General features: G+C 40.0%; 1 protein-coding gene across 1 annotated transcript; it reads left to right on the top strand.

Annotated features, from left to right (window-relative positions):
• Positions 1–20628: 20628 nt before the first annotated feature.
• Positions 20629–60667, top strand: Daw1 (dynein assembly factor with WD repeats 1). The gene is made up of 13 exons (XM_051190190.1): positions 20629–20674; positions 30362–30434; positions 31180–31324; positions 32732–32790; positions 33758–33880; positions 38897–38996; positions 42053–42160; positions 47111–47217; positions 49534–49636; positions 50344–50458; positions 56575–56651; positions 59390–59552; positions 60277–60667. Exons 1-13 carry the CDS (start codon positions 20635–20637, stop codon positions 60309–60311), a joined length of 1248 nt encoding a protein of 415 aa, XP_051046147.1. The 5' UTR covers positions 20629–20634; the 3' UTR covers positions 60312–60667.
• Positions 60668–68274: the final 7607 nt, after the last annotated feature.

The following is a 68274-nucleotide window of genomic DNA, read 5'->3' on the forward strand; positions in this document are numbered from 1 at the left end:
ATACCCTGGTCAGCCCAGGTCCATGAGTACTAGTCCGCACACAGGTGCAAAGGATCCTTTAAAAGAAAGACCCCCTGCCCACTTATGCTCTTCTCTCTGCTCTTTTCTCTTTCCCACTCTTTTTTCTCTGGGGCAGACAAGACTTTTCCTGTCTCCCTCTTCTCTTCTGTTCTCTCTCTGTGTCTCTTTACCTCTTTTTTCTTTCCTCCCCTCTCCCTCCCCTTTCTAATACAACTTTTCACTTAAGCTCTGCCTGCTTGGCGCGTTTGTCTCCCACCTTGGTTGCCCTCTACTGCCACGGAATCTGCTATGCTCCCCCGTGCAAGGTCCCCTTCAAGCTTTATCATAATAATAATCATAATAATAATAATGTTACTGTTATGGATGGTAATGTAAATATCTGATATGTAGGATATTTGATATGCAACTGGATTCTTCAAATCATTTGGGAGAAATGGTTATGTCTCACCTCTAGGTGTTCAGCAGAAATGGAGAGACCACGAGATTCTCTTGTATTAGCTGCTCCATATTGTGCTTAATAAATGTAATTATCCTGCTACTCCAGTGTATAAATTTATATTATACATGCCCAAATGGATGTCGGCGACTTCTTTCTCTCTTTAGTTTTTTTTTTTTCCAAACACATTGTACTTACTGACATATAATCTAAAAGGTAGACTTTTTTTCTCCTGAGGAGTTAATGAGTGTTTCTTTTAGCTTTATATTGTCTTCAAACTGGAAGTTAATTCTAATAGTTGTATGGTTTTATATAAACTTTTCTGATAGGATTTCTACGGCAAGGCAAGGCCTATTTCCACAATGTACTTATGCCACCCTGTCCTACTGTTAGTAATGCTAATTTGACTGCTGGGCAAGGCTATGGAGGTCAGATCTTTCCACCATCAGGGAGGTGTCACCTTGGCAAATACTAACTCATGGGGTGACACTTGAACATCACATCCAGCTTCCATCATGATTTTACTGGTAGCGTTTTATGCTCGATGGTCCCCAATTTTGTTGATGGTTAAAATCTCTTATTATTTTTTACATTCATATGCAAATTCTACAAAGCTGGACTTTCCTTGGGAGGTAATATGTAGTCCTTAGGAAGTTGTTGTTTTTCAAAGTAGGAGTTTGGGAGGAAGGATACAAGAAACAACAATCCTATGTGTTTTATTTGTTTTTAATCATTGCCCTCCTCCCATTTTTGAGACAAGGTCTTGTTACTGAGACATGGGAGTCGTGGTCTTAAAACAAATGACCCAGGACCTGGTGAGATGATTTATCAGTTAATGGCACTTTTTGTGGGCCAAATCAGATGACTTGAGTTGGATTCTCCAGGCCTTGAGTAGAGGATGGAGAGTGTGGACTCTTGCAAGTTGTCCCCTCACCTCTACATGTGTATACTTCCCCACCCTCCACATGAAAAATTAGTAAACATAAAAATTAAAGGATATTAAGTGTTTCATTAAGTCATTTTATAAATTCTAACAAAAGTCAAAGAGAGGTAACCAGCCTTGCCTCTAGGACCATTCTTACCAATGGTCTTAGAAGCAAAGATAGATATAGATGAATTCCAGAACTTCATAGAAGCAGAAAACAGACTGTGCATGTTTGGCTTCTTCCTCCTTCCCACATCCTTTCATCTTTCCTGGATCTTGGTTCTGTGGTAGAGCTCTTGCTTAATATGAACAGGGTTCAGAGAGAGAGAGAGAAAGAGGGGAGAGAGAGAAAGAGAGAGGGGGGGAGAGAAGAGAATCTTCCATTTTTTTGCGCTAGGGTTTTAGACACTGGCTGTGTGATACACTGTTGCCTTCCTTACTCTGCTCTGTATAAAAGTGAGTCCACCTTTCTGCATAAATCTGTAGTACCCCTAAAGCAAATATTTTATGAGTTACTGGAAAGTGGGTCTTCTGACCAGGTTTAGCCATATGCATGCAATCACAAGACCTCTTAAAACTGAATTTTGAAGAATTTCAGATACCAAACAGGTCAGTAAGGATTCATAAGTGTAAGGGAAATTCATGAATGAACAAGTAGATGGAAGTTCCTCCTACACGTCAGTCAATTTGGTAGCTCTGGGCATGGAAAGCTGAAAATGCCATCCCTGCCCACTGGATGAGCAAAGCTTTTGTCAAAACTAGAGTGAAAGGCATTTCCGTGCGCTGCCGCTGGAAGTGCAAACTGTGGCAACACCTTTGGAAAAAATTACTCTGGCATTTGGTAACAAAGTAAGTGTATGGGCTGTGACTCGGCAGTTCTTCCACCTGTCTTGTTCAGGAATGTTTGCAGGATCATTGTTTACAGTAGCTCCAAACTGGTCCAGCAGCTTGACAAGGTTTCAGTGAAGTGTTGGCTATCAGACACAATGGTAATCTAAACCCAGGGGATACAAAATGATGTGTAGCTAAATGTAATAACACCCTGGAATTGTAAACACAGCTTTGAAGGGAAGGAAGATGACAGAGGTCTTACAGGAATCTCCTTTTTGTAAAATGGAAATGGTTAACAGTAAGCTCTATGTGTTTCAATACAGATGCCAAAGCAGTGGAGATAGGATGGGGTAGAAGTACTTGCTGGGAAGGCAGGAAAGTCTTGATGATAGTGCGCTGATGAGACAGGATGCATGGGGTGTCGGAGAGCCTTGAGTTTTATGAAGGTTCTATGAAATTTTAGACAATAATTATTTAATAAACCATATATTTATTTAAGTGTTCTATATGCTTGTATAAGCAGCATAGCGTTCCAAAAATTAATCTCAGTTTGAATTTAGGTTGATAAGGAGGTTAATCTGTGGGTTGATGGATGAAGCTTTCTTGACCAGGCTAGAAAGGTCAGGTAGAAGGTGACCCTGGAAAACAAAGAGATAAAGAGACAAAGGGCAGGGTATTGAGGCCGAGACAAGGGTCGCTCTAGGAAAGTGAGTTATTTCCCTGGTGGGTAGGCTAGGTATGTGAGAGTTTGAGCACAGTGGCCGGTGAACAGTGGAAGAAGTCATCCTCACAGGCTTTCAGTTTCGAAAATGCCTTTCTCCTCTTAAAACAAACAGGCAGAATCAAAGACTGGCTAAATCAGGGAGAACTGCAGAAAAAGAGGCTAAGGGAAACTTGGATGGAAAAACTAAGGCATAGACATAAGTGGAGGAATGAGTATGGAATGAACAGAGGAGGGGATTCGAAGAGGAGACGGAGGGAGGGAAAGAGACAGGAGATTAGAGACACAATGAAAAAAACACAAACAAAACAACAAACAAACAAACAAAACAGAGGGAAGAACTATGCCAAGAGGGAAGAAACAAGAAGCAGAAAAAAACATTTGCAGCTAGAATCTGAAGCTTATTCCTCACTCAGAGGAAGGCAGGGCAAAGGTCAAAAAGACAAAAAACCAGTATGGTCAAGAAGAAGTTGCTCAAAGATTTAAAAGAAACATGAAAATCAAAAGTTCACGAGGAAAAATGAGATGGGTCTATTTTTATTTCTTTTCTCTCTCTCTCTCTCTCTCTTTTTTTTTTTTAAAAGAAGAAACATTTATAGGACATCAGAAGGGTTTATATTTCAAGTGTCAATAAGACGAAGTAATATAATAGGAAAACCAGAATGACCTGATAGTCTTCTAACTGGATTATTTAGGCTGTGGCATTAACAGGGAAGGACCAAATAGAGGGAAGAGAGTGGGGAGATGGCTCTGAGTTTAAAGTGCTTGCCATGCAAATAGGAGGACTTAAGTTCCATCCTTCAAGACTCACCTTAAAAGCAGGGATGGTGGTAGATTAGAGAACATCCTAACAGGCTCATTCCTAGGGCCTGCTGGCCTCCAAGCCAACGAAGGGACCTTGCCTCAAACATAGTGGACACATGAACTTGATCTCTGGCCTCCACACATGTGCACATGCACAGACACAAAGAAAATACAGATCACAACACTACTAGGTTTTCTAAGTTTCAATGCTATTGCTTCTTATTTTGTTAGAAGTAAAACTGAAAGGTGGCAGGAAAAAAATGAAAGCACACCCTCACCCATTTGTAGTCACTCCCACTCATTAAAACTGGGGGAAAACATCCATGGCAGAAAGGAATGCTCAACTTGGTAAAACTGGAGAAGTGGATGGGAAAATACAAGCAGAGGGTTGTTTAAGTTATGAGTTCATCAAGTCCCCTTGGGCTTAAGCACTAGCTCTGCTGGAAAGGCAAGTTATATGCCAGCCAACAGGGAACTAAGGAAGTGACTTCACACAGTCCTCTGCTCTGGAGTTGTTTATGGCATTGTGATTTCACTCAGTCTATGTCTTGACCTAGTTGAGAACTGGGTCAGGCCATTTTCTTTCTTTTCAAAGAGTAGCCTACAAAGCTCCCTTGCTTAAACAAGTGTGCAGTCTGGATTATTTTGCCCAATTATTTTCCATTCTACCCTTTTGGAGATGCTAAGAAAAGTTACTGAAGTCAGTCAGAAAGCATAGACTCAGTGTCCATGGAGCAAAGAGACAGGATCTGGGACACTGCAGGGAAAGCAAACTTGCCCCATACCTCTTATGCTGGCCTTGATGTTAAATGGCAGTTCAGTGCCTGTGTGTCACTCTCTGAGCAACTGGGGAGGTACAAATGATTGCATTTCATATCAAAGACTTCTAAGAGGGCTACAAAGCAGAAGCGAGGTGAGCAAGAAATCAATGAGGCTACAGACATAGATCCAGACATGTCTCCAGACCACACAGAACATCTGTGAACTGATAGAATAGTAGTGTGACCAGACCTGCATTTGGAAGTAGAGCAGAAGTACTGGTGTGGCTGGTGAGTGGCGTGGCCACAGTGTGAGGCCAGTATGAGAGGCTGCTGGCTGATGAGCAACTTTGGTCTGACCAGGACCACAACCACTCCTTGGAGCATCATTCCCTAGGATGTCTTCCCATCCAGTTGGTTGATAATACTCCAAGAAATGTTGTTGGATAAAATAAATTAGAGGATAACCTGTGAACTCTGAATTTCAAGCATCATTATTTTATTTATTTTTCATTTATATGGGTATGGGTATGGCACATGTGTAGGTACCATGGTAGCCAGAAAGAAGAGTGACAGATCCTTTGGAACTGGAGTTATAGGTGATTGTGAGCTGTCCAATGTGTATGCTGGGGACTACTCTTGGGTCCTCTGGAAGAGCAGCAGCAAGTGTGCTTAACTGATGAGCCTTCTCTCCAGCTCCCAGGATAGCTTTATAAGTGAAATTATGTTCCACAAATTTTCCCTCTTCCTTCCCCTCTGTCTCTGTTTGTTGAAGAGATACAGAGGATGTGTAGGCTGGAAGGACACTGGTGATGATCAGAATCATGTCTATGTTCAGAGGAGGAAACTGAATGCATAATTGCTAGGTGCAGAATGACCAACTAATTGCCAGGTAAATCAGCTTCAATCTTCTTTCCTTAATGCTGCCCAGGCATTATTTCTCTTCTATTTCCTCCTCTTTTTCACAGAATTATCTCTCTCTACACAATTCTTTCTACTGTATTTATGTCCCCCAACATCTCTATCAGCTACCCAACTACCATTCAACCATGTAGCCATCTACCAAATCCTTCCAACTGAGAACCATTATCCTTTGGTTGGTTTTCTTTACCTCAAAAGAACACTTACAAGCCCACTAATCTTGACTTCTTTCAAATACTTCATACATTTTATCATGCCTTCTGGGGCATGCCATTAGTCATGGATACAATAATGAACAAATATGCTACTATTTTACTGATAAAAAGTACATTTAACACTATAAATATGAGGAAAACAATTTCAGAATAAAGGGAAATATTATAAGAAATGACTGGAGGCAAACATGCTGAAACATGTATGTCTTTTAAAAATATTTAAGAATTCAGGTAGGTGAAAATTAAAATAGCACAATGGCTTAATTGGCTTGCATTTTTTAGTTCAAGGTTATCAGTTGACACATTTATATTTGATGCAGCATGATTCCATTTTATCAGTTTATTACTGAAAATCTGTTCACATGTGGATATGTGGATAGAAACAGAAGCAACTTTCCTGAGGCTATTTCTCCCAACCTAAAGCATCTGTGTAACACAGGAAAGAAGGGACCTCAGGGTTGCAGTCATGCCCTGCCTTGTCTCACTCTTAGTGAAGATGGTGCTGTGGTTGGTGGTTTGTTCCATTGGAAAGGAAAGAACTAGCAGACCCAGGATACTTTTTTTCCCGAGATCTGCTGGTACCCCAAACTCAACTCTAGGAGCTTAGTGTGGGTACAAATGAGAGAGCTTGACCCAGGGGAGCCTTCTTTTGAATATATACTATGGCACCAATGTCTGTTTGGGAGCCATCAGTTTTCATTGTGTTTGAAAAGTATTATGCAAACTTGTCAGCCAGTGGCTGTACAGAGCAGACCAGAACCTCCTGTATGGATAGTTTTACAAACAGACACTTACTCAGCTCCAGTTTAGACCCAGAGTTCCTGGGGTATGGGTATTATTTTTTTCCAACCCAATCAAGTGTTATGAACCTTGCCATGTTTCTGAATTTTCATCCCTAGTTGTATTACAGTCCTACTCAGGACTGCTTACATCCAGATGACTTGTATGGGGTACATGCTCAAGGTTATAGAAACTCCCCATACAAAGATTTTAACCATAATAGAGATTTTTTTAAGGAGAAAATGCTCGTGTCTACATAATTTTGCATGTTTTACAAGCTCAATATTAGAGCATCTTGCCCATGATACTCCAGAGCCACAAGTTAGCCACTCCTTAGTGTGACTGTAGAAATCAGGGATTCCTTGAGAAAGCATGGCCAGGGGAGGCATTGTAACACAAGTATTACTTCCTGAGTGCTCACTGAGTCTCCAGGCATGCACTGGGGTGGCCATGTATTACCACATCCCTCAAGGACTCAAGCAGGTATGCATTGGTAACAACTTCATGTTGCAGGAGAGGGAATGGAATTTAAATCTGAGGCCTGGAATTGTGTTGGTTGTGTCTACATAATTTTGCATGTGGCCTGACTCAGTATTTTTCTCTTCACTATGACTGGTGGGCAGGAGAAATTAGAGTCTGGTTGGGAAAGGGCTTACAGGGGGATGGATAAAGATGAAATTAGGTGTTCAGGCTTACAGTATGTCAACTTTCAAGGGTGAGTTGAGGGAGAGCCTCACTCAAGGCAGAGGCTGAAATAAAAGTGCACAATGGGGACATCCCTAGTGGGAAGGAGCATGAGGCCTGTTTGTACAAAGACACGCTTCCTTGGTCCCTTGAAATCATTTCCAGAGGAGAGACAGAAACTAGCCCTTAGTGTGAAGCATGTAACCTGTAAAGTTCTCATTAGGGCAAGCTCCTGTAACCACGTGGTTGGCCCGTATCCCCATGCACTATTCATGAAAGGCACAACATTGGACTTGGAGTTTCTAGAATGAGAGATATATCAGTCTTTTACTTTGTTTATTCAGACTACACCAGGAGAATGAGCCATGCTTAGAAAAGCAGAGAGGAAGGAAACATTTTCAAAGGATGTGTTATGCTAACTTTAGGAAAGAGGGATTCATTGGGCTCATGATATAAGGGGACATCATCCATCATGGTGGACGAGGCATGGTGGAAGAGGCTGGTAGTGGGGCTTGGCATATTTCATTAGACAAGGAAGCTAAGAGCTGACCAGAAGTGAGCTTGGACTATAATCCTAAAGCCTTTCTCCTCAGTAACCCACTTGGTTCAGATAGACCAGACCTCATCAAATTCCACAACTTTTCAGAACACCACCACCAGCAGTCAACTAAACATTTAAATGCATGGGCATGCAGAGGGCATTTCATATCAAATCATAACAGAGTCTCAAGGATGAAGGCTGTGGAGATTGGTACAAGGAAGGGGTGGAATTTGGTGGTCATTTAGAAAGGCATGTCCTGGTGGCTTCCTCTGAGCTGTTCTGTAGAAGAAAGTTAGCTTGCTGAGTACAGTTCTGAGATCCAACCTGGTAATACACAAAGAAAGAAGGAGTTAATAGTAAGAGAAAGATGAAAAACATCTCTCGTGTTATTACAAAGAACCATTAGAGAGGAACAATGACTTTGGAGAGGGTCTAGGTCTTTGGATCGTTAAAATCTCTTGTGGTTTTGTGATTCTATGATGATTCCTCAGCTTCATGCAGGGCAACAATTCAGTGCCTTGGCATTGAGCATGACTGATGTGGTGGTAGATACACACACATCACTGGACAGTGCAGAAATGAACAGGGTGACTTGTATACCACTCAAGTTATACTTAAGTAAAACCATCCTGTTTTACTTAAGTAAATGTTTTCTACTTATATTTAATAATTTCTACCACCTCCTCTTTCCTCCATCCTTCTCTTCCCTTGTTTTTCATTTTCTGTTCCTCTTTTTCTAATTCTGATTCATTATCTTCCCATTTTATTTTTTGTTTTTGTTTTTGGTCTTTCACCCTTATTCTACCTATCTTGTCATTACTCGTTAATATTTGGATAGCATTAACACAATCTTGAACAAAATCTATTATGTAGATAAAAATATTTCTAAGACATATGTTCACCATTTCATATTTTTGGTTGCAGAGAAAAAAAATTTAGTAAGTCTGAAAATGCATTAAGTCCCATATGTGACTTTGGACTCCTGACATATTTCAATAAGAAAAACAATAAGTTCTTTGTCTCTTCCAAATCAAATCTCAAAAGAGGAACTTTTTTGCTCAATGCAGGGCATAATAAGTACTTAGAGATTTACACCAAAATCTATATCACATGGTGTGTGTTTTGATACTGGATAATCAACGGCCTTCTTGTTCTGCCCAGGGTACTAAGGTGTGAGACATTTCTGAAGCAACAGCCTTGGCAGAATGGTTCACTTCATTTCATTGTTTAAAAAGAGGTACTTTCCACGGGTAAACAAGTTATTTGAATTTTTATTTCCTGTCTAGAAGTTAAAATTCTGAGTGAGTTTTAAGAGCGAGCATTCAAATGGTTGATTCAGAGACTGGAGGGCATGTAACACCAGCTTTCAGGAACTTTAACATGTGGGAAGAACTGGAAAGGGGTCACTGTGGGAAATTTTTGTGTATTAAATAGCACTTCCTGCTCACAGAAAGATAGCAAGATAGCTGATATAGAGATGTACAGGATGTACTTTTGTCCCATCTCCCTGCAAGCCATGAGATGATCCAGTTTAACTGTGACGTTAGGGAGCTTTGTCTAGGTAACTTCACATCCAGAAAAGAAATCAGACACCAGCTGGGCTAAGATTTCCCCTGGCTTCATGCCCAGGTAGATAATATGGCAAATTCGCTCTTATCCTTCCTGTAACACAACACCGTTTTTACTCTAGCTGTACCTGGAAGAGGCATGTCCAGCTGTCACACTGTCAAATCCTTCTGCCAGTTGTTGAGTGGATTGGTACTCCGTGATCTGTGCCAGGCACTGTACTAGGTGGTTTTCGTGTCTTTTCCTTAAGTTCTTCCAGGATAGACCTTCATTTTTTTTTTTTCAAACAGAATAGTAAGGTTCTATAAAATTCATAAATTGCCCACATTCTTACAGAATTCAGTAAATGAAAGGTTCAAATTTCCATTTTTCTGACCTGAACACCTCTCAACTTTCTAGAAATTCAGTTTAAAAATAGCCGCAATCCAGGCTTGAACACTCTATCTTTTCTTTGGTACAGCTCACAGAGTGCCTGCATGGTCTGGTCACAGTGGAAACCTGAGCAAGGGTAGCTAGGGAATTTAACCTGTTTTTTTTTTTTGTTTGTTTCAGTTTGCAGTAAAGGTCAGAGACAAAGTGGTTGAAATGGACTTCACAGGGCCAATGACTATTTTTCGCCTACCACATCACCATCGGTGACTAAACATGTGTGTTCACTCTTCTGCCCTTTGTAGATTTCAAACCATACCCAAAAGCAATAAAAAAATCCTCTTATGATTGTAATGAAACCACTTCTCATGAAAATGAGAGCACATGCAATATTTTCCCCAAACAGAGACCCTGATCGTTGTTGGTGGCAACACTCATCTATGGGCATCCTTCATCCTTTTTTTACATGCCACCAACAACTCCCCATGTAAGAGAGGGGAAAGGGATGGAGGGAATAAAATTACATAGAAGGAAATGCATTAGCTACAACAATGAACAATGTTTCTTTGCAACTGACCATAATGTTTAATTAGGATGTATTATTTGTATGTTTCTTCAGTCTAATGCTCTTCCAACTGAGCTATTTCAGTAGCTATTTCTTTGTATGTTTCTTATTCCATTGCCAATTCTGCCTCAGCTATCTATCTACTGGATTAGGGTCTTTAGTCACATAGTCACAGGGAATTCATATCTTAATGATTCACCATCTTCCTGTTGGCTTTTACTACTTGGGACAAAAATGCCATCCTTTAGAATTCTATGTTTGAGGAATAGTCTCTCATTTTAACAGGAACCCCATTTCCTTCTGATAATATCTTTCCAGTCACTGTGGTAACCCCCCTTTTGTTCTATTTATCCAGGGACATAAGCAACCCGAAATAGCCAAAGGAAAGTTTTTAGCTACGAGAACATATTTCTCATATTTGAATAATTTTGGGAACCTCAAATTTCCAAAAATAGGGAATGATGGTTGAAAAGACAGCAGTAGAACACCTTTTGGTGACTTGGTAGATGGAATTTTCAGAGATGTTCAAACCATTTCCATTCTTTGGATCTCTGTGTCCTGTTTATAAAGACTTTGCACCCAATATAGATTGTATTTCAGAGCAAATAGTCATATAAGGACAACAATGTACTTCTTTCTATCCAACTCTGTAATTATGTACTCCGTAAGTCTGTCAATTTCAAGTCATGTGTCTTGATAAGAGTAGGTAGTGCTTGGAATGCCTTTATTCTTGGGCCTGGACACGAGGTTCATGTTGAGAAGCAATACTGTCTGAACACTATGACTATAGATAAAGCAGCCTATCTTTCATTAAGGAACAGAAAGAATGTCCTTATCTGACTTTACTCTTTTCCACTGAGCAAAATCTCTTCTTTCTTCAATGGAAGGGTATTTCATTCTCACGGAATCAGCCTGGCCTTTTGGGGTGTGATACACAATCGGGATTTCAGGCTGGTTTCTGTTAAGGTGACCCGAACATTTTGCAAGCAATATGTACTACAGTTCAGTGACATTAGGCCAGCCTTGCTGAGAGAGACTTCCCTTTAGCCATGTGTTCCTTCATCCCTGCCTCTAGAGCCAACTTATGCATGGCCCTCTGGAGTTCAAAATGGAGTTGACAGAGAAGAGACTGACAGGTCCCTCCACCTTCTTTCTCTAATGACTATTGGTAATATTCATAAAGTTTAGGATGTATCTCAGTGATAAATGTTTACTTAGTGTGCATAAGGCTATGAGGACAACTCAGAAATAATCCAGAGAATCCCGCCCCCTTACAAACAATAACAACAACAACAACTACGACTACTACAAACAAACCATTGCTGATAAGTTCCACTGCCATGGAGACCTTTAGGGAGTATTCTCCTGGGACAAAGCCCCTCTGGCTGAGACAGTGACTTTATAGCTATCTACTCACTACTTAAAGGGAACATAATTAAAATATATTTGATTATATTTCTTATTGCAGCTAGTTGAGCTCCCCATTGAGGGAAAGTTGTGTGTGGAAGAAAAGATGTTAGTGTCTCTAGATGTGTGTACTGGAGGCAACAATTTTAATTTTGTTCATGCAGTGACTTGTGCATCAAGGTTTTCTTTGACGAGATCATTAGGCGCTGCTCCCATTTAGTTTGCCAAGGGCAGAGGATTAGTTCCTACCAGGTTTCTGTAATAAACCAATAGCTATTTTCAAAAGATGAGCTACTCAAGGCACAGGAGATGGTTCCCTTCCAACTGTGGGTACCAAGCTGCAGTTCTTCTGTGAAGGCTTGCCAGAGGTTCTATGCTATTTTCTCTGAAGCCGTGAGACCTTTTGACTCACAACCTTAAGTGGCAGAATGGTCACCTGCACGTCTTCCTGGACCAGATGCAAATTCTTCTTATACTCACCTCTGTTTATGTGAATTGATTTAGAAGTTCACTCAGTAGACAACATGCAACATTCCCGCCTCAACTGGTATTTGCTTCCTAATGAGATAAGGTGCACTCTTCACTTTATTTTCCTACTTTTAGTTACTGACAAGCCCCAAAAAGCTGGTCTTCTAGCAATGTCAATGATGTGGCAGGCCCTTGTAGAGTTTATCATTGAACCATTCTTTGGTTTAATCTGTGAGCCACTGGCATTTTTAGGTCATCAGTAGACATCTTGTTACTTTGTGTTCACATCATCTTATCAGTGTGTGACATCACAGCGAAGCTGCATGACTGCTGAGATGATCTGAGTCCCTGCATGTGTGAGAACTCTCTGCACATCTCTCTGTACTGGTCACTGACTCCAAACACATGACAACCTAGATTCTAGTGTTGGAGAGGTGTTTGCTTCTACCCACCTTGCTAACACCAATGAACAACTTGGCAGAGCTCATTGGTAGTTCAAACCAAAGTCCTTAAAATGGGGAAACACGTTTCCAAAACTGCTGAACATCTAGAGGAGCAGAATTTGAAAAGAAAATTCCAGTTGCATCTACCAAAATCAGCAACAGTCAGGTTTGTCACCAGCTCTGCTGTGAGCAGGGGCAGAGAGCCAGGCCATCAGCAAGTAGCTGATGGCCATGGGCCTGCAGGATTTCTGGCGTTTCGATTGCCTTTGCTCTGGTTTTCCCATCTGTGAAGCTAGTAGTTTAGATGCAGAGGGTGCCATGAAACCGCTGCAGAAACCGCAAGGCTTCAGTGACAGGGTGACTGAGCTTAACTAGATACAGTATGGGGTGTGCCTCTTTCAAGGGTTCTGTTTTCAGAGGGCACAGATATCACTTGCTGTTGGGAGCCCATTATGTGGCACCTGGGCGGTGAGGATGCATGCACTGTGCTGCAGGTACTAGGCCATCTGTGTGTGGGGGGAGGGTGAAGTGGGGCCCACCAGGCAGCCAAAATGACCAGGTAAGCGTTGTAGAAAGTGAAAGTCTTGCAGGTGATTGAGTATGAGACAACAGAGACAGAAGGGTCCAGGAAGACACTGAAGAAGAGCTGGTGGAGTACAGGGGCTATGGATGTGGAGTTAGAGACAGAAACGCGGACTAAAACTGAGACGAGGGAAGATCAGAGAGAAGACAAAGTGCACTAGAAAGAAAAAGGGCACAAGTGGAAGCAGAGGGAGGGAAGATAGGAAACACCTGCATCCCGGTTTTGACAGAGCCCAGCCATGTGCTCAGTCTATGTCCCACAGCTATCCAGGAATCATGCTATTCTACAGGGCAGCACAGTTACTTCACCAGACATAAGGCTTGGTCCAAAACGTGACAGCTGCAGCAGCACACATCCAGGTCCCAAAACATCACTTTTTGTAAATATTCTCAGGGGAAACAGAGGGAGGCTGATTTTCCCTTTTCTCATTGAAAATAATGCTTTTTAGTAGCCACCATGTTTGGATCCATTCCTGTCTGTCGTGGAGACCTTGGCTGAGATCCGCTGGAGATCTTATTACCTTGGATTCTGCGATAGCTCAGAGCGAGTGCTGCAGGGACCTGTGATGTTGCGTTCCACACACTTAGAGGAGTAGTACATGCAAGGCTGCATGGTGAAAAGGTTACATTCCTGGAAATAAGGTTATAAGCAAAAAGATGCTCTTTTTTAAAAAATTTAAAACATAGACTAAAAGACAAGCAAGAAAGGTGGCAAAATTAAAGAACTACTTAAAAGTTATAAATACAGGAAGGAGTAGGCTTAATTTTTCATCAGTCTTTTTAGGTCCTCGGGTTTTTATCTATAAATAGGGACAGTAGTCTTTATTTCAGATATTTGAGAATATTAGATTAGGTTATAGTATGTGTCATACACTTAAATGTGTTTGACACACAGTACTAACTCTTACCTTTCATAATGACTTGTATTATTAGCATATTTGTCTCTTGTGGGGTTACTTAAACCATAACTTTAAAAAATATCTATATTAATGCAACTATCACCATTTAGTCATATTTTCAAGATTGGTTATCAGTCTTGTTCAATTTTTTTGTCTTATTCAATTTTTTTAAAATATGGCTAAGGACACAGTAGTAACAGTTAAGAAAAGTTAAATTCAGCAGGAAATGACAGCTAAATCTAGTTCACAAATCTTAAAACTTTAAAATATACTTAATTTGTAGAATACAGTCACATTTCACCTTGTATGCAGCATGTCTTGCTAAGCTGAAACCTTTTTTCAAAATAAGAGAGGGACACCTTCAGTTTACATTAATTTTAGTAAATAAATAAATGATTTTTAAAATGTATTCTTCTCGCATACAGTACATCTTCCCCACATTTCTCTCTCCCTCCTCTGCTCCCAGACTCACTTTCCTACCTCCCTCCTCCCCCCCCCACAGATCCACTCTACCTGTTTCCCTTCAAAAAGAGTAGGCCTGGCAGGGATATCAGATGAACGCATCATAATGAGATACAATAAGACTAGGTGCAAACCCTCATATCAGGGTTGGGTGAGGCAACCCAGTAGAAGGAAAAGGGTCCCAAGAGCAGGAGAAAAAGTCAGAGACACCCCCACTCCCACTGTTAGGAGTCCCACAGGAATATCAAGCTAGACTACCATAACATATATGCAGAAAAATAAAAACACAACAAACATCTGGTTTTATACTGCTTTGTTGTATCCACAGAATTACTTTTAAAGACAGGTTTCAGGAAGTCAAAAGGAATTGGTTTACTCTACTCAGTACCTAATGTTGTTACCTGTGGTCTGACAGGTAGCTTAAGTTTTCCACAGGAAAACAGCAGCATCCAGATGGAATCATGTACGCTGCTGCCCTCTACTGTCATGCAGCTATTTATCACATGCAGAACTTTTCCTGGATGATGTTTTATTTTGCGTGGATGTTTAGATACACTCTGCATACCAAGACATACTTGAGAGTTAAAGAATTTTGTTATGGAGGAGGATAGCTGAAGTTAAGACTTTCTAGAATAATGTTCTAAATGTCTAGAACTTGGGTACAATGTATTGCATGTATGTCATTGACTCTTAAAGTCCCATGAAGCAGAAAATATTATTATCATCCTCACATTAAGTGGAAGCAACTGACCTTTAAAAATGAATGTGTCAATACATGACAGAATTGAAACTGAAATACCAGATTCTTCTGATTCATAGTTGTGCTTCTGATTCATAGATGTGTGTGCTGTATCCCTAAGGAGGCGTTTCCTAATAGCAGGGGCTGTGAGTAGTTCTAGCCCAGTCACACATCACAACGTTTCCCACACTTGCCCTTCGTGGGAAAGCAGCTTGAAAGAAAATGCAGATGCTTTTTTTTTTCACGTTACAAGGATGTTGTGTCTTACTTAATGAACCCATTTACACGGAGAACACATCCTGTTGAGTGTTGCTGTTGCTTGCTCTATGTGGTTCATTGATTCAAGCACAGAAAGCTGGAATAAAGATTAAAATTAAAAAATGAAGTGTATTATTTCTACTGGGTATGTATTGCTCCCACACTATCACAAAGTCAACGAATTGAAAAATTCTACTGTGAGAGACCTGTGCACTGGGGTACTATGGTATAAGGCCCAAATAAGGCAATGTGCAGGGGCCTCATTACTATCAGTGTTAGCCTAAGGAGAACCCCCTAAGGACACACACACACACACACACACACACACACACACACACACACACACACACACACGGAAGCTAACAAAAGAAAAGAATAAAATTGGTTGGAAGAAAGGGGAAAAAGAAAAAAAAGAAATTTACATGTAATGGAGCTGCCAACAAGGAGTAACTGAGGAATTATGGGTAGTACCTGAAAGTCCAGATGTGGTTGTCTATTTGCAGTCTTGAGGAGGGATGTTGTGGAATATGAGACGTGCAGCCCACAGGCTCAATACTCTTGGAATGAAATTGAATTAAGCATGCCGAGAAGATGATTCTGGTCTGGTAATACTTTACACAGCTGGAGTAGGAGGGTGCTTATCAGGTGTGAGGAATGAGGAGGATAAAATCCTAGGGCAGGAAGAAGCAGGCTGTGGGATGTGAGTGATGAATGGAATGGAAGAAAGTCATTTAGAGTTGAGTAACCAAAGGTGAGCGGTAGAAAGAGCTTCGCCATCAAGGTCAGGGGGAGAGGAGAGGGCCAGGCAACCCACATTTAAAAAAATTCTTAATCCCTTATGAAACACACACATACATTAAGAGCACAGAATCATAGGTTCATAGAACTGCAAGGGAATTTTCATCTGTTTCTGTCCCTGAGCCAATTTGGCACCAGGTTTTCTAATTTGGCAGCTGGTCACCATGTGACAGCTAGAACATTTCACATGCTGGGAAAGTCTCTGAGCTTCAGAGACAGCCCAAGTCAGTCAGCTTGACATCACTGTAACAATATCCAAGATAAAGCAATTACCATTTTATTAGTTCTTTGAGAATTTTGATCATAGTCACCCCTCTTCCCCAACTCTTCCCAGATCCACCCCCCTCCGTATCCACTCAACTTTGTATCCTCTCTTTTTTTCTATATCAATAATTTCCATTTTGTACTGCCCATGTATTCTTGAATGTGTAGATGCCCACTGGGGCATGGTTGACTTACAATGGGCAGCGCTCCTAAAGAAAACTGATTCTCTCTTTCCCAGCAGCTGACTATTGCAAATAGTTCCTTTGCTGCAGTGGACTTCACCTGTCTCCCTTCTTCATGGGATTTGGTCTGGTTTGAGCTTGTGGGCTGTAACAATCTTTCTGAGTACTTATGTGTTCATTTCCACATTGTCTTCAGAGGGCACTATTTGCTTGTATTCACTTACTGCTTCAGGCTCTTAAAATCTCTCTGCACCTTCCTCTGCAATGATCCTACAAACCATGAGAGGAAGTGGCGTGATATAGATGTCCCATTTAGGACTAAGCATTCTTCACCATAGGCAATTGTGGGTTTCTGTGTTAATAACCACGCGCCACAAATGGACTCTTCTCTGTTGAGGGTAAAAAGATGTATTAATGAATGGGTATAATTATAAGTCATTAGAAGACCATTTAAATCTATATCTACTTATCAGAATAATAGGAGTAGACTTTTCTACAGGACTTATGACCTGTGTGGTCACAGGTTCTTGCTCTGGTGATGGCACCAGGTATAGGTTTCACCTTGTGGAGTAGACCATAAGTCCAGTTAGAATATGGCTTTATAATGTGTTTGGTTACTCACATGATGTCCATGCCGCTATTGCACTAGTGGGCATGTCTTGCCAGGATGTTACTATAGCTCACAGGGTTCATGGTGGGGTAAGACTGATGACCACTTTTCTTGTAGTGTAGCGCAGTGTGTATGGCCATCTTTCTGGATCATGAAAGCTGGCTAGTAGGGATGAGTCTTCAAGGTCTTCAGCTTGGTATCTTCATGTTCTGTCTCAAGTACATGGTGTCTTCAGCAATAGAGGATTACCATCATGTTCTAGAGGGTAACCAATAACATTGGCAATAGCCTGTAATGTTCAAGGGTTTATGGGACTTCAGTGGCCAAGAATTGTGAAAGAGGAAATACATTTCTGTCACTGGACTTTTAATTCTTTTTAGCCAGTAGTGTCTAGTAGGGGCATTGGTGTCCTGTTATGGTGACAACTCCATCTTAACTCTTTTTTGTATATTTGTATATATATACAGACAATGCACATTTTAGAAGAGGAAGCTATTTTGGATTATGGTTTTGGAAGCTTCAGGCTGGGAAGAATTGGTTCTGTTGTTATGGGGCTGTGTTGAGGTTAACACATGATAGTGGGGAATGTGTGGTGGTGTCCAGCTACTCACCTCATGGCTGAGACTCAGAAGAGTGAAAGGAAGGGTGGAAGAGTCTGGCTCCCTCTATTCATGTCAGAGCATACCCTACTGAAGTATGACTCATTTCAAATCTGCCTGAACACCAATTCCTTTGCAATGTTGCTCAGAAGTAGGTACCAGTAAGAGGAACATATCCAGCTTTAACAGCTTCTTCATGCATATTTACTGAATGACTCAGAGGATTCTTACTGTCTTACAGGCAAGGTCAGGTGTTCTTTAGTCCTTCTGTGGGAATGCAAGCAATACAAGAAGAGGTAAAATGCATTGAAATCTCATGTGCACCAGTACAAAATAGGCCTTTTCCAGGGTAGCAAAGCCACTGCTAGTTTCTATGCATAGCTCACCTCTCCTGCCTGGCTTGTTATGTTCACATATTGTCTTCCTTTCCAATAGGAGTCAGAGTCTGTCATTTGTCCACTGATCTCAAAGCAGGCACAATGCTGCAGATCTCTTGTTGATGCTTTAATTTTCTTAAGAAGGGTCCAGAGGGATTCCACGCCACACTTGCACTCCACTCTGACCATCTTCAATACATCTAGACCCTTGCTCCATAGCATGACTTTCCCCTCTGTCTTCATGCCTTTCTGTGCCTCTATCATTTTTAGGGGCTACCCTACCTTCTACTTTTATGTTCCTGGTGACTATCACTCTCCCAGCCATGTTCATTGGCCTTTGTCAATTACTGAGATATCTGGAGCAAAGTTACATGAAGAATTCTAAGTTCTTGCCATGTATTTTTGGAATTTCATTCATATGTGAGGATATGAAGACAAGGTTCCCATCTGTGCTGGTTTGAAGAAGATATACTCTATTGCCTATGGCATTGGAATACTTGGTTCCCAGTTGGTGGTGTTGCTTGGTGAGACTTTGGAGGAAGTATGGCAATGGGGTAGAATTTGAGAGTTTAAAGAATCCTGTAGTGTAGTGTTCTCTTTCTCTCTCTCTCTCTCTCTCTCTCTCTCTCTCTCTCTTCCTCTCCCCCCCCCTCTCTCTCTCTCTCTCTCTCTCTCTCTCTCTCTCTCTCATGCTTGTGATTTAAAGTGTGAGCTCACAGCTTACTGCTTCAGCCCTTGTGCCTGTCTATTGCCACACTTCCTCACCACGACAATGATGTACTCCCTTTGGAATTATAAACCAAATAAACTCTCCCTCTGTGACAACCGAAAAGTAGCTAATTAATACACTGACAATCAAAGAAACTTGTTATGACTATAGCACACAAAAGATCTGCTGATGGGAGACAGGGTCCAGCTAGAATCACTCATTTTTAGCCACATTGGGGAAACTTATTAAATCAGTGCTGTGGATCTGAAATTTCATACTTCATGATACCATCAGCAAATCAGTTTCAACTGGGATTGTAGGGCCTCCTCACTGATTTTTTTCCCTGCTTCATCCAGTCTCAGGAGATAGGAAATGAGCCCCCAAAAAACATTTCTGAAGGACTCTCAGGTGATTTTGTTGCTTCCATTCCTGGAGCACATTGTGAGACCTGAAGGCCCCAGTAACTTCACTTGACTAGCTGGGTTGGTTTAGAGGAGTGACATTAAGGCTCCTACATGCGTAGCTTCTGGCTGCTTGAGTCTGGTCCTCACAGTATCCTCTCAGTTCAAACTGCTGCATCAAAGTGTTATTGACCAAATGGTTCATGAACTATAGAAACCGATTCAGGAGACAGAAAATCTGAGCTCAGGGTGACACTCTAGTCAGTTCTGCTTAGTTTTTCTTCTGGGTTTTAAGCTGTTAACAGCCTACTGTATTCTCACATAGAAAGGGATTTATAGAACTCTCTGTGGGCCATCTTTGTAGGAGCCTCACCTCCAGGTCCCAAGTAGTTCCCCAAACCCTGTTTCCTGTACTATCCCATTTGGGTGAGAATTTGAATTTATGAAATTTGTGGGGGGTACTGGAAGACATTGTCAGTCCACTGCAGGGAAAAGACCCAGAATTAAATTCTGCATTGTGTATAAGGCCCTGTGAATGCCAGCTAGTGAGGAACTGTGCAAAATCACTGAGGGATCTGTTCTTGAAGGGTAGTAATATAGCTCTATGACATAGTTATGCTAAGCTACACACAGTGATGGGGACCATCACCTGGGCAGGAAGAGACAGAGGGTCACACACGTGTTTGACAAATGTGGAACACTTCCAGCTGGAGGCGTGCTGCTTGCTTCAATCAGGCTTACTTGTATTTATCAACAACATTTCTTCCTTCAACTTTTTTTCCAATATTTCAAGCAAGTAGTCTTGGTTGGTTTGTCTTTTTAAAATCTTCAAGAGTATAGGTATGTATGCATGTATGAGAGAGAGAGAAGAAAGAGAGAGAGGGAGAGAAAGAGAGAGAGAGGAGAAAAAGAGAAAGTGTTGGTTTAGAGGCTTTGACAGGTAATAGAACACCAATCCAATCATTTCTTAAAATTGCATAATTTTATCTGTTTTTTATTGGAAAGTGAATGAACATTTTCTTTTCCACAATAGCAATTATTTTTCTTTCACTCTAAAAGAAGCTAAAAATAAACGAGTCGATTCAGAAAAGTTAAACAATTAAAGGATCTACTTTTTCCTATGAGGTGGACTAGCGCCACCACGCGGGAGCACAACTTGCCTCTCTTGACCGCTCTTGACCCGCCACAGCTAGGCTCTCCAAAGCCGGTACAGAAACACTTGCGCATGCGCTTCAGTGACCCACTGCTGTTTGTCCGTTTCCATGGCTACGAAGCCCTTCGCCGTGGAAAAGGAAGAAAATGAAGCTAAAGAGCCTCTTGCTTCGGTATTACCCACCAGGTACGGAGTTTCCACGTGTGGATCCTGGGTTCCCAGCCTAGGATGGTCTAGGACGATGGAGGGGGCAGGAATTTGGGGAGGGGCATGGAGGTCCTGCTTCTGTGACCCAGTGGGTCATGAAGCCAGAGCTCTACAGACTGTGCCTCCTACCCTTTCACACGCGGACTTCACTGCTCCTCAATATCTTATAAGTAACCCGTTGAGGAAGTTATTAAACTTTTTAAAAAGCTTTCTAGTAACTCACGAGTCTTAGTAGGGTGGGGCTGGAGGAGTAATGAATAGTGACGTCCTGGGATAGTGTTTTCTGTAACAATGTGTTATTTTGAACACTTAATGGCCAAGTCTAAGTGAAGGACGCATGAAAAGAAAAAAAAAAAGTACACTCAGCCACGCTTGCTACCTTTGTCACACACTCCATCAAGAAATCACTTCACGAACCTGTAACTTACAGGCACTGTGCATCTCGCCATATGAGTTTAAAGAAAGTCATCGGTTCTAATGTGATTATGAGATATGTCCACAAAATGCTGCTGTTTTAGAGTGGGACACACTTTTCTGGTGGCCTTGTGTTGAGGGGCACATGGTCAGCATTGGAGAGTAAATGAGAAACAACTTGTTGGGGTCAAAATAGGAGGAAACTTGGCATGGTGACACATACTTTTAATCCCAGCTTTCAGGAGACAGAAGCAGGTGGCTCTCTGTGAGTTCAAGGCCAGCCTGGTCTACAGAGTTGGGTTCCAGGACAGCTATGCCCATTACACAGAGAAACCTTGTTTTGAAAAACCAACCAACCAAACAAAAAACAAAACGAAACAACAAAATATAGGAGGAAAACTCCCAGCTTTTATCTAGGAACTCAAATTAAAAATAAAAAGAGCCAGGGACAAGGCCAGCAGGTAAAGATACTTGTGGCCAAGCCTGATGATCTGAGTCCAGTCTAATGTGGTTGGAGGAGGAACTGCCTCTCCGAAGTCTCCTGTGACCTCCGCATGTGTACTGTGGAATGTATGCATGTTTTCATGTGCTCACATGCACACATGTAACAAAAACAATAAATGTAGATGAAATAGCAAATGAAATGACATATGTAAAAGAACGTTCTCAAATGTTGTCTCAGGATAACTGCTAAACACACCTGCTCAACGACCCATTTGGGTAAAGAAACTGCAGGAATGTCAGAGGAGAGTTAATTCACTTTGGAGCAATTTAACCAAGACAGTTTTATGGATGTGGACTTGAAGAATTTCAGGAACAGATGTCTCACTTTCCTCAGCAATGCAGCCAATATTTCGGTTCATAATTCTAACCAAAATGTCTAATAGACAAGGATATCATCATTCCTTTCTTTGATGCCACCCTGATTTCGTTGTTCTTACAGTTTGTCCACTGTCAGCAGATAGTGTCAATAATGTCATCACCTGTCTCTGTTTTTCTTTCCCAGTTTTTTTTTTTCTACAGAAGCCACATGGCCATCCTTTATTTCTCCCTTCTCACCTCTCACTGTCCCTTTCTGCTCATTCTTTTCCATCTATCAACAAATTGTATCACTTCAACTCCCAAAATATTTTGTGAATCCATCAGTTCACCCCTCTTTAGCTTCACTCGTTTTTCTTGACTCAGCAACCCTTCCGTCTACTAATATAGCCCAATTCTTGATTCTGTCAACTTTTGTTGGGATGACAGTGTCCTGTCAACTGGCTTCTTGGCTTTCACTCACATCTACTGTTTACCAGTAGATGTCCCCCTTCTCTAGTTCCCATTATGCACCTGTTAAGCTTAGAATAAAATATACAGTCTGAAAGAATTAACTCAGTGGGCTCTGTTCATTTCTAGACCTTTACTCTCTGTCCTATCTACTTTAGACCTCTGGACTATTCTTCCAAAGCTTACAAGAAGGACTGTCACTCACTGTTCCCTCCGTGGAATAAGTTTCCCCTAGACCTCTCAATGGTTAACCTTTTTTCTTTACATAATTTTAACGAATGTCGCTGATCCAGAGAAGCCTTCCTTCTCTATGTCAAAAGTACCTTTACTGACTTACTCTACACAGCATTTTTGTTGTTGTTGTTATATTTATCATCATACAACATTGTAGGTTAGTTGACACAACCTAGAGTCACCTGGGAAGAGAGAACTTCAATTTAGTGATTGCCTCCATAAGATTGGCCTATAAGCAGTCCATGAGTTTTTTTCCCCTTAATTATTGATGTAGGATGAACTAGGTCATTATGGGTGGTACCACCCCTGGACAGGTGGTCTTGGGTTGTATATAAAAGCAGGCTGAGCAAGCCATGGGAAGCAAGTCAGTAGGCAGTGTTCCTCCATGGTCCTTGCCTTTGTTCTTGCTCGAGTTCCTGCCCTGACTTCCTTCCTTGATGGACTGTAATAGGTATGTGTAGGTCAAATAAATCCTCTCTGCCTGCAGAGTTGCTTCTGGTCATGTTTTCCACAGCAACAGGAATCAAAGTAGAACAGTCTCAAATGATTGTCCCACTTGATCCCTTTGCTGTGGAACTCGGGTTAGGGATGTGGGCTGTGAAGCCTGAGAAGTCATTTATCAGCACATTAGACCTTATCCGTGGGGCAAGCTGTCAGTCAGTAGCACTTAGCTCACACTTCTGACCATTTTCCAGTTGCCAGCATGGCTGCCCTCTCCCTTAAGCATGAGCCTACTTTGAGCCACATCTTCCCCAATTTCTTTCCTTTCTTTCAGTAGCTAGTTTCCTGTTTTCACTATTCGAGGCAGGACTTTTTTTCTCTCTCTCTCTCTTTTTTCTTTAATAGTTTTAACTTTTGTTTTATGTGCATTGCTGTGAAGGTATCAGATTTCTTGGAAATAGAGTTACAGATAGTTGTGAGCTGCCATGGGTCTGCTGGGAACTGGATCTGGGTTCTCTGGAATAGCAGCCTGTAATCTTAACCACTGAGCCATCTCTCCAGACCTGTTTTCACCGTTATCTCACCCTGAAACCTGTCTTTTTCAGGATCCCCACTGACCCCCATGTATCTGAATCCACTGGCTGTGTCACAATCCTCAGCAGGCAGCAGCACTGGACTCCATGGCTACTCCCTCTGGCTTCTAAGATGACTACTCTGCCTTTCTCCATCTCACCACAACTCCATGCTCTGTCCTGTTGGCTCCTCTGCTCTTTAGTCTGGAACACCCTAGACCTCTGACCTCAAACTTCTCTTACGTATTTACACTCATTTGCTGGGGAAACTGAGTACTCCAGAGCACCTAACTGTTATTTGACATCTTCATAGGGACATCTAATGTACACCTCACACGGGATAAGTTTCCCGTGGCCATTGCCATTTCAGCAACAGCTTTGGTTCCTTACTAATTCATGACAAAGATTTGACCTCATCCTTATTTCCCCTTTCTCACTTCGTATCTTGTTCAATGATAATTCTGTCAGCTCACTCTCTCTTCATCCATTCATTCACAAATCTATCCATCTCTATCTGTTCATCCATCCATCATCTATCTGATATAACATTATACCAATATTATACCAGTATTAACAGATCCCACCGTCATTTCATTACAACAGTGTTCTCGATTACTATAGCTTCTCCCTTGCCCCATGTCAACAGAGCAGCCTGATGACTCTGTTGAAGTGTCTACTTGAGGAAGTCAGTCTGCTACTCAAGCCCCCCACACACCTTTGTTCATTTTAAATCTCGAAGGGCACGTTGTCCAGCCTCCTGCAGGACCTCATCCTCCTGCCTCTCTGACCCCTATATTATCTTAGTATTCCTTTAGCAACACCACTCTTTTCTGTGTGTGTCAGACCAGCTTGGTGTGGCCCCACTGAGAGTCCCTGAGGCTGATATTACTTCCTGGGATAGTTTTTCTGTGGTTGTTTTCCGTGATCATTTGCATAGTAGGTCTTCCAAACTCTTAGCACTTTCCTCGAAGGTGTATTGAATAAAGCCTAGATAGCTTCTCTTTCTAAAAGTTCCGTCTTCTCAAGGTAGTTCCCAGCCCTCTTCCACCTCAGGGCTGTATCAGTCCAATACACTACTCCCTTACTAGTTTTCTTTGCTTAACTTTCCCCACCAGAGAAGAATTCTATGAGGGATGTTGGCTGCTTTGTTTATTGCCTATTTTCAGTAGGTACATGGAGATTTGTGCATAAAATATCCACTCATGTGTTGAATAAGCAAGCTTGATGAGACTGTATGTAAGGATGATGCTGGAATTTCAGCTGAAGTACTAATAGATGAGAGAAATCTGATCTCTGATGATCCAGCTGACAGCCACCATTCTAACAGGAGGCAGACAGGCTGCAGACCCCAGCTTGCCACTCTTGACTTATTTTCCTAGTGAGACCATATTACTCAGCACAATTAGACATTTGATTTCTAAACTCCAGTCCTCAGATGCTATCTTATATGCAAGTTTCCCAGACAGTACTGAATAGCAGGTGGGTGTTTTACTAACGTTATCGTATGGGAAAAATGCTTGACATGCAATGTTCCCTGTATGGGTCTATATAGAGAACAATTTTGTGTTGCCTTCTAAGGCTCTCATTTCAATCCTCCCACTCAAAGTCTGAAACATCCTTCTGTTAGCATCTACTAAATCAATGCTGTCCCTTCCTAAATTCCTGGTGACCAAATGCACACAGCAGGATGTGGCTGGCCCTACACAGACCCTTTCCTTTATATGTTGATCACCTTCATTAGTTCATTACAGAGAAGGCCTTGGCTTTTTGAAGCATAGGTGGTCACTGAGATTTTCTACCAATTCAGTTATGCAATTTTTGTCTCTTTTGTTGTTTTGTGTTCAGTTCTTTGCTCTTTTGGTTAGGAATTAAATAAAAATCAATTAAACTGGTTCAGATTCCCAGAACTTTAAAAGTTTCTGCTGTTATGAGTAAAGAATACTAGTATTTCATGATGCATTGCCACGGTATGAGAGTAGAGGCTTCTTTCCGTAGTGTTTTCTGATTTGGGCTTATTACATAGTAACTGATGGCTAACAGAAGATGGCGAATATTGAGAGGTGGGAACAAATCACCCTGGAGAGATGGACACTGCCAGCACCTTTCTCTGCTTGTGTGGATTCTCTGTAGCTCATCCCACAGCTTCTGACTCATGTCACAGCTGCAGCCCAGCAGTTGTGGGAAGGATGAATACATTGCTTTGACATTTTATCACAGGGACACAGCCAAATCTGCCAGTTTGAGATTCTGTACCTTACTTTCTAGACCTTAGTAGCCAGCTTCAGGGCTTTGGACAACACTCATTTTGATAGAAACAAGATAGGTAGAGAACAGAAAAAGAGCCGACCAGACATAATTAAAGTTGGTTTGATAATTTTAAAAAATGAATTCATTTTAGGATATTAGGTTGTGTAACATGGGGTGCCAACTTCTATTTTTAACACTCTTTAAGACACAGATCATCTTATTACATGTCTATCCCTTATAGCAGTGGTTCTCAACCTAACAGTTACTCATGTTGGGGTGACCCCCAACCGTAGAATTATTTTTGTTGTTACTTCATAACTGTAATTTTGTTATTATTATGAACCACAATGTAAATAGCTTATATGTGGGATATGCAATATGCAACCCTTATGAAAAGATTGTTCCGACTTCAGAGGGGTTGTGACCCACAGGTTGAGAACCTTTGCCTTATAGCACTTACTAGAAAATGTTGAGTGCTTGCTTTCCTTAATACTAGCACACAAGAAGTCCATTTACATATAATGTAAAATCCTACAGTCACAGAAATGGAAAATCATTTAATAATAACATTGCCTCACATTTAGGTTGGCTTTATATAGTTTAAAATGCTGTATCTTATTTGGGACCTCATTCTCTAAGAGGTTATATTCCAACATTTCTCTTCTATTTTCTCCAGTTTTTAAAGTTTTCTTATTCTTTAAAAAAATCTATGGGAATATTTAATTAGGCATAATTTTTGAGAAAAAAATTAAAGAAAAGAACTAAGATTGCATTCATCCTCTGGAGAATATGATAACCCTGTGATAGAGTCTATTCATACAGTTGTGTGAGCTTCATTGTTTAGACCTGCTAGCACTGCATGCCACTAGCACTCACAGTCTTCGTAAATCTAGGAAAGACATATTTTATTTTCTCTTATTAATGAGGCAGAGACTCTCTTATTTTGTATATTTACTCATTATTACCTGCCTCCAACCCCCAGGTTTAGAATTCTTCATATTGAACTTCCTGAGTTGAAATGTTTTCACTGACCATAATTTGTTCTTGATGTCATCAATTCTTTACTTTGTAGAAGCTTAAAATTAACTGCAGAATTTTGAAAACATCATCTTTAGGTGTTAAGTTTCACATACTTAAAAGACTGATTGCAGATGCTGGAATATAAATATGTCCTATTATTCAAACTGCTTCATATTTTGTTACAAATATCTCTTACCAACTTGTAGTATGTTTTTGTATGTGTGTGGTAGATATTTATGCTTAAATCGAACTGATTTTTGCATCATTGCTTGTCAAATAGCACACTGTTTGCCCATTGAGTCTATATGTTCCTTTAACCTTTCTTTGAAATGTCAAGGTGTAGATAACTCTATCACCGTGATTTATTTTGTATCCGAATTATACTTTATTGTCTTATAGTTTATTATTTTCTATAGTAGATGAATATTTAAAGTTCCAAATAGGAAAATTTCATGGTATCAGTTTCATACATTTATTTGACATCTTTACAATATTGACCTTTGTCTTTCAAAATTACATTTCTCCATTGCCACAGTTTGGGGCTGTCATTTAATGTTTCAGACATATCTTGTATATTTCTCATTGATTTTGTATTTATGCATCCAGAAGTTCCCTTTGCAATTGCAGATGGGATCTTTCTATTAATTTCATCCTCATTAAAATATATGTATACAATTTATGCAATTTCAACCTTAGATCTTTAAATTGCCCCTTTAAATTCCCTTCAGTTTATTTCTAGATCACAATGTATTTAATTATGTACTTCAAAGATTTTAAAAGTGTGATGGACTTAAAAACTAGGCATGCAAATATGGGAGGGTAGGGAAGTGAGGCTTGCATCTTGGAGAAGTTGGAGAGTGGTGGGAATATGTCAAAATACTATGACATTCTCAAAGGACTAATAAAATGAGAAAATGTTGTAATATCTACATCTTGCTAAACATTTCAATGTGAAGGCTGTTTTCATCCTAAATAAACAAGAATTTTCTTCAGAACCTTTTCTTCTTTTAAGTTTATTTTGCAATTATACAATCAGAGTCTAACTCCAGATTTTTACAACTGTCCCTTATGAAGACAAACTATGTCAAGACAAACTGCAAAAGCCAGTCATTCTCCTGTGCTTGAAGGCTCTGGGCAGCTCTAGAAGTCACCAAAAGATTTATGAATGCTTTTTTTACTCTAAGGCAGTGAGCTTCAGTTTTGCCAAGTAAAGTGTTGCAAGACTGTATTGAGATGAATTCCTTCCAAGATTGTGACATCAAGGTAGGGACCCTAGACGAGGAGCAGGGCTGGGGGAAGAGCCTTGTTTGTTCAATGTGAGGGCAGGTCACCAGCATGTCTGGAATTCAAGAAGCCTATTGTGGGGAGCTATAATTAATATTTGTAATTATAAGTGATGATTAGCCTACTGATAACAAGGCCGTGAACACCAATGAAAGAAAGATAGGCAGATAAAGTGAGAAGAATACTTGGGCATAGATTGAGATTAAAAGGAACAGCACCATTGGAGGAGAAAGAGGGAGTGCATTCAGAAAACCCAAGGGAGATAGACATATTGGAGGTAGAAAGGAAGTGTGTGTTGTGGGATTGGCTACCTTTGAAGGGTCATGGGTAAAAAGGCAGGGATGTGCCTATCCAAATAAGCAGTTTGAGGGCACATATCCAAACACATGCCATGTTCATTTGCTTAGGGAGCACCATGGTGGTCCTTAAGAAAATACCTGTGGTTGTGTGAGTTGCAGAATGAGGTACCCCCCTCCCCAACTCCTACCCTTTGAAGATCATCTTTACCTGAAAGACCAACAGGTAGCTGATGGTTTTCAGATTTGGTGCATTAGGCAGACAAGGTTTGTACTGAAAACCTCAGTATTTCTTGCCAGAGGTAAAATTTGAGCTTTCAAAGAAAACAGGAAGTTTAGAAAGCCCATTCCCACCACATGGTCATGACAGTTTGTCAGCAGCGAGAGTTTTCTGATGATAGATTAGAGGTGTTGCTAACAGATGTGGTCACTGCGAACTGTGCGATAGAGCCTGTGAAGACCAAAAGCCATACGTAATTCAAAGAGAGTGTTTTACAGTTACGGCTTCATAAAAATCCACAGAAAAGCTGGATTTTAATGTATCTGGCTATCACAGAACTCACTGGAGTGGTTGTAGTTTCACACTGCAACTATCACTTGATAGTTGAAAAAACTCTCAATTGCTAAGTTTTAATATATTAATGAAGAACCATCATCATTTGAAAAAGCTATTATATAATATATATCTGTGATTGTTCATTATTTTCTTGTATCTCAATCCAAACGGCAAACAAATGGCGAGAATATTAATGCAGAAGTGGAAGTGAGATTTCAGCTGGCTTCAATTAGGCTGGGGGTTGAAGATGTGTGTAAAACTACTGTGCTGACATTCCGACAGTTTTCTTTGGGTACACATGGCAGCTTTTTAAATAGTACATTGTCATGTAGCATGTTATGAATCTGTAATAAAACCACTTCACAATGCTTAAAAATTCTCAACTTTAACATGGAAACCACTACATGACGAAAGCATATTTGTTGTCCCACGATGTCTGAAAGCTGTAAGATCCCTTGAGGCAGGAAATGCATGTGATTAGGATGTGATTAGTTCCCTGCCCTAGTGTCTTTTCTCCCTCTTGTGTGGGCTGAGTATATTTCACTTCTCAGTCTTCACAGACATAGATTATGCCTCTAGTTATCTTTAGGATTGACCCAGTCTACAAAGATATTTCCCGCAAGTTATTGCCCATTCCATGTTTTAAAATTATCATTTGATTTAATTTAGTAAGTTCTGTTTATTGCCAAAGATTTTTCCACTCTTAAAACATGTAAGTTATTGTTGAAGTATTAAAATACATAGGCTTTTTATGAATTCTTTGAAGATTTACTACATGTATATAATGCAGTTTGATGATAATTTCCCACTTCTCCAGCTCTGTAAGGAGTACGGTGTTTCCTCCCACCGCCAGTCTTGTCCTGCAGCCGCGCCAGCCCCAATTAACACACAGAGACTCTGTATTTGATATAATGCTGTTGGCCCAGTTACTTGTTTCTTATCTGCTAGATCTGTCTTAAGTATTAACCCATTTCTGCTGATCTATGTATTTCTCTTACCGGGGAGCCGGCCGGCATACTGCTTTCTCCAGACTCTCCATCTTGACTCTCCTTACTACTTCCTCTTTCTCCTTGTCTCCCTGCCTCAAAGAACAGAGAATGGTAGATGAAGATACATGACATTGACCTCTAGCCTCCAGATATGTGCTCATGCAAGTATGTGCACCCCCTCTTTTGCATGTGTGTGAAACCACATGAACTTGTGCATATACTACACACAAACACAAACATAAACCAACAATTAAAATCTGAAGAGTTTTTAAAAGAACTCAAAGTGCATAAAGGTTTTCCTAGCTATTGTTAAGCACTTTATGTCATGCTTGTGTGTTTTACAGGAATTATGCTGGAATATGAGAAGGGTGGAGAACTAAAGACCAAATCCATAGATTTGCTTGAGCTCAGTCCTAGGTAAGTTAGCCATGTAACACAGCATGTGCCTCATATCAGTACCGTTCAGACAAACACCCCAAGGAGGGTGTACATATGGCTGGGCTGAATAACTATTATTAAAAACACAAAGGCTATCATTCTATCCTATCTTTTTTTTGAGCAGGGCTATTTTAAAATATGAACTGGTTAGTCTAGAATAGCTTTCGAAAAGTATTTAAGACTGTGTGGGTCAGCTTTCCCTGTTTTTGCATCTTAAATTGACTTGATGGAATTGTCACAGTTAGCATTGATACATTATCATCAGTCTGGCTCTGTACTGTACCCAGACTCTCCGAGGTTTACCCCATTTCCCTTTTGTGTTCTAGGACCCTAGCCAGGATCCTACAGGTCACCTAGTCCTTGTGTCTGCATAGGTTAGAGTACCCGGGATTCACTGTGTAGGAAACCCCATGCAAATCTCCACTTGCACAGGCAGAGCCAGCTGTGACATGGACCAGTGAAGTATCGTTCAAAAAAGTCGCAAGCTTTGGCCTTGAACTTCCTTCTTCCAGTTCTGCCTCCACTGGCCCAGAGGAGCACAGTGATAACTGGTACTTGTACTGTGCCTCCAACTTCTGGGGCTTCAAACTTAGGTCTTCATGGTTGTGTAGTCCACCCCTTTACCCACCAAGCCATCTCCCCAGCTCAAAAGAATGTATTTCTTGATGTTGTGAGCATAGACGAAAATTTGACATTGTTGCAATTATCGTGGGGTGAATTACAGTACTGATGTCAACACCCTAGTAGAAGAGATCCAGAAAGCAGAACCTCTGATCACAGTGTCCCGGACACAGCAAGTCAGACTCCTGGTCCAGCGGTTGCAGGAGAAACTCAGGCAGCACTGTGACCACAACTTCTACCTGTTCAAGGTAAGGAGTGCTTAGGGACACCAGGACCACGGCAGCTACCTGCTAAAGGCATGCTTAGGGACACCAGGAAGGACAACTTGGGTGCATTATTGATTTGTCTTACAAGTAGTATCTTACCTTAAAATATGTTTAGGCTTTTTTTCTAGACAAATACTTAAGTGGTTTTAGTATTTCACCTACATTAGGCCAAGATTGACCTTCAATAGGTATTTGTTGAAAGGATGGATGAGTTCGAAATATTGACTTCTTGAGGTGTTCAATAAGGATTTGGAGTAAATTTATTTTCCTTTTAAATCTAATTACTAAAATTATTTTCTAGTTACAGTACTTCTAAGAAGTTGTATTTCTTGATATATCAACATTCTTCAATTTTGCTTTATCATAAACTAAACATTAAGTCATTGAATTATTGACCAAATGTAGTGTAAATATTTTTTCTCTGTTAGTTTCTGACTAACTTAGAAATATAACATGCATCTATGTAATTACTTAAGAATAGCTTTTTAAATTAAGTTTAAAAATTTGTTCTAAGGTTGCTTCATGTTATACTGACTTTATTTTTATGTTTTTAAGGTGTTATTATAATAAATACTCTTTATTTTGTATTCATTGGTTTTGCCTGATTAAAAATATCCAGGTTCTCCTTGGTTCTCATCCATTCAAGTTCCTAGAAAATAAGGCTTTTCATGTTTTATTTTTTTCTACAGCAGGTGGCACTGTTCAATTACAAATAAAAGCTGTGTAACTACCTTGACCTTGTGAATTCTCATGTAAGGGAACAACAACATAATTGATAGCAAAAGGGGAAGCTATTAATAGTTGTTCTTTAGAAGCAGACATATCTGAAGCTGACTCACCCTCACTAACCACTCAACCAAAAGGTTATTCAATTACTATATTTATTCAATGAATAGTCATTAAACACCCACTAACTGATAGATAATGTAGGGGTTCAAAGATAAATGAGACATTCCAACTTAAGAGAGTTTTAGGATTGGAAAAGTAACAGTGTATTGTAAAATATATTTGAAACACGTTTAAGGTTCTTTTCTTAAGTACATTGTTTAAACATCTATAGAAAACCATGTGTACCATATACAAAATAATGCGTGAAAGAATACATTTGGAATCTTCTTCAGTAGCCATAATTTATCTCAACAGTAAATTGATACTGATAGGAAGTGAAGAGTCAATTACTTTTTGTAATTATGTATGGCTATTGAGAGTATAGTTTGTCTTTATCAGAGGCACGCTGCTGTTTTATTTCTACTTTGTCTGACTATTGGGTCCTGTCCATTTACTACATATGTCTAAGAATACATAGACTGTCACCATTTGTTTGAAATTAAAATAGATACACTTAATTCTGTGTGAGTCCAAAATAAACTGTGTTTCCTTCCTTTGAAGGTTCTCAGAGCACACATACTGCCATTGACCAATGTGGCACTCAACAAAGCAGGCTCATGGTAAGGTCCCCTTGTTCTTTTTCACTTTTAGCAATCAAAGGGTGAACATTTCTAAGGGTTCTCAGGTTCTCAGTTTCAGACCTAATACGGCCATCTCTTGGATTTCCCGATCCTGATGACTACAGAGGAGAGATGCAACCTCCTGCTCCCAGGGCTGTAGCCCCGGGTTTTCTTTATGTTTGTGTCATTTTGTGTGAGAGGCACTAGGAGGTGTCATCCAGTACTGTAGCTGAGACTAAGAAGAAACAGAACAGTCCCTGGACGGCTGACTTTTTGCCTGGGCTGTAGAAGCTGTCAATTAGAGGCAGCACTGGGGCTGGTTGGGATGCCTTGGCTCAGAGCAGGCCCTTTCTCTCTAGCTCTTAGAACCACCAAAGCGGTGTTCAGAAAACGCTTTGATCGCTTGGGATCTGAGGGCCTGGTTAAGAAAGTTGAGACAAAAGGATCATTTAGGAATGCAGACATGCAAATATGCCTTATCACTCCGCCAAAATTGCTGTCATAAAAGAACACAAGCGAAATGGCTCTCAATCAGAAACTTGTTTTGATATTGTTGAATGTAATCACAGAGGGTGTGTAGAGATTAGGGGAAGAGGGGTCAGTGATAATGTCAAAAGTTAATCTGAACAACCGGGAGCATAATCTTACAGTGATGTGTTTGGAGTTTCACAAAAGTCATAAATGTCATAATAGCACACACTTTGATTGTTTAAGAATACGTATTATTGGAACAGAGCTGGAAGATTTACTTTTTATTTAGTAAGTTTTTAAGTCAAAGGACTTGGAAACTGTCCTTTGTTTTGAATGTATAATTTTCCACTCTTAAAAGGCATATCAAAGGATAAGAAAAGGGTTATTATCCAGTGGGGAAAAGAAACAAAAAACAAAACACAAAAACCAGCGAGGTATTTATGAGCACCATGCCTGACATTTTCATAGTGCAACATGCTCATGTTTTCTACATTAGCTTTATCACAGGAAGCTATGATCGGACATGCAAAGTGTGGGACACTGCATCTGGAGAGGAGCTGCACACCCTGGAGGGCCACAGGAATGTGGTTTACGCCATAGCCTTCAACAATCCATATGGGTATGTTCATTTCATTCCCTCACACCTTCGTGACTCGCATAATCATCCCACCACCTACTGGGGTGACCACAGGAAGAAGAAAGTATTGAAATTTATTGAGTTTCCACTGTATTTCTTGGCAACCTTTTCAAGTCTCTTTCAGTTTTTACTGCCTTTGGGAATAGTTTTTAAAGAATTGAAAGCTGATGCAACCTTCCAGGGAACACTGTGTGGAGAGTTAGCTGGAGTTAGTAGTCAGAGATACTGACCACGAGAAAGGAATAATTGATGTACAGCACTGTGGTCCAAGCTCTGGGGAGCATGACATGCATAACATGATTTCTTTTATTTTTTTTAAGTGAACATTCAGTCTTGTGGAGAAGAAAAAAAAATATGCTAAGTAGCAGAGAAAACACGCTGATTAGCAGTGCCAAGAAGAGTGGAGGCTCCTTTTCAGGCCAACCTCTTGTTAGATGACTCAGCACATTAAGAATGCTCTCTGTTTTTACCCATTGCATGTTTCCCATTCCCATGATACCGCAGGTGTTTACAGCCACATAGCTACCCATCACTGTGCTTGACTCTCCCGTAGCGAGAGTCTAAGCTTATCAAGCGGTAGTCATATGTTCACAAGCCTTTGCTTTCAACCATACTTGTGGCGATTACTACAGAATCTAATAGCAGAAATTATCAAGATAGTTAAAAAATATTATCTAAATTAATGAGGTGTGAAGATGAAAAGAGAGTTGCTGCCTTCTATGAAAGCAGTAGGCAGAATGTTTGAGCAAGTTCTTCCTAATTAAGTAGTGAGTAAGAGCCAATGGATTATTTGTCATTCCAGTGTATTTAAATTCTTTACATTTGTCATCCTATTTAAAATCTTAAAATACATGTTCCGTTTTTTATTTCACTATTTAAAGTTTTATATACACATGAGATCTTACACACACACACACACACACACACACACACACACACACACACACGCCAAGGCGTGTATGTGGAGGTCAGAGGACATTTCCCAGGAGCATTCACTTCTCTTCTTTCACCGTGTAGAGGCAGAGATGATTCTTACCTCAGTTTGGGCAGCAGGTACTTTTACTCACTGAACCATCTCTCCAGCTCCTTCTCATCCCATTTCCAAGAAAACAAAGCTTGGATCTGTGGGAATCCGTTGCATCTACCTCGGCCAACAAGGAAACACAACCATGGCTCTTCTTCAAGCAGTTTATTCGGAACCTTGTAATCAGCTTCTTCTTCCCCCAGCCCCAGCAAGCCCTTAAATGTGCGCTCACTGCCCAATCAGCTCATGCCACCTGGCGATCTCCGATAGGCCACAGAAGGAGGAAGCATACCAGATCCATCAAGCACTTCCAAATAAGGCTTGTTTACAGTTAAGCTCCGACTGCCTGGCATTCAGCCAGGCGCCATCTTGTGCTGTGGCTTCCCACAGGAATCCAGTCAGATTTCTGTAACCCAGGTGCTTAATTTGCAGACCCTGGGCCAGCTTAGTGAGTTCCATCCCAAGAGTGCATGGATGGGTGTACGTATTTGAGTAACATTTCAAAAAACTTGTTTTTCTTTCGCAAGCAATCCCTTAAAGTTACTTTATTCCATTAGTGAAAATGGTTTGAGGAATCTGATTTATTTATTTGAGGAATCTCACCATGATGGTGAGAACGAAACAGTAAGTGGTTTAACAGTTAAGAGGGACAAACCAGGGAGATTCCTCCTGGTTTGGGTGTCTTTAGGTGATGCGAATAAACCCTGCAGGTGGAAGCTTGGTGACAATACTAGTGTGAGGGGCAGTAGCCGCTTGGCAATTCACCAGTGGCTCAGCCAGTCTGTCTCTGCAGTGACTGTTTCTGGCGGAGGGATGCAAGGCTGAGGTCAGCTTGGATTGTGGAGGGCACACCATCCTGCACGGCTGGACTGCTCACAGAGCAGTGAATACTGGAGTGGAACAGTGAAAGTGCTTTTGACAAGGATTGCTCTGGCAGACTGAAAGGGTCAAAGGCACATGTGAGGAGGCAGGGGACTAGCTCACAAGGCATGGAGCTTTCTTTGACAGAGTGGCAGAAGAGGACAATAGCATCTATAAGATTGTTTGCACTTAGACTAGAAATTTTGTGTCACAGTTAAAACAATAAACGTGGACTTTTGTGACATGTATTTTTAAAATATATTAATTATGATGGCACAATAAACTTACATTGGTATTATAAAATGATTAACTATGCAGAAAAATTAACTTTTGATGCATACATGTTTGCATTATAGAGAATGATAATTTTTATAGTACCTTATCAAACTAATCTGCATCAATAAAAACTTTCATTGAAAATACAAATGACACTGTTTAAATACTGATGTGATCTTTAATTTTACTAAATGTTCTTTAGTAGTCTATTTAACAGGCATGATATTCTTGTTAATGTGAACAAAGTTTTCTGGAAAGAGGCATATATTCCTGTTCTATTGGATTCTACGATGTGTCTCATGAAAATTCACATGTCAAATTATGAAAATAGTCATCCCAGTCTGATGATTTATTTTTGAACTAAAGCATAGTTTTTCCGTTGCACCTCACTGTATTTTGCTTCAGAGAAATAAGTTTGAGATAGCTATCAATGAATAAGATGGAGTGTGAGTGTGTGTACTTATACGTTTCTGTCTAAGAGTGTATGTGTTTGTGTGTGTGTGCTCACTTAGTGTTTGTGTTTCTTATGAAGTTAAGTGTAAATTTGTCATGGAGTACAAATTATCTAAGAGACCACAAGTTCAGTCTGTTATCATCCTGGTGGGACATGGCAGCATGCCGTCAGACATGGTGCTGGAGGGGTAGCTGAGAGTTCTACATCTTGCAGGCAACAGGAAGTGGTCTAAAACATTGGGTGGTGTCTTGAGCTTATGTGAGTTCTCAAAGACTACCTCCAAGATGTCTCACTTTCTCAAACAAGACCACATGTACTCCAAACAAGACCATACCTCCTGATAGTGCCACTCACTTTGGAGGCCATTTTTTTCCAAATCATCACACCACAGGAGGAGCCCTTCTGAGACTTTGGAGCCTATTCTGTGGAGGTGCACCAGGATAGAGCTACCTCGGAGCATCCACAGAAAGGTCCTTGCTTCATTTAGTCCCAACAATTGCAGATGCACTGAGTGGCCTGGGACCAGAGGAAAAAGGCTAGATATCAGTGCTAGTGTGGACAAATGTAGTTCTTTACCTGTCCTGGGCACTTATACCTTCTTTTAGTATATGTGACTTGGACCTTATGGCCCAGTCCATATGCTTTTGAAAAAAAAAAAAAAAGAATCTTTAGCAAGTGAATATGTGATGATAATGTAGGGACTGTGAAAACCAGAAGAGGGTATTGGATCTCCTAGAATAGCAGTTGTAGGCAGCTATGAGCCACTTGATGCTAGCGCTGGGAATCAAACTTGGATCCTCTTCAAGACTAGTACAGACTCTTAACTCCTGGGCTGTCTCCCCTACTTCAATACGTTGCTCTCTCATGTGGGTTCTGGGCTTTGAATTCAGGATGTCATGCTTGTGTGACAAGTACTTGAACAGCTGAACCACTCATCTGCCCACAGTATTCCAACCTTTGGGTCTATCCTCTCTAAATGCCTTTACAACAGGAATAATTTGGTGTTATTTTCTCAAGGAATCACTGAAGTGGAAGTTCTCAAGATCTTACCAACTATGTGCCTCCCTAGATTCATCTCTGTGACTTCCCTCCTTTAAATTTAGTGTTTCCCTTTTGTATGGCTGTATTAGAGTTTTTGTATGTTCATACAACTAAGGTTGCATATTAATGGTATCCATGTAGCTAATTTTATTTTTTTAACTTGTATTGTGTGTGTGTGTGTGATTGTATTTCATATCATGTACTTTGATCCCCCTTATCTCCCTTGCATTTGCTCTCTACCTTTGCATCCTCCTCCAATAAACCAAAACCAAATTTAAAATAAAATACAAAACCAAACAAAATAAAGAAATAAAACACAACAAAACCAAAAACCAACCAACCAACCAAGCAAACAAACAAACAAAAAATCATAAGGAAGAGTCTTTTTGTGGAAGCTGTAGTGTGGCCTGTTGAGACACACACTTTATTTACCCTTTAGTGTATTTGTCTTTACTTGCAAGTATTAATTGCCTCCAGTCATTGGTTTGGCTCAAGGCCTCTGGTCTCTGCTATAGCCCAAATTATGGTCTCTCACTAGGGCTTCTCTTGGATTTCCTGTTGTTGTCCTGTGTCATAGAGATCCTGCTGTTTTGGATTTGTAGGTTCATCCCCTTCACATGCTCCAACAGTTCTTAAAGTCAGTGGATGTTTGGAATGGGCCAACTCCTAGCCTTGGCTCTGAGCCTGGGTGGTAGCTGGGTTGGTCAGCTCACTGGCTTTCCATCATTGTTACTACTTGGATGAGCTCTCCAGCACTGCCCAGGGTAACTCACCCAATGCAGCCTACAGCAAGGAGTGGGGCCAGTTCTCCTGCTCTAGGGCTTTCAGATCCAGGTCCCCCTCATTCTTCTCACCAGGGCCAGCTCTAGTGTTTTGCCCAGGCAAGGTGCAGGGCCCTCTGTCCTGATTGGTATAGGGGACATGTGTGGGGGGGGAAGGGGCCAGCCTTCCTGCTCTCATGCCCTCTGGGCTGGCTCACTTGCCTGCCGGAATCAGGGTCAGCTCCTGGGTGCTGAAGCTGGTGTGGAACAAGGGCTAGTTCTCTCACTCTTTTTTTTGAAATTACATTGTTATGTTAATTCAAAATTTGTTATAATTCCAAAAACATATTCATACCTTTAATGCAACATCTTTAACATCCATACACATGAATTGATACCACTAAAAATCAGATCAGTTTTGTTCCTCATTGGCACAAACATGAAATTGCTTATTTTAACGGTGCCGTGTATGCCTGCCTAATTAGGGCGACAGCCATGTGTTACCATGTCTAGTCTTAGTTCAGTGTATCATGCAATGTGGCTGAGCTTGTTTCTAAAATCCAGACCTTTGAAATTTTCAGTGACAAAATTGCCACCGGGTCCTTTGACAAGACCTGTAAGCTCTGGAGTGCCGAGTCGGGAAAGTGTTACCACACCTTTAGGGGTCACACAGCTGAGATCGTGAGTACAGCTGACACTCTGGGAACTCCTTCACGTTGCTCTTCCTATGAAGACTCAGTTGTGAGAGTGGGGGTTGCTTTCATATTGTGTCTTCCAACTTTGACTCAGTATTTTTCGTTTCCATGGATTGTCCATGTGATCCTCACCACTTATGAGTTAACCACTCACAGAGTTGGTTAGGGTAGCCTGCAGTGATGATGAGTAATCATGTGATTGGCATCTGAGTGTGATGGGAAGCCCTCCTCTCTTGTTTACATTTGCTCTATGAAGGTTAATGAAGTTACCACAGTAGCTGGAAGATAATCTGTGAACCATGTTGAGGATGCAGGCTGATTATTTCATGACTCCATGAGGATTTATGAGGTTATCACAGTCACTGTAAAATAACTTCTGTGAACCATGTTGAGTGTGCAGGCTATTTCATGACTCTATAACAGTTGATGGAGATATAGTCTCTGTAAAATAACTTCTGTGAGTGTTCAAGCTGATTACTTCATGCATTTCAATGGGATTCAGACTTGGACAGGTCATCTAAAAACCCTATATAAGTAGCTTTCCCTATGGGGAGGCCCTTGTCCCTGTCATCTATCCTACCTTATGTCAATTAGCTATGTCCCCAGAGTCCTTTAGAATTTTGAAATGCTTTTCTTTTGCATAGAGTTTCTATTAAGACAGCTATATAATTTCATGCTCAACAACATCTATCAAATAAACACTAAATGTGAACCATGTGTGAAGAGTCATTGAAATAGCTCAGTTGATAAAGTGCTTGCTTAGCTGCATCATATGGCCCAATCATTGCATAAGCTAGAGGTGGCCAGGTATCCCTGTAATCCCAGTCCTAGGAAATGGAGGCAGGAACATCAGATCAGTCATTCTTGGCTACATAGGGAGTTCTAGGCCAAATTGGGCTCAAAAGAATCAAAATAAACCCCAAAACTACCTTTACAGCTAATCTGAACAGTAGTTGTGGGATGCTTGATGGGATTAGATGCAGGATTTTGTTGCTCAGGGGTTTTTAGTTCAGTAGAAGTAGTAGCCACATCACTGGATAGTTTAGAGAAGTGTGTTTATTGTGCTAGATGTGTGTGGTGACACCAGTGAGGCTATAAGAGAGTGGGGAAGTCAAGTGTCCTTGACCAGGAAAGATGTTCAGAAAGAATGACAGAGAAGGGGCACGTGTTTCCAGACACAAAGATCAGCACTCCCTTGTTCCCCAAGCTGTACACCCATGGGGTGTTTATGAGAATTCAGATACCTCTTTGTGATCAGAGAACTCAACCTTCTTCTGAGAAGACATGCATAGAATATGCAACATGAACTTGCTACACACACATTGGCTGAGTTTCCTAATACACCTGGTCCAGGGTGATGGACAGAGAGGCTCTTGTGATGCCCAGCTTCCTGGGTTACTGGCATCCATGTCTCTGTACATCTATATCTAGCCAAAGCCAGAAGATTAAGTAGAAGTGAATGAATGGAAGAGGCATGCAAATGTCATGTGACATATCTAAGGGGACTTATATGATGACATACTAAGAAACCCGGGCTTTATCTTGTGAGTCATGAATGCTAAGCTATGTGAGTCATGTCTGTGAGGGTTATGCCTGATTGGGTTCTCTGATATTAATTTTTTTTAGCATTATGGAAAAAAATACCTGAGGCATTTGAGATCAAAGATTTATCGTGGTTTAATAAGAATCAGGATAAACAAATAGGCCAAATAGATGTTTATTCAGGGAGAAATAACTTACAACCTAGACAGATGAAGAGCAAGTTCCACTCCGGGTCCTGCCAGCAAGAGAGTATTCCCTGGCTCCTCCCCAGACCTAGTTCCACAGGTCACTTCTGCCCCTGGCTCCACCCCCAATGGGAGTGGTCATTGCCGCAGAAGGAGACAAAGTGAATATCCCACTACAGAGGTTTCTGCTAGTTAGGGATCTACTACTATCTAAGTGATCCATGATGAAGGCTGCCCTAAAGTAGATGAGGTGAGAAGTTTTAATGGAGTGGAGATAGAGGTGCTTATTTATCACATATCTGAGGAAGGAGGAAAGGGGAATCTAGGATGATTCCTTGTTTGGGAGTTTATGTTACAGTCAGTGCCAATCCCCAATTCTGTGCATAAGAGGAGGTACATGACTTTTGAACCCCAGATAGATTGAGATGCCTATGACATCTAACAAGGATCCTTTGTCATTGGCTCATTATATTTGACAACATCACATCTGAGAACAGGAAGATGATTCATTAATAATGCTGATATCCAGATTAGTTTCCATGGTCAGGTGATGAGTCAGGAAGTGTGTATGATTCCAAGTTCTTGCTGGATAAAGTTAATGTTAAGAGTTTGCATGGAGAGTGCACGTGATTGGTTAAAGGTAATGGTATTGAGAATGCTAGAGGTAGTGATGTCTCATTGTCATCAGTTGAATGATAATGTTAGACTAGGAGACAAGGTGGAGGTCTTGAGGAAATGGAAGGTATCCTGGAACAAAGATGGGGTGGCAGATGAGGAAGAAAACTGAAAGTATTTGGGAATTGAAAACAGAGATGTACTAGCTGGTGATAAAGATACAGGCACAATTGATAATGGGAAGACTAAAGGCATGTGTCTGAGGCTACTAGAAAGATTGCTTGCAGAGAGGCCATCCAGGACATGGAATTGACTCACTGAGCCAGAAGTCACAGTTCCTCACTGAAGAGTATGCTCAGACTGTGATTAAAGCTACAAGGACTTAGGGAGTCCCTAGCATGAAAGTCACAGGAGATGAGCTGTGCTTTGGTTCTTACTGTTCTGTGTTCTGGAAGCTGTGAGGGAACCTATGATGGTGATGGTACAGATGACATGAGAAGAACAACGCCTCTCTTTAGGAGGAGATTGCTTGGGATTTTACCTGGAGATAACAGGTTTCTCACTCTGATGGCTTGGTGTGCTCTTATACAAACCATTAATTAAGCCTAAATCTACTAAGGTATTTGCAAGCGTTTCAGTGCATAATTATGGGCTGGAAATATGTTTCTAAAGTTTCTCCATTTCATGTGTTGTGTTGTAGGTGTGTTTATCATTCAACCCACAAAGTACAGTGGTTGCTACTGGAAGTATGGATACAACGGCCAAATTATGGGACATTCAAAATGGAGAGGAAGTGGTCACTCTAACAGTATGTCTATATTGCCAAAAAGTCATAATATTAACCATCTGTGTTAATTATTAGTTATATTTGTTATGTAGTAAAGGTTATGTTAGAAGTAGTCTTTGAGCCACTGGCATTTAAACCATGGGAGATGCCGCAGTTGGTTTGCTGACATTTGGGGCAGCCTCAGGTGAAGGTACTGGAGAAACCAAACTGGATTTTGATTTTTCTATTTAAACCACATAATCGTAGCATCCCTCATCTATCTAGCTGAAAGAGAATGGGTAGGGGCTGTTATTGTTAGGAAGATGCACAGTTGAAGAGCCATGCCAGATGATTGCTCCCCTCTGCTTTCTTACCCAGCTTCATATTCTTCTGGGTTACATAGAATAAGGGACTGAAAGCGCAAAGACCAAAGGGCATGACTGTATCAGTCTTGCCTGTTACAGTAGCCACACCCTTTTGGGTATGGCTTCAGACAGAAGGGGAAAGAAAGAAGCTTGAGGTATGGCTTCTTTTTGTTCGGTCTCGCTCTTGGGTCAGCGATCCTTAGAGAAGCACTCCCGGGGTTCTTTGTAATTTTCTGTGTAAGTATTCTCCAATAAACACCCATTTATCATTGGGTCTAGTGAAATCATTATACTCTCACCTTCACATGACCCACCAAGGCAATGCCTTTTCTTTCTTTCTTTCTTTCTTTCTTTCTTTCTTTCTTTCTTTCTTTCTTTCTTTCTTTCTTTTGTCTTGCCTGTTACCATCATATTTCTGACACCTTCCCTTCCCAGAGCCTCTCACCCTCCACTTCATCTCACCCAGCCCAAGTGGCCACAAGTGGAAAAAAGTATACTGTAGTGAGTGGGAACTATCAGAGAGTGGTCTTGAGTAAGTGAATTTTCAAAACTCAAACTAGACAAGCACAAACATGATACTTTTTCTAAGAAAATTAAAAGTAGACTAAACGGGGGGGGGAGCATTATTTTAAAGTTTATTCTAACAGTTTTTCTCTTTTAAATCTGAGGATCTAGCATTAATAACGTCAGTATGGGACAGTGTTTCCTGACTGCCTTTTCTTTCAGGAGCATGTGGAGAGAAAACTTCATTTTATTTGGTATCTGTTTCAATATATTTTTCCCTACTGACTCGGCTGCGCCTGTATGTATCTGCGTATGCGCTTGCATGCCTGTCCAGTGGTGGAAAGCAAACCTGTGTGTATGTGTCCAAAATTCGGGTGCTCAGCTTTGCTTCACTTTGTCAGCAAACCAATTCATAAATGAGCTTTTCTATTCTCTGCTATTCTATTATCTGCAAATATAATCAAGGGCTGAGAAGATTTCTCAGCTGGTAAATCCCTCTGAGTAAGCATGACATGTTGAGTTCGGATTTCTTGCATTCAAATATAAGTCAGATTACAACTCCAGAGCCTGGGATGGCAGAGACTGATGGGTCCTAGCCAGCCAGCCTAGTCCAACAGTCAACTCCAGGTCTAGTGAGAGACTCAGTCTCAAAAATACTAAAGCAAATAGTGATGGAGAAAGATGTATGAAGTTGACCTCTGGCCTCCACAAATACCTACACAGACAATTACATCCACATACATGTCCAAATATACATATATCACAGAAAGAGAGGGTAATCCTAGCAATTTAGAGGTTGAGACAGGAGCATTATATATTTAAGGTTATAGTGCAGAAGCAAAACAAAATAGAAATAAAGGTATTTAATTGTGCTTACTTACTGAAATAATTAAAATGATGTGTTACAAGCAGTTTTGCCTCCAGCCTGGTCCCAGAGCCACATCAGTCCCAAATAATACAGAGACGCTGTATTAGATATAAAGCTGTTGGCCTGTTACTAGTGTTTCTTAGTGGCTATCTTTGCCTTAAATATGAGAACTATTGTTAACAATATTAGTCCATTAACATTTAGCAAGATTTAAAGAAATTATCTATCCTGTCTTTGTGAGTCTAAACTCCTATATGTAACTTATCTTTAAACCCTACTAAGGAAAACTATAACCATAACTATCTGTCTTCAACTCCATCAAAGACCACAGAAAGATAATAAACTCTAGAAATGACAGAAACATCTCACTACCTGGTCAGTCACCTGAAGTTCTTCTGTAGTGTTCCATCTTCAGCCTATAGGCCATAGTGTATCTGTCAGACTTCTCAGCAAAGTAGAAAATTTCAAACTGTCTCACCTGTATTGGCAGTTTGTCAGTCACTTATCTCTGTGTCCTGTAGAATGTCTGGCAGACTCTTTCACGAAGCAGTGCCCATCTTGTTTCAGCAGTCACTTTACTGTGTGTTCTGCATGTGCAGTTTAAACAGCATAAAGTCAAACAGTCCAGACAAGAGCAGTATCTTGTCCAAATGGCTACTCTTGCCATACTGAAAGCAAACTCCATAAGGAGTTTCTTTGACATCCATCTTCCTTTCTGATGAAGGTGGTGTTGCCAGGAGCAGTTGTGCCTCACTGTTAAGAAAAACCCTAAACCATTTTAAATTCCATATTCTGTGGCTCTTTGAAAGGTTTGAAGAATGCCTATCCATTGCAATCACATCTCTGTATATCTAGAAAACCTAACTCACCTAACTATAAGTTTTGACTATTATAGGTAACTATAATTATACATTGCATTTAAAATGAGCTATATAAACACAATACCTAAACAAGAGGAGAAATATACTTGTCACAATATTGACCTTAAATCTGTACCAATAAATGAAAATCCATCCCAAAACAAAGTATTCATATCTATACCACAATCCCCTTTTTACCTTTAAAAAGAGATTGGTTGTGGTCATTGACCATTTATAACCAGCTCCATATAAATGAAAACAAACATTTATAAACAATATTTGGGAATTTGGGTGTCGCTCTTTCCAAACTGCTTCCTGCTGGTAGGGGGTGCTGTCATAGGGATCCTAAGAAGACACAGAAATCTTGGCTGTAGTCTGCAAGGCTGCTTTGTCCCAGCTGTTTTGAATGTTGGATCACCTGGGACACTGTTTCAAGGGGTCTTGCTTGATCAAACCATGTTAGTCTAGAAGGAATCATAGCTTTTTATTTTCTGTGGAAACAAAAAAAAAAAAAATTCTTTTCCCAGTAACCTGTTCTTAGACTTAAATTTTGAAGTCAAAGTATTTTTAAAATATATAAATTGGATTAATTCAACAGCATTGATAATCAAGTGCTTTGTAGCAATTGTTTCTTTCTTAGCAATTGAGCAATTCAAAGACAACACAATAACATACAGTATCCAGACTTTCTATGTATTTTCCACTTTGTTTTTTCATTTTTTTGAGATAGGGTTTCTCTGTGTAACTTTTATCTGTCCTGGAATTAACTCTGTATGCCAGGTTCGCTTTGAAATCACAGAGATCTGTTTGGCTCTGCCTCCCGAGTGCTGGAATTAAAGGCGTGTGCCACCACACCCAGCTACTCACTTTCTTTTAATTTTTTTAAACTACTTTATCCTGTTTCTTTTTCTCTCCCAAGCCTACATATATTTTAAAGCACACCATAAACCTTTAGAGGTGTTTCTTAATCTGAATCTGTCTTTACTGTAAATCTTTATCTTTTTCTGGCCACAATTCTTTTATCTGGTAAACAACATTGTTAAAATTAAAGCTATAGCTGTATTAGCTGCACTCTATCCAAGATGGCAGGGGTATGTTTACCACCAGAACTGAGAGTTATGCTCACTGCCTTGGTCTTCACTGCATCCAGTAGCATGCTGCTGGATTGGAGATATGGTCACTGCCATTGCCAGCTCTCGTATACACCATTACGTTGTTAGCAGGGCTTCTTAAAAGCCTTGAGGCTTTTTGTTTTTTGCTGCTATGCTGAGTCAGGAAACCTCACTTAAAGGAGCCACGCAAATCTCTGTTTGTCTTTAGAAAAACAGAGTCCAACCCAGAAAAACACTGCTACCAAGAAGCTTTGCTTGTCTCTGTTCTTTTGTTTCTAAAACCCCTTTTTAAGTTTTTGTTAAGTTTTAAGTGGAAGTTCTTAGTACCCACGCTGTTATGTGCAGTTTTCCCTCTAGCCTGGTCCCAGAGCTGCATCAGCCCCAAATAATACACAGAGACACTGTATTAGATATAAAGCTGTTGGCCTGTTACTAGTGTTTCTTAGTGGCTAGCTCTGTCTTAGATATTAACCCATTTCTAGTAATCTAAGTATTTCCACGTGGTCTTATTTTACTGGAGAGAGGGTCCATAGCTTCTTCTCCCTCAAGTCTCTACATGTTGGTCTCTACATGTTAATCCCCTAGTACATCTCCCAGAATCCTCCTTGTCTCCTAGTCCTGCCTATCTTGCTTTCCTATTTGCCAACCGTGCTTTATTCATTAACTAATAAGAGAAACGGATTTACAGAATGGCATCTCCCATCGATGATACTTGTTTTACAAACAAGATCCTCTTTCCTGATTCTCATAATTTGCTGTAGGAGGAACTTCATATGGTCTTATGCGGTGGGCTCCTTAGGTCTAGCCTAAGGAGGGAAAGACAGGTCATGGGCAGCTGCCTATCATCAACCAGTTCCACACCATACTATCATAGGAGTTTCTTCCTTTTTAAAGTTACATTATCTTGTCTACTAGTGTTTTTTGATCTCTGCTTATTATCATGACTACCCAAAGATAACCCTCCTAGTCTTCCCAGGATAATGGGAAAGACCTTTTCTAGCTTCTCCAAACATATTCTTTCATTTTCAAAATTACCCAGTCTGTCCTACACCGGTTTCACTGTTCTGCAATGAACCTGCTTGAAGTGTGCAAGGCATTTCGCTTTGCTGATTTACTGTGTATATCACCAAATTCTGGTCTCTCAACCTCCTTGTCACCCTGAAGAGAAAGCTTTACATATGTGCAGCCCAGCCCAGCCTGGCCCAGATACTCTTGTTTACATATATTCTTATCTATGTTCTCTCATTTACACGTGTGTATGAATGTGTCTGTTCTTTTCCCAGGGTCATTTGGCAGAAATAATTTCCTTGTCATTTGACACCTCAGGAGACAGGATCATCACGGGATCCTTTGACCACACAGTTGTAGTATGGGATGCTAGTACTGGAAGGTAATTTTCTAGATATTTTTTATCTGTGTCAGTAGTTAAGAAAAATCTATGTTATATATTAGCTTATCCTTGCCTAAGTTGTTTATGATTTAAATTCTGCAGAAGTATGACTCATAGTTAATTTTTAAAAACATGTTTTAGCAATTTGCATGCATGTATGTATGAGCACCACAAACATGTCTGGCATTTTCATGATTGAAAGCCAGCATGTAGGTGCTAGGAGCTAAACCTGGGTCCTCTGCAAGAGCAGCCAAGTGCTTTTAACCATGAGTCATCTCCCCAGTCCCCAGGTTGTTATTTAGTGTTATTTTGGATCCACAAAATAAGAGATTTCCCATAATTCTAGGCAAATAATACCAAACAGCAACATGACAGGAGAATGTTATGAAGAGATTTGTTGCATAGCTATTATTAGTCCCATGTACTATATAATTAAGTTTCAACGATATTTTATTATGGTAAGGCTGAGTATCATGAATTAAAGCTCGTAGTTTTAATTCCCAAACCTAATTTGGCCCAGGAACTTCAATTTCCTTTCTAATGGTTGTTGGTCTTACTTGTCAAGAAGTTAGCTAAATTAGCATATTTGTGTTGGAAAACTCCACTCTTGAACTACAAATTTGGATAGAGGGATTCATTACCAGTGCTATTATCCAAGAGCATGAGTGAGGGAAGGTCATTGCAACCATTGAATTCACAGCTCCCGAACACCCAATAGGTCTGTGGGACCCACTAATGTGTTTTCATTCATTCATGAATAAGCTAGCTAATTAATTATTTTTGGAGTCGGAGTCCCATATAGAAAGCTTTGAACCCTTTCTGTAGCTGTGGATGACCTTGAACTTCTGTTCTCCATTCCTCCATCTTCTGATTGCTGGTACTATAGTCATGTGCCACCACACTTAATGTAATACTGGGATTAAACACAGACTGTTCTTCATTCGATGAAAGCAAGCACTTTGCTATCTGAGCTACTTTCCTAGTGCTCACTGATTTTAAGACCAGTTCTAGAATTTTAGGCTACCTTTATGAATCATCACCTATTCTTTTCTGAGATGTTACTTTAAGTAAGCTATAGTTTTCAGTTTTATTTTAATTGTACATATTTATGTTACAGAGCAAACTATTAAATGATGAAAACAGGGTAGTTAACATCTCCATCTCCTTAAATACTTTTTACAAAGTCGAATTAATATATTTTTGAGTATAGTATGAAAATGTGCACATATGATACAACATGTTACTGATTAAATCAGAAACTATCGGAGGCTATAATAAGTCAGACACAATCATATTACCTGTTGAAACAAAGGTTTATTTTTTATTATGCATATGAGTGTTTTTGCATTCATGTGTATACATGCATCAAATGCCTGTCTGGTGCCCAGGGAGTCTGGGAGAGGACATGAGATCCCTCGGAACTGGTTACAGGTGGTCACAGGCTGTCATATGGGTGCTAGGAACTGAAAATGGATCTCCTGGGTACAATGAGTGCTCTTAACTGTTGAACCATGTCTCAGTCATATTACCTTTGGTTGTGTAAAACTTATGTGTATTTTCACTGGAATGGGTGTGCTCTTTTTGAGTAACAGCAAAACTATTTTGTTTTATTATAAAAAATGTAATTTTATAAACAATAACATTTAGTTCACATGCATGGGCTTGACTGTATGAGCACATGCTGGAGTTTAACACTTGCATTTTTACTGTTAATCTGACACAACCTACAACAGTGCTTCCCAACCTTCTTAATCTGTGACTGTTTAGTACAGTTCCTCATGTTGTAGTGACCCCCCATAAAATTATTTTAATTGCAACTTCATACTGCAATTTTGCTACTGTTATGAATCATAATGTAAACATCTGTAGAGATAGAGGTTTGCCAGTGGAGTTGTGACCAAGAGGTTGAGGACCACTGGCCTAGAGTCACCTGGGAAGAGAGACTGCAAGTGAGAAATCATTTTGATAAGGATGGCCCATGGACGTGTCTGTGAGAGACTGTGTTGATTGGGAATTGAGTTAGGAGGACCCATCACAGATGTGGGCAGTATCATTTCCTGAGCTGGGCTCTAAACTGTTAAGAGTAAAGAAAGCCAGCTGAGCAGGAGCAGAATCAAGCAGACAACTCTGGTGTGCAGTGTTCTTGTTTTCCTCTGAGGAGTGATCAGCTGTCGGAGCCCCTGCCTTGGCTTCCCTGAAATGATGGGCTGAATAATCCCTTCCTCTCCTATACTGCTTTCTTCAGGGTGTTTTGTTACAAAACTAGAAATGAAACCAGGACACCTTTCACCAGTTGTGACTATTTCTGTCTTGCAGGAAGGTGCACACTTTAATTGGCCACTGTGCTGAGATCAGCAGTGCCTTGTTCAATTGGGATTGCACTCTAATATTAACAGGCTCCATGGATAAGACTTGCATGGTGAGCTCAGATTTGGCCTGGCTTTGTACTGTGTCTCTTTCCTTTATACATTATTAGGTGTTCATCACAATACTAACAGACTTCAAAGAGGGAATACAATTAAACATTGATTTGTAAATAATTTCTGATTTCCATTTCAAGTCTCCAGTTTTCTAAGCTTGAAGGAACTATGAAGTGATAAAACAATTATGTTTGCTTCAAAGACAAGAAAAGTCCTGTTTGAAAAGCCACAATAATTTTTTCCAGTGTCCTGTTGTTTATTGAGTATGCTTTGATTGGCATGACACTCAAGGAGCCTCAAATAAGTTTCCTCCTGCCATTGAGTCTCTTCTCTTCAAAAAATAATTGCTGGGAGGCTATAATCATTTGCGCTTAATTTTATACAAATGGCATTCAGATCTCACGATGGATGTACTGTTCATTTCCTGTCATCATAGTCATCTGAAGTCTTTGCCACAGAAATGATCCCTTCATACCAATCCCTGAGGCATATCACTCAGGATTTTCTGAGTATCTCTGCTTTGATTTTCCTGTGACAAGATGGTTGGCTGTAAATCAAAGTGGAATTAACTTATCAGAGAGAATGATATGTATACTTTGATCACCATTATTTAGCGAGATACACTCCTATCATGAGATGGGCATCTTCCCATTTTGGGGAGGAATTTAGTTGCCTAGTTGATGGCTTCTGTCTCTCTCAATTTCAGTTGTGGGATGCTACAAGTGGGAAATGTGTAGCAACCTTAACAGGCCACGATGATGAAATACTGGACAGCTGCTTTGATTACACAGGGAAACTTATTGCAACTGCTTCTGCTGATGGTAAGCCATCTATTCAAACATTTAAGTATGGGGGAATTTATGTTTCCTTGGAAATGGTGCCTGACTCTATACCATGCTTCATCTCCCCAAGAACCTGCTATGGTAGAAACCTGTGCCTTATCTCCATGGTGACATGTATGTCACCACAGTGCGTCCCCATCACATTCTTTTTGTGTGTATGTGTTATTGGAGGATTGAATCTACAGTTTAGTTTGAGCTTAGCAACACTTTCTGCTGAGTTATATCCTCTAAGTTTTATTTTGAGGTAGGATGTCTCTAAATTGTCCATATGGCATTTGAATTTACTCTGTAACCCAGGTTGGCCTGAATTTGTAATCCTTCTGCTTCAGTCTCTAAATAGTGGGCATTTCTGACTGTGTCACAAATCCTGGGTCTGTGTTGCATTCTTAATCATCACATGTGATGTTTTTACATTGTCTGTGTCATCTCCTTCATAGAGCCACAAATGTCTCTACAGGTCTTTATGTCTTCTATATGTATGGTGCTGTATTCACAGTCATTTCTTCAATGATTGTGTGCAATGTTCCATTCTTTTGGGATTATCAACTTAGTCACTATTGATGTTACCATAATAAACTATGTCAACTCTTTAAGTAATGTACTGATCCACACACTACAGAATTGTATAGAGTAAGATATTGTTAATAGACATCATATACATACATATATAGGATATAAATATATCAGCACCTTATAAATAATAAATGCCCAGAGACAGATATTGGGATTCAAGCTGAAGATTTGAGAAGCAGAGCAACCAGCAACTGACTAGCTCTTACTACTGCCTCAGACTAAAAGGGTGATCCTCAGCATGACTGGAGACTGAATGCTAGCTCTGAGACCCTGTTCTTAACTTATATACCTCTCTAGTGCTGGGATTAAAGGTGTGAGATCTGTTTCTCTTTTAGACTGATTCACTATCATGTATCCATGAGTGGCCTTAATCTCGTAGTGATCCATCTGCCTCTGTCTTCTGAGTCCTGGGATTAAGGTGTATATCACCACTGCCTGGCCTCTATGGCTGTGGCTAGCTTTGTATTCTGATCTCCAGGCAAGCTTTTATTAGACTGTAAACAATATAGTGTCACATTTCCATATAGTGTCACATTTCCACTATGTCTACCAAATCCATATGAGAAACATGTCCTACAGTATGCTTCCATTACCTTGTTCACAGGCAAATACAATACCATATTATGTCTTCATCATCTGATGATCATGTATGTTTTTGAAACCTCAATTCCTTATTCTGATTTTGTACCATTGGCCTGATTAACATATATGGTGTTGCTTGCTAACTACAAATGGTGTTATAATATTGTGTATCCTTGTCCTTGATTGCCACACACAATGCTACACTGTTTCCATGAATTCTTCTTTATGTCTGTTCTTCAACAATGTTCTTAGTCATAGCTTTGATGACAATTTGTGGTCCTACACTGAATAGTCACAAAAATGCCTATGTGGTACCAGTCTATGTTTCATGTCCTTGAATACCAGTCATGATGCTGTGTACTGTGTGCTACTGAGAATGTTATATGTGAAGCTCTGTCAACCTTTTTATCCATAAATGATAATACATTGTCACCTCACTGATGATCGATCTCTCATGAATATCCACAATGTCAGCCACACTCTCTAAATGAGCATGTTTTATGCCACAATGTATCAGTCATAATTAGAATATAAACACCTCTGACACTATGGTAAATTTATGTCAGGTCACTTGCCATATTTACCTTATCTACCTTACAATGCTTGTGGTATATTTATCTACATGAGCTCTACTGGTAGCTTTTTACTCTATATGATACATATATGCATATATGCATACATGTATACATATATATGTATATACATATATGTATATATATATGATCTTTACCAACTGTATCTTACTTTATATGATGCTGATATATTTATATCATATATATGTATGTATATTATGTCCATTAACAATATCTTACTCTATACAATTCTGTAGTGTATATGTGTGAGATCTCTACTGACAATATCTTACTCTATATATTGCTAACACATGCACACATACATACATATATACACATATATATACATATACATTATCAATATTGACTATATTTTACTTTGTAATCTCTACAGATAATCTGTGTCGCATAACCCATTGAATAATGATGATATACTATATATGTATTATCTATGTGGAAATTAGGCTTATTATTTCACTGACTGTCAGATATTCACAATGCTTATATAATATTCTTGAAGATCATACATGATGCTGCATTAATATGCTATCTCTTTGCCAGCTATATGGCATTGCATGTCTACATAATTGCTGATAACTTAAACATGATTCTATTCTGTAGGCATAGTGCATTGCAACTATGCATTATGTTACACTGTATGTATACACTTTAGAATACTACATATGCATAAAATCAACATCATAAAATCAATCATGGGAATAGTACTTCTTATATCATAGCTCTGTAACTTTGCACAAAGGTTGTTATGAGCAGGGGCTGAGAAAGTGCTCAGAGGCAGGCAGATCTCTATGAGTTCAAGGCCAGTCTGGTCTATATAGTGAGTTCCAGGACAGCCAAGACTACATAATATGACCTTATCTCAAAAACAAACAAACATACAAGGTATTTAATGGGTCAATGCCATCATTCTGACATAAATCTCTTATGCTGCTGTCCTGTATTTCTAATATCCCTTTAATAGCTAGGCCCCATACTATATATTGTCTTATATCCTTGATCAGCACATTGAATGTGCTTTATCTCCAGAAAGATGGTGGCATGCACTGCCTCTGTTATCTTTCTGGTTGCCACATATAGTGCTGCACTGTGTCTTCAAGTCCCCAATAACTGTGTCTGATGACACTCTGTGTCTGTCTGGTCCTCCTGAGTCCCATGCATCATGATATGATCCAAGGCCTTGAAAATAACCAGAGATACATCTCATCATCTCATCATACATCACATTTGGTGAATAATGTCTGTCACATCAGTTTGATAATCTACTTATGATATAAGAATATGTTACAAGTTTATCTATGATGACAGTATGTTAAAATGTATCAGATGTATGACATCTTTTGACTACTGAATGACAATTTGAAGCATGTTTATGTCATTATGGTACCTTGCTATGTATGTTGACCATGTGTAATATACACTATGAGTTTCTAGTCTTCTTGGACAGACATAATACAATACTACATGTGTTTTATATGTTTAGCCAGGTACCATGCTTTCCCCTTTTCTGTGTCATAACTTTAGTATTTTTATAAATACCATGTCCCTAGTGATCCTATGTTATGTTGTACTGTTCTGTGTTACTCCCTAAAGCTCCTTTATGGTATCACTCCATATTTAGACAACCTCACTGACTGGATTGATTTCTATATTTGCACCTATGGCAGTATTGGGGTAAAACATTGCACAGCTTTATACAGAGTTTATTCTGAGTATTCATATGCTGATACTATATACATCTGTATCACTTCATTAATATAATGTTTGACCCCATATTCAGCTTGGTATCTAAAATATGTCATGATATGTCTTTTAAGTATATGTGATGTCATGGATCTGAATGACACATTTCCTTCATGAATTCTGTCACACAAAACAATGTATAATTATTTTATTTTATTATTTTAATTTTTCTTATTTTACAAATTGATTCCAGCTCCCTTTCCTTCCCTCCCTCCCTCCTATGCCCCCTTCCATTTCATCCCCTCCCCCACTCCACAGGGAGGGTGATGCCTTGCAGGAGGGATCATCAAAATCTGTCAAGTCATTTGGAGTAGGGACTAGGCTCTCCCTTCTGCCTCTAGGCTAAGGAAGTATCCCTCCATTGGGGATATGCTCCCAAAGTCCTTTCATGCACCAGGGATGCATCCTGGTTCCACTATCAGCGGTCCCAGGCCATCTAACTGAGACCCATGTCCAAGGGTTCTGAGTCTGTCCAATGCTGGTTTCCTAGCTATCAGTCTGGGGGTCCATTAGCTCCTCCTTGTTCAGGTCATCTGTCTCTTTGGGTTCTGTAGCCTGGTCTTGTCCCCATTTATTTATTACTCCTCCCTCTCAGCAATTGGATTCTAGGAGTTCGGCTCAGTGTTTAGCTGTGTGTGTCTGCTTTTGTTTCCATCAGTTGAGGGTTCTATGATGGCAGATAAGTTAGTCATAAATCCCATTATCAGGGAAGGGCATTTAAGATAGCTTTTCCACTGTTGCTCAGATTGTTAGTAGGGGTCATCCTTGTAGGTCTCTGGATATTTTTCTAGAGTCAGTTTTCTCTTCAAACCTATAATGGCTCCCTCTAGTATGGTATCTCTCTCTCTCTCTCTCTCTCTCTCTCTCTCTCTCTCTCTGCCTCTCTTTGCTCTCGTCTATTTCTCCCCTGACACAATCTTCCTAGTCCCTTATGCTCTCCTCTCCTCTCTACACTTTGTATGTGTAAGATGTTTGACATCCTGCATGGTACCACACTATGCTCCCATTACTTAGTGATATAACACGTGGTTCTGTATCATGTATTTTCTATCACTTTAAAATCCGTGTAAGAGTGGTTGGAGAGATGGCTCAGTGGTTAAGAGTGCTTGCTGCTCTTGAGGAGGACCTGTATTTGGTTCTACAACTCACATTGGGTGCCTGACAACTGTCTGCAACTTCATTTCTGTTGGTTACAGCATTCTCTTCTGGTCTCCATCGGCACCTGCACTCACCTATAATATGTACACACATACAAATGCACACAACTGAAAATGAAATAAATCTTTAAGCAATCTGCATAAGCTATCATGGAATGCACAGCATATTCTTGAAAATAATGTGTGATTTGTCACAAGAAATGAACACCTGTGCACTTTAGGCTGGATCTAGTCCATGATAACGTTGCAGAAAGTTGTGTAAAACTTTACCTCACTACTCCCTTAGTTCATATTTCATTATAACCACTCCTGTCTGTCATGTATGATGCCAAGCTATATCCTGTCTCATGTTTATTCAAAGTAGTGTGGAATACTACATAATCTTTCCTCTTTCCTGATAAGTACATATAATTTACACTGGCTTCGACATCTTGCCCTCGAGAACTCTCTATGATTTTATGTTGTAGTTTATCTTACTGTGGATAATCCAACATATTCCTCATGAAGTTATGTTATAAAAAGCAGGGAAGGACATAATTAATCATCCATACATATTTATTACATCAATGTTAGGTTGCATAGAATATTGGAAGTCACTCAACAGCATTTGCTGGGAAAAGGGTTGGAGAATCAGAAAGCTGAGAAATGAATTTGCTAAAGTACAAGTTCAATTCTAGTTTTTATTTTCTTGTTATCTTCTGTTTATTCCAGTAGCGATTCAGTTCTTTCATCGTTATACTAACCATTACTTCAAAAACATTTTCTTTCACTTTTGCTGTATTCTATAAGCATGTTTTAATTCTGTGATTCCTAAGAAGCACTGTTTATTGTTTGAGGTTCCGAAGTTTGTTGCACAGTAAAAGATAATTAACACCAGCTGGCCTAATTGCTGTCCTCATTTTACAGCTGAGGGAGCTAACGTGTACATAAATTAGCTAATGAAGCTTGTGTCAGGACACAGGGTTAGGAAATTGTGGAGGTGGGATGTGGACCAGCAAACTGACTTCTGACCATTTTCATTCTGTTTTGTACATAGCTATGATATCAAAGGGGGAGTTTGTGTATCACATAATTTATTTCAAGTCCCTCATCTTATGGTGCTCCACATTTCAATGTTACTGGATTGTGAAGCATCTCAGCAGTAAGTCTTATGTTTGTAAACACACCAGTTCTAAATAACATTAAAAATTTTATCCATTCTGCTTTTTCTTATTCCACATGTCTTCTACTCAGGAGCCCGAGATCACTTGCAACAATGTCAGAGACAGAGAGCAAGTCTTGCCCACTTATTCTGTAGTGGGACAGCTTTCATTTAGAAGGTTGAGCATGGCTTTTTACACAGGACGGACAAACTAAGTGTAGAGTTTATTTGTCAGAGGACAGACTTTTAGTTAACATTACGTCCTGCATTTCAGATGGATTAATGTTTATTCCAATACTTCTCCAAAAGGAACAGCAAGAGTTTACAATGCAACCACGAGAAAATGCATAACCAAACTGGAAGGCCATGAAGGAGAAATCTCAAAGGTGAGAGTTGCTTTCTCATTTGAATCAGTGTGTTTTCTGTAAAAAGAAAATAAAAGAGAGAGTATGTTTTGTATGAGTAAGATAATAGAGGCTACAAATTAACCCCCTGAGTTAACAGATCAGACTTATCCTCTTATCCTCTAAGATAGCAAACATATTTATTAACATGGATCAGGCAGAGAAGTAATGTTCCTGACGTTAAGTAGCTTGCGGTAGACAGAACAAAGATAAAACCAAGTTAAGTGAACAGAATTATACATTGCTGAGTCCGCATGGAGTCTAATACAATGTCCAATATTGCTCTAGCTACTGTAGTTGAATGGCAGAGGAGTCACACTTTCGGACTTGCTTATGTCATATTTGCATTTGATCATTATTTTAAGGTGAATTCCATGTATAGTGACTAAGAACACTGCTCAGAGCAACTGATAACCCCTCTTTGAAAATGTCTACCATGAAATAAATTCCTTGCTACTCAACATCGTTCCTACATCCATCACCGACAGTGAGTTTCCTGTTGGATGGCAGAGAGATATAAATGAAGCAGACTGAACTTCACCTACACATAGTTGTCCTGTTACAAACTAAGGAACTTCAGTTAATTTCTTTTCAAAATACCACCAAGGTCATTTACTTCATAGAGAGTGTTTGTTACATAAAAAAGTATTTTTAGGTCTTATGGGCATGATGACACATGCTTGTAATTGTAGTATGTTGGAAATAGAGACATGAGGATCAGGTGTTCAAGGCCATACTGAGCTATATGTTACACTCTCTCAAGCAACTATAAAACAACCCCGCCCCACGTAAAACAGGTGTATTGGGTCTAAAGTACTTAAGTCTCTTTAATTAAGTCATTCTGCCCATTCAACTACCCAAGCCTTTATTTTTAAGCATGTGTTCTCTGATTCAGCAAAAAGAAATGATTTCTTAAACACTTAAAAGGCATAAAACATTATTCTCAAACATCAGCAAATATTTAATTAGTTGAAAATACCCAACTTGGCAATTTAAGGAGCTTGTAAAGTGCTTTTTTTCTAGTTCTAGGAAACATGCAGGTTTGTCTTATGCAAAAAAGCATTCAGTGCCTCAAGGGTTCTGTAAATTAGATGTAATGGAAGGAATGATGTTTGGGAATATTAAACAAAGTATGAACTTACCCGTTTTGAAACTACAGGGCTGAATCTTAGGGTTTTATAGAACACATTTTAGAAGCTTCACAGAGCAGAGTCACTCAGTGAGAGTCTGAGGTTTGCATGTGTCCCCCAGAACATGGTAGAGTATGCTGGGACTCAGGGCTCTTGCCTCTCATTTCAGCCCAAAGATTTTATATGTCCCTTCATTATGAAATAAAAGCTTGATGGCTTCAGAACTCTGAAGGTTATAGTGAGATTCCAAAATTGCCCATGTGCATTCCTGTCTCTACATCCTTTATCCCTGTTGCTGATGGCAATTTCCCTGTGGCTGTTAAGTGCTGGTATCCATAGCAATGGTTGATGCTGACCACTTCATGGACTGAGAGGTAACAGGGTGGCTGGAGGGTGTAGGAAAGTAGAGCCTGGAAGGACAGACTGGGCCATGTTCCTGAGTGTAGCTACCATTATGTATGACATTTTCCCTCAGTGAGTGTGTGTTTGTCTTTGTGAACACGTGACTATAAGAAAATTTTGAGTTCTATATTATTAAATTGTATGCATGTTAAGCGAATATACTGCTCATGAAATTACTATCTGGTGATAATATTTATAAGGAGTACAGAGCTAGCACATCTAGTATCTTATATATTTGTTCGCCAAAACACTCAAGATGTTAGGATATATTTAGTATGCACAATAATGAATTTATTATGACATTTCATACATGTATGTAATGTATTGTGATCATATTTGTCTCCATTACATTCCCTTCTTCCCCTTCCTCTCTTGTGAGCACTCTTCCTATTTCCAATTAGCCCTCTTTCTAGTTTCATGTACTTGTGTGTGTGTGTGACTCAGTGAGTTTCAGTAGGCCGGCTAGAGGAGTATGGGTGCCAGTAATCACCTTTGAGAGCATCCCTTGTGCTAGGCATTTTGGAGACAGTGATGAGAAACACTTGTCCTTTTCATATCATCTGACCCAATTGAACTGACTCAAATCATTGTCTTGTGATAAGTAGAAAGGGCTATCACTGGGTTATCAGAGGAATGGAAGGGCCAGTGGCAGGTGCCTACACCACTCAGATACTGAAGGAGAATGCCTGGTGCTAGTGAAGAATCCAAATATATCATCTGAAAGAGATGCATTTGGGTGGCAATAGATGAAAGTCCTCTTCCAGCTCTAGGTGTCTGCTCTTTCTATGGTACAAATAGGGTGGGAAGTTCTAAGCGGTTTCAGTGACATAAGATTGTGTGGAGAGGTGACACTGAACTTTACAGGTAGAACCAGGTTTGTTTTTATACAACCTGACTCTCCTTCTCTTTTGGATTAGGAGGGAACCATGAGTCTTTGGGAAGAAGCAGTTGAGGAATACTCAAAGTATACAGGTGTTTTGGTCTTTTACGATTGTGAGAAAGTAAACAATTAAACATTAGCATCTAGGGTTTAGATATTAGTCCCTATATTTTCCCACCAGGAAGAAATTGTTCTAAAGATAAGTACTAGGCCAGGGAGGAGATGGGTACTCAGCACTCTGTTTGGTTTTGGAAATCTATTGTTAACCCAAGCTTCTACTTTCTACCATCTCTTTTGCTGTTTTGCAGATCTCTTTCAATCCCCAAGGAAACCGACTCCTGACGGGCAGCTCTGATAAGACAGCCAGAATCTGGGATGTTCAGACCGGCCAGTGCCTCCAGGTCTTGGAGGGGCACACTGATGAAATATTTTCATGCGCCTTCAATTATAAAGGCAATATAGTCATTACAGGTATGGGAGCTAGTTTCCTTCTAAATCGCCCACTAGACTTTTTAAGAGGATGCCAATAGGAGTACACACTCAACCTTTGCTCAGTTTTCCAGAGGCGGTGGCTTATCTTGGAATTTTATTTTACTTCCATTAATGAAATTTTTTTTCTTATTATCTGATTTTTTTTTTTAAAAGAAAATCTTTTGAGATGGCGTCTTGCCTCACACTTGCAGCAATCCTCCTGCCTTAGCCTCCCCAGTGCTAGGGTTGGAAATATTAGCCCAATTCCAGGTTCCCATTCAGTTGCACCAGGACTCACAAGAGTGTACTCTGCCACTGACAGTAAATGTTTGTGACTTTTAATTCTGTTGCTCTAGGTAAGGTAGCCATTTAGGAACTCCTCTAGCTGGTTAGTGTTTACTGCTTAGCAGATGGTAGTAGACACCAATACTAGAAACAAGTCAGAACTTTCATTTTCCACAGATGATTGTAGAAATGTTAAATTTCAATGTCTTTTTCTTGGATCTTTCCTGAGAAAGCGCTAATATGTGGGGAAAAGAATATGCATTGAACATTTTCCCAATATCAGTCCCAATTGTGTGACTTCCTGGTGAGTTGTCCTTTGGAAAGCCTCACATTTCACACCTGGCTAAGCAGCAGTGACCCAGGAGAAAGTGCACCTGTTTAAAGAAAGGGTAACAGAAACAAGATAAGGGGGAAATGACCATGCAATTTGTTTCTTCAGGCAGCAAGGACAATTCCTGCAGGATATGGCGCTGACGGAAGGACTCTGCTGTGGAGCAGAGCTGTTGGCAACAGTGACCAAGAACTTGAACTCACAGAGAACCAATGAGCTTTCTCTTTTTGTGCAACTCACCCACGGAGCAGCCTGTCCATTTACAGAATGACCATGGAACCTGAACTCACATCGTTTCTTGATGTTATCAGAGTTGACGATAGGAGCAAGCATCATATTGGTAAATGTCACTAATAGTTTCAGTTGTGTTTTGTGTTTCAGTATACTGATAAATGAAGTCAAAGTGCTTTTACAGTACTTCTTCAAGATTCCAGAATCTTCTAGATTCTACCTGAAAGTTCATGTTACAGTTTGTCTTCAATAAAGTTTTTAGAGAAAATTTCTTATGAATAGTGTTTCATTATGTGTTTGGAGGATAAGATAACAAACAGTAAAATGGTTCTCGCCAGCAAATATAGTCTGCATTGAAAGTGGCATAGAATATATATAGGTAGGTTTATCTATAAGGATGTGTTAAACAGAATAGATGTTCAGATTAGTAAACTTAAAACCCCTAAATGAAAACACTGAAGTATAAGAGGAAACAACCAAACTGTTGCTAAAATATTAAACATATCTTGAAGTGTTTGAGAGACTGCTCAACAGTTAAGAGCGCTGTTCTGCTGTTGCAGAGGACCCAGGTTTATTTCCCAGCACCCGTATCAGGTAGCTCACAGTGCACTGTGGCTCTAATTACAGGGAATCTGACACAGTCTTCTGTACTCTGTGGTCACCTGCATTTATGGGTACACATACACTCATAAATACACACACACACATACACACACACATCTTTAAAGATACAGTGTGTATCCCTCATAATGAGAATGTTTAGATCTACTAACAAATATCTAGAGGCACAGCATAACCCCACAATACCCTAAATTAATTTTATTTGCCATTTAACTACACGTTTTTACCCTTGACCATTATCTTTCCATTTCACACATCTCATCATCTAGCCCCTGGTTACCACTCATCTATTGTTTCTATTTTCTATTGAATTTGGCTTTTTTTTTTTTTGTGGGGGGATGTTCTGTATATGCATGAGATCATGGACTGTTTGTGTTTTACTGCCTGGCTTCATTTATTAGCACAATGTCCTCAATACTTTCTATTTTCACAGATGACAGAATTTCTCTTTTCAATGTCAAACAAGGCCACCCTCTGTATCTATGTATGTGCACTTTCTGTTTGTTTATGTTCTACCTATACTGAGCGTGTGTGTGTGCTTGTGCGTGTGTGTGTGTGTGTGTGTGCCACAGTGTACACATGTAGGTGATGAAGTCTTCTTCTGCCATGTGGGGTCCCAGGGTTGATGACTGAACTCAGGTTGTCAGGCTTGGCAGCATGTGCCTTCACATTTACCCACTGAGTCATCTCGCCAACCCTGCTTCTCTTTCTGCTCTTGGTTTCCTTTGCTGTGCTTTGGGTGGCATAGTCTCATTACCTTCTGCTGTTGCTTCTGGTGCTTCTGGAATCATGACCAAAAATTCACCATCAAGATGAGTGCCCCAGTCCATTCATTCCTCTCTTGGTCTTTGAGGAGTTCTGTGGTTTCAGGACTCGGTGTATAACTTTCCAATGGATTTTGAGTTAACTTCTCTGCTAAATGCTCAGTATTTGGTTTAGTTAGCTTTGAGCCACTGTGATCAAATATCTACTGACTTAGGAAAAGGTTTGGTTTTGGTCACACTTTTAGAAGTTGCAATATAGAACTGGTTAGTCCAGTTGTTCCGGGGCTTGTAGTAAAAGTAATGGGGGAGTACATGGCACAGCAAAGTCATTCACTTCCTGACAGGCAGGGAGGTGAGAGATGAGGGGCTGTAGAGGGAAGGAGAGGGAGAAGGAGAAATGGAGGGGGAGGGAGGGAGAGAGTCAGGGAGAGAGGGAGAGAGATGAGAGAGGGATAGGAAACTCTGACTGTGGGGGTGCATAATTGTTTTTGAGCCCTTCCCCACTCCAGGCTGGCGTATTACCAGTTTGATCTGTGCGTGCTTTCTTCAGGTAACTAATAAATATCTTTTATGGTTTTTACTATCTGAACCAGAAGTACTAAGAAGTGGGAAGATTGTCAATTTATATTGTTGAGTTCTGGGTGGCACAGACACCAAAGTTTATTACAAAAACAAACAAACAAACAAACAAAAAAGTCACCACAGGGCATAAAAAGCTTACCTGTTAACTGGGAACTGGGTCCACAGTCAGAGATCAGGCTTCTGAAGCTGTGGCAATGGGGAGCTGGTTTTGATCCTCCTCTTATAGTAAAATAAAGTACCAGGTATGAGTCAAAGAGCTTTTACAACCTTGAGGTCAGGCTTAAACTCACATTACACTTTAAGTTTCACAACTTCTGGTTATAGGATGCTAGGATGGTAACTTAGGATATTTGGGAATAATATGGCCACTTTTCGCTGTCCTTGAGGGAATGCGAGGCAGAGAGTAGAGTCATAAAGAAGGACAGTTAAAAATGAAGGGAATACAATGCACAGGGTCCCATAGAGGCGATAGTTAGAAGCTGACCTTTGTCAGCTTCTGTCCCAGCCTAGATGGGATGCTGGGAGGCAGGAAACAATTGTTAAAAGTTCACCTCTGTACACAGGCTGCCAGAATGTCTACTCTTAAGGCAGAGAGTGGTTGTTAAAGGTTAACAGTGGCTGCCAGCTTTATTAGTTTTCCACAATGTGTTTGGGTTTACAATTTTATATTTCTATATTTCTGGACCCTTCAGGATGATTAAGGTGCCGTCCATATTCCTCATATAAATACAGTTTTTAAAAACAGTTTTGACCCATATTTGTTGACCACATGGCTACAGAGAGGTGACTACAGTCTTACCCTCCCAACCCTTTAGATTTGATATCATCTCAGAAACACCCCCTGTGTCAACTGAGGATCACTCTCTTTCCTCCTTTTTCCCTCCAGCCACCAAAATCATAAGCACTGACCTCCATATATTGTAGCTGCCAGTCTTCTTGTTTAATTTATCTTTTAAATTTTATTTTATTTAATTCTTTTTTTCATTTATTTTGCATACTGACCACAGTTTCCCCTTCCCCCTCTCCTCCTGTCCCCTTCTCTCGACTCTCATTTGCCCTCCTCCCTGTCCACTGCTCCACTGTCGCTGTCTTCATGCAGAAAGGGTCAGGCCTCCCATGGGGTAGCTCCCAGTGTCCTTGCTGTTCCCTCTGTAAGCTACTGTTTTATTATCGCTCTGTCACTAGGAACAGAAACTGAATAAAATTCTAAATTACTCCTGCTTCTAGATTACTTCTTTTTGAGATTAAATGGTTAAAATAGAAGGTTTAGTATGTTATACTTACAGCACTTTCTCATAAATTGGTGTGTTTACCCAGAGGGAAGGAACGGGAATGGTGAGCTCTAGAGAGTAGTAACACATATTCAGAAGTTGAAATGACTTTGGCTCTATGGCCCCTCTTTACCTCTCTCTACCCTTCCCACTTTCTCCCCTTATCTTGAAGCATTGCATCTAAACTCTTAAGGGATGTAAATTCCAGAAAAGTTCTGTGGAGGCAGTAAGAAAAATAATGGTGAGGATTGCCCTTTGCTTTGATTGTAAGGAAACATTGGATTCATTGCTTTGAACAAGGCCACTTTTGATGCCCTTTTACTGGGAATATGGTGTGCTGCTTAAATATTTGCTCCCACATGTCAAGCGGGAGCATCCGTTAGGGAGAGTGAAGCACCTGGAATCTGTTGCTGTTTGCAGAGTTTGTGGGCTTACAAGCTTTGGTTTCTTCTCTCCTCTCAGCAGGTGGCACTGTTTGTCCTTCTGTGGGTCATGCTTTTCTTGACAGTTGGTACAGAGGAACCTTTTACATTCCAGGTCCCTTACAGAGAAGGTTATATGGGGATGCGATACTCAGAATGTGGTATAGTTTAAAGCTTGACGCTATCCTTGGCAGATCTGGGACAAATGACATACCTCATTAATCTTGACATTCTGCAGGGACATTTGCTCATCTATCTTGAGGACAGAGACCAGCAAGTTGAATAATAGATAGCTCCAATGTTTCTTTAAAAGTCCCCTATGGGGAACCATGTGAGAAGATTTATTTTATAGTGACTGGTATCAGAGACCACAACTCTGAACAAAGTAATTTCACACCACTGTCTTATCAGAGCAAAAATCGGTTGTTTTGTGTACTAATGAAGTTTTCTGTAATTTCAGTGAATTGAGACTGTATCATATTTTATTTTATCATTGCACAACTGTAAACTAAGTCAGTTTGTGTTTGGATACAAACTCAAAAGCCTGAGCCCAGGGCCTAGAGGGATGGATGGCCTCAGCAGTTAAGAGAACTGGCTGCTTTTCTAAAGGACCCAGGTTCAATTTCCAAAACCCACATGAAAGCTCACAACTGTCTGTAATTTACAGTCCAGTTCCAGGAGATCCAATATCCTCACACAGACATACATGCAGACACAACACCAATGCACATAAAAAATAAAAATGAAAAAGAAAGAAAAATAAAAGACCAAGCTAAGAAAGTCTGCTACTCATAAACTGTTGGCAAGGGGTCCCAGCTGCTGTCCCTTCCTTCCAGGACATCAAAGGCAACTGGAGGAATGGAAAGGAGAAACACTGGATGGTCCCTTATTAATACACTATTTTAATATAGGAACTTTGGAGGCAGAGAGACTGTCTTATTATTCTTCAGGCATAATCAGTAATGTTTGGAGGGCTACAATTGGGGAGGCAAGCAGTTTGGGACTTTAAAAGGAGTAAGTGCCATTTAGTCTTGTGGAAGATCTCCCCGCTCTCCATCTCTGTCGCTCTCTGATAGCTAGAATGCCTGAGTTTTTCTTTTTGTGATCTAACCTTTGTAATACTTGGGGGCAAAGACTGGCTGCCCTTTCCTCTGGCTGCACCTGAGTGATACGATAGTTCTTGGTGATTTAAAAATATGTGCTCTGAAATCAGAAGGACCTATTTTAAAATTCTGCGCTTCTGCTTCCTGGCTCGGGTATCTTGGGGACATGAAACCCTCCGTAATTCAGTTTTCTTATCTTTAAAACAGAATTGATAGCAGTACATGGGAACTTTGCTCAGATTAAATCAATTCATAAACATATAAAGGGCTTGATGTAAAGTAAGAACTTAATTAAATTAGCTAATGTTTGTAGACACTGGCCTGGTGACTTGAATTTGATGGTTTTAAGGCCCTTGAGGCCTCAGGTTCGAGCCCCGGCATCTCCACCAAGAGAGTAGCTGGGTGTGGTGGCACACACCTTTACTTCCAGCACTCGGGAGGCAGAGGCAAGCAGATCTCTGTGATTTCAAAGTAAACCTGGTGTATGGAGTGAATTCCAGGGCAGATAAAAGTAACACAGAGAAAACTGACTGACAAACTGCCAATACAGGTGGACAGTTTAAAGTTTCCTGCTTTGCTGAAGAGTCTGTCAGGGGCACTATGGCCTATAGGCTGAAGAGAGAACATTAGAGAAGAACTATGGATGACTAACCAGGCGGTGAGTTGTCTTTGTCATTTCTAGAGTTTATATATTATCCTTCTGTGGTCTTGATGGAGTTGAAGACAAATAGTTATGGTTATAGTTTTCCTTAGTTAGGATTAAAGATAAGTTACATATAGGACTTCAGACTCACAAAAATAGGATAGATGATGGAATATTTTCTTTAAATCTTGCTAATGTTAATGGATTAAATATTGTTAACTGTGGTTCTTATTTGATAACTGTTTTGTTACTTATTTTACTATGTTAAAGTTAAAACTCTTCATTGTATTTTAGACAGAAAAGAGGAGATGATGGGAGATGTCATTCTGTAAATATGTTTCTCTTATTGGTTAATGAATAAAGCACTGTTGGCCAATAGGAAAGCAAGATAGGCGGGACTAGGAGACAAGGAAGATGCAGGAAGTGGTATGGAAGAGTTTCAAGATGTAGGACCAACAGGGTAGAACTCCAAGTCCTCTCTCTCTGGTAAGATAACACCATGTGGAAATACTTAGATTAATAGAAATGGGTTAATATTTAAGACAGAGCTACCCAATAAGAATCACTAGTAACAAGCTAACAGCTTTATATCTGTTATATCTGGCACAGCTGTGGGACCAGGCCAGCGGGAAAACCTACTTCTAACATCTCTCCATTCAGAACAAACTTTATCATTATTGTATTGTTTGCAATCCAAGTCTCCTTTTCTTAGGAAATAAGAGGGGTTAAAGAAATGTGGCTGGTTTGTATTCATGGATATGAGTACTATTTTGGCTCAATAGTCTGGTGGTTCTGATTCCAAGTAAGCCCAAGCTTTCTTTATCTTTTGTCATTGCAAAGTGTTATGCTTCTAACACAGTTAAGGCATCTCCACCAGCCGCTACATGAATGGAAATCATCTCATTTGTGGGTAAGAACACAGATGAGATGCAAATATCATTAATTAAGTATGATTTTATAATGCTTCTAGAACCCTTCTTCCCAATACTTGAGGGAAAATGAAAATGTATTAGGTACTTAAAATACATAAAAGTGGGGGACATTCCATGATGTTCTGATATACAGTGTTTTGTTCATACTGGAGACATTGACATGCTCCAAAACTGTATTTGTCAGTAAAGAATCCAGTATCATTCAGAATAAATGGCTGAAGATGCACTTTGCATGTGCTTCTCTGATATATGGACCATCAACATTTCTGATTTTGCTTTATGCTAAATGTTTAAGGACTCTTTACTATTGCTTCTGGTTTAATATTTTAGTTTTCATCTATACACTCTGCTGGTATTTCTAAAACACATTCATCTTTAATTATGGAAATAACAACTGCAGGGAAAATGCCTGAATTTCTGCTTAATTCAAATACAGCTTTTCCTTGCTTTCCATCTTGTGCGTGGAAGGTGATGGAAGCTTCTGGAAGATAATTTTGGTCTACTTTCCTCAGGCAGTATAAGGCTTATTTTCTAGGTGTGCTTGAGGCAAAAGGACTGGGCAGTGGACATTCTCCAACAAAAGTAGATGAGTAGTTAATGCTTTGGGTTATTACCATGAATAAACATTTAGTGTAAATCATAATGCAATTGCCAATTTTGACAAATTTTGATCTATAGTGATTAGAAAGTTTTACTTCGTATGTTGCTTATTCACTGAAGGGAAGAGATTTTTTTGCTGATCTCATACTTGTCCTTAAGCAAATCCTCAACAGTGGTCAACTCTCCAATACTATAATTGGTGGAAAGAGCAGACATAAGAGAGTATAATTCAAACCAAAGTCTAAAACTCGTATGACCTACTTCGTTAGGGAAAGAAAATCCACAACACTTGGTATATGGCTTTTGTATAAGACCATAGTATATTCATTTCTCCAATCTTTGTGAACAGGTCACATTACTAAGTTTATTTTCTTATCTATGACATGGAAATATGATAATGGAATGGAACAGGGTACCACACGTGGATGCTCACTAGCTTAATGCCTTTGGTATAGTTGATTGTTGCCAAGTGTGTCTGACCTTCCCTGTATCCCTGGAGAATATACATTTTAAGGCTGCTATCAGTGCTGACTTGTGTTTGGGGAAAGGTGCTTATGCCTAGCTGCCAGCTTTTGTTCAAGGGCACAGGGGTAGTAGCTTTGTTTTCCTGAAGGCTCTTTGCTGATGTTGCAGTATGGAGGCTTCCCTCCTCCAATGCTCTTCTTTGATGCCCTCAGGCACAGCAGGTGGCCTATATTTAGAAGAGCATCAGCTGTTTTCCTGAACATTGAACTAATGCTTATAAGCACTAATTGTTCCCCCTGCCCCGTTTTAGATGACATCAGTCACATTTAGGGTATTATGGCCATAGAGAAACCTCTTCTTTTAGCATTGCCTGGTTAGCAATGATTTTAGTATTTGTAGGGTACTGCTGCTAGATCTGATATAGAGAAGAATAGAAGTACAAAAATATGAATATCTATAAGCTAGAAAGCAA

This window comes from Phodopus roborovskii, unplaced genomic scaffold (assembly GCF_943737965.1).
Source record: "Phodopus roborovskii unplaced genomic scaffold, PHOROB, whole genome shotgun sequence".
Taxonomy (NCBI): domain Eukaryota; kingdom Metazoa; phylum Chordata; class Mammalia; order Rodentia; family Cricetidae; genus Phodopus; species Phodopus roborovskii.

Bases quoted from the DNA above. Each gene is read 5' to 3' on its own strand.
- Daw1 (XM_051190190.1), top strand. From the start codon at position 20,635: ATGAAGCTAAAGAGCCTCTTGCTTCGGTATTACCCACCAG. The intron at 31,325-32,731 runs GTAAGGAGTGCT...CTTCCTTTGAAG, and splicing joins ACAACTTCTACCTGTTCAAG to GTTCTCAGAGCACACATACT. The intron at 42,161-47,110 runs GTATGTCTATAT...TTCTTTTCCCAG, and splicing joins AGGAAGTGGTCACTCTAACA to GGTCATTTGGCAGAAATAAT.